The 65,118-nt window shown below is 42.0% G+C and overlaps 2 protein-coding genes across 2 annotated transcripts; both read left to right on the top strand.

Annotated features, from left to right (window-relative positions):
* Positions 1–5,533: 5,533 nt before the first annotated feature.
* LOC125372582 (extensin-like) lies at positions 5,534–52,596 on the top strand. The gene is made up of 3 exons (XM_048383020.1): positions 5,534–5,989; positions 8,628–8,730; positions 50,276–52,596. The coding sequence occupies exons 1-3, from the start codon at positions 5,534–5,536 to the stop codon at positions 52,594–52,596; spliced, it is 2,880 nt and encodes a 959-aa protein (XP_048238977.1).
* Positions 52,597–52,756: 160 nt separating this feature from the next.
* Positions 52,757–53,686, top strand: LOC125372581 (vegetative cell wall protein gp1-like). The gene is made up of 2 exons (XM_048383015.1): positions 52,757–52,940; positions 53,229–53,686. Exons 1-2 carry the CDS (start codon positions 52,757–52,759, stop codon positions 53,684–53,686), a joined length of 642 nt encoding a protein of 213 aa, XP_048238972.1.
* Positions 53,687–65,118: the final 11,432 nt, after the last annotated feature.

Here is a 65,118-nt window from a genome sequence, read left to right as displayed (position 1 = left end):
ACCAAGAGTCCATGTCATGTAAATGGAAAAAATATCGAAAGTAAGGAAAGTCAGAGGGGTGGACGGAAACTGAAAAGAACACAGGAAGATATATTTTCAATACAATGATGTTGATCCTTGAATTATCCAGCTATTTCTCGGAGGCACCATGGTACATTCTATACCTCCGTACCAGATCGATTGAGTGACAAGGATCCCACCACAGATCAAACAGTTTCCTGAAACCAGTCATGAAAGACATTCTATCACATGTCGATATGACAGAGGAAGAAAAGAGGAGGAATCTGATAAAGCTGATGATAAAATTTGGGACCAAGACTGGCAATATGAGTAAAGTAGTTCTTTAAAGGTTGGACACTGTTGCGTCTTCATTAGTTGCGATTGGTTGGTGGCAGATCAGCACCACAAAAATGCCATTAACATTGTGCCTGTGTCCAAGAACCGCTCTGACCTCCTTAACTTAAACAGCAAACTGAAATCAAGATGGATACGTCCAACCACAGTGTCTACAGAAACCAAAGGAGGTCGACTCACTCAGAAGAAACCTAAACTAAAGAAACTGTATGTCAAGAGACAAGCAAAACTCGGTCGGCCTGGGCTAAAGGCACTTCCTTATAATAAGAGCAGACCTTATGAATGAAACGTGTTTTGTACCATCCAGTGTTAACAATTAGCCACAACCAAATATTCTATCATTCAAACCACGAATGTTGGTTTTTTTTTATTTGTAATTATTATTAATAGTTGTAATAATTTATATTTTCTTCTGTTTCTCTAATACTTGTTTAGGTTAAACTGGGCCAAGGAAGTCAAGGAGATTACGAGGGTTAAATAGTAAATGAATGACCCGCGTCCGTAGCTATGATTCAACTGTGAGAAAGAATGACAAGCAATAATTAAACAATCAGAAAGTGACCAAGAATAGTATTTTATTTATTTAAATGCAACATTTTACGTTTCTTTAACTAATCTATCGACTGAGATGTCTCAAAGTGTGTCTTACGATAAGCTGTAAATTATATTGATATAAGATGAATGCAGTAACGTGCAGACACATTTATGTATTTACTTTATGTTATTCATTTTGTCGCTTATTTTAAAAGGAATATTCCCGAACCAGCTGAATCCGTGTTGAATAACAGGATCATTATTGCCCTCAGACAGGCCCACGTTAAGGTACAGACTGACTCTGTTTTGTTCAGAGAAGTCACAGTATGTGGGGACTTCTTCTTCGTCTTCACCAAACATCCAACCAAAGAAACATTCAGTAGAAAGACGCTCGACTATCTTAGTGAGTTCAAGGCTGTGATACAAGCTCGACAACGATTCTGTATTCTGTACAAACATTGCGGAACTGGATGATAACAAGAAGCTCATCCAGGTGTATTTTGATATCAAATATATCAACACTCAGCGATAAAAGTTAAAAACTTTATCGTCCCTTGTGGATGGGATTTTGAATGAAGAAAGTATTATGCTTTCAGCTACAGTTGATTTTTAAAAATGAAAATTATGAGCTTAAATATATTAAAACAGCAACAATGTATTTTTGTGACAGACAATTTCAACAGTCGAAAGCCTAATTATTTTCTTCAAGCATTTTCTTGGACATTTTCATCTTCCCGAGGCAAAGGAGTTAACTGATTATAAAATTCAAGTTACCACCCCCTTGCCTCTGGAAGATGATACAATTAATTTATTGTTGGCATAAACCCCTAGGCCAGAAACGGTCGACGAAGATTCATCGGATACAATTCGAAATACATGCTGCTTCGAGATAACAGACTGTCAGATGACACTAGGTGACTGTACACAATGAACACTATAAACCATTACGGCATCTAATACAGAGACCATGCTTTCGTGTGGAGAAGAGCACCTGCCCACCGATCTGCCTTGCGTGGGTCTACAGAGGTAGGTGAATTCATTTGTATCGTACCATCAGTTCTGTCAATTTCCGGTTGTGGTTTCGCCCTATTCTGGGAGAATTTTAAATTAATTGCTCTGTTCGAAATGTTATCGGGGTTTGAATGCCTCAAAGTTAGTGAAATCAAATCAGTGACGTTGGGCCAGTAGTAGGTTTAAAAATTCATTAGGTTATCGTAAAAGCCACTTCGTGTAAATCACGTTTAAACACATGCATGCTATTGCACTCCGCCTGACAACGCTCCTGCGACGCGTTGTTGACTAATAAAATGTCCATGGAAGGAAAGTGTTTTCTGATTGTAGGGACGATATCGCTTTTGTTTTATGAATTTAGAATGAACCTCATACTGTAGGCGACCGCCTCCGTGGTCTAGTGGTAGAGCGTCCGCCCGGAGAGCGGATGGTCCGGGGTTCGATTCCTGACAGCGTCATGCCAAAAAGACGTTAAAAGATGGTACTTGTTGTTACCCTGTCTGGCGCTCGGTATTAAGTGGCTAAAACAAGGACTGGTCGGCTCGGAGTCAGTATACTGTGCAGAGTGGGGTATTCATGTTAAACTGCGGCATGGTATCTCAGTGGGCTAGCACTATAAATCGGCATCAGTCCGGACTAGTACAAGCAGCCACACAAACACACACGTACATGCACGTCGCTATATAAGAGCAATAATCTTGGACGCGACGTTAAACCCTATTTCATCTCACCTCATACTGTAGGCGTGTACTGTCGAGCCTATCATCCCAAGTTAACCACAACACGCAAAGAATGGACACTTGAGTTTCATAATCGTTATATGGCGTTGTCTTTGGAAGGTCTTTCAAATCACAAGTCATTAAAAGAATTGTCAGACTCGGCGAAATGGTTCTTGTGGGAGGAAGTAATTCTGTTAGCTGCAAACGGGATATATTGACTACATAAACAGCTACTTAAACTAACTTGGCCCCGCTGAGGATAACACGGTGTGTCTTCTTTTTCTTCTTCTAGACGAGGAGTTGGGGTACTGTGGTTTGGATTTGTTGTGTAATTATGCGGTGTTTTAGAGCCGAGGGGAACCAATTATATATATATATATGACAGACGTTGGATCAACTCTGATAGATGGCGATAGTTTGACAGATGGGGGGACGTATGTTGATAGCTGTAACATTGAGGTAGTAATAGGTTGACAAAGTGTGGGTTTGACATTTGACAGAACGAAAAAAGATTTTTTGTAAACTAGCTGATGAACAGAGAGTGATACGAGCTGCTGAAGAGAGATTGACAAGGGTGCTGGAGAGGAAGAGAGAGAGCTAAGTTGACGAATAGAGAGTGACAAATGTGCTGAAGAGAGAGGGTAAGAGATCCATTGCTGCTAAAGACTGCTAAAGAGAGAGGGGAGAGAGAGAGCTAAGTTGATGAAAAGAGAGTGACAAGGGGTGCTAAAGAGAGCGGGCGAGAGAGAAAGGCTGCTGAAGAGAGAGTGACACGAGCTGCTGAAGAAAGAGGGAGGGAGAGAGCTAAGCTGACGAATAGAGAGTGACACGAGCTGCTGAAGAAAGAGGAAGGGAGAGAGCTAAGCTGACGAATAGAGAGTGACACGAGCTGCTGAAGAAAGAGGGAGGGAGAGAGCTGAGCTGACGAATAGAGAGTGACACGAGCTGCTGAAGAGATAGTAACAAGGGGCGCTGAAGAGGGAGGGAGAGAGAGATAAGCTGCCGAAGAGAGATAGACACGAGCTGCTGAAGAGGGAGAGAGAGTGAAAAGGGGTGCTAAAGAGAGGGAGAGAGAGATAAGCTGCTGAAGAGTGACAATGGATGCTGAAGAGAGGGTCACACAAGCTGCTGATGAGAGAGTTTGACATGTGGAGAAAAGATAGCAGTTGACACAGACTATCGACAGAGTTTGACACATGTACGTTCTTTTAAAGCGAAACTGTAACATGGCAAAGTAATGAGAAATGTCTACACTTGGCAGTAGCCGTCATAGTAACACTATTGCAAAGACATAATCTTAAGCCATCGAGGTGTGAGTTTTGACACCGTATATTCCTTGTAATGCCTTTCTTCTTGAGTTGAGATTCATTATTAATCCAACAGGTATTCTTACTAGCATTTGCTACCTACGTAAGTTCTAGTCGCTTTCAGAACTGTGTCCAAGTCATCAATCACAAAGGCAATAGCTGGCTGCAAAGTGACAGGAATTAATTTGTTGCTGTCATACAAGAGATCCAGATAGTGAAAGCTAATTGCCTGTTAGAAGACTCGAGGCTTGCTGGATGTCATTGTGTGAGACAGGTAAACACTACTGTTCCTGACGCGGTTCATAACGTCATGGTGATAGGTCTCCTCGCACCTCTGACATTACCAATCTGCTTTATTAATTACAGTAAATTAAAATCTGGATTGTACATAGCCAAGTCTGTACTTGGACAGTAGTTAGAAGTTAGATGCCCGGAATACAACGTCTAGACGTAAATGCCATATGGCTACTATGAATAACGAGTGAGTGAGTATGGTTTTATGCCGCTTTTAGCAATATTCCAGCAATATCACGGCGGGGGGACATCAAAAATGAGCTTCTCGGATTGTAACCATGTGGGGAATCGAACCTGGATCTTCGGCGTGACGAGCGAACGCTTTAACCACTAGGCTATCCTACCGCCCCTCCATGAATAATGGGAAGAATATCGTCGAATGAGTGAGTGAGTTAATGAAAAGACATTTCTATAATCATAAAAAGCAGAGTCCATTGCACGACTCCAACTATATCATCAGCATGTGTTTATGAATCGCTATCAAATAGTCATGACACCAGGTGTTCGTGAACGTTTCCTGCCCCACTGGTCACAAACACATGCAAAGGCAGGTTAACGCCGCTTTTAATAGTACATAGGTTATGTCACACACTTGACCTGTGTTTACCTATGTAACATTTATCACGTAAACTGAAGGAAATATTAGTTACATCATTGGTAACTTATTGTAAGAGTAAGCATGTCGACCGTTTCCGACCTATACTCAACAACGAAAGTTCCTGTGACACCAATATTTTAGTTTATCATATAATGGTCAAGGTTTCTCGGCAGGATAAAGCCAACGGATAAAAACGGTGCATCCCATATTGGCCTACGTCCCATATGGCCTACAGAAACAGAAATGACCTTTCCCATTTGGCCTACCACAAACAACCTACACCCCTATTGAAAAAAATGGTTTGTTTTGAGCTTAATTAGCTCTTGTTATTTCACACAGGCTTCTTCTGTGAAGTTGATTAATGTCAATAGGATAACTATTATTGGTAACAATGGTTTCATTACTTATGATCATAAGGATTGTATATAACTGACTTCTTTGACAATTGTGTATTTAGTCAATAGGATTAACTATTATTGGTTTCATTACTTAGGATCATAAGGATTGTATATAACTGACTTCTTTGACTATGGTGTATTTAGTCAATAGGATTAACTATTATTGGTTTCATTACTTAGGATCATAAGGATTGTATACAACTGGCTTCTTTGACTATTGTGTATTTAGTCAATAGGATCAATATGGATGGTACCTTTTATGCTTGCCCTCTTCTTTGGAGCCAGCTCTACGTAATCCATACTCTGATAGGACAAAAGATGACCCCACTTGTGTTTTGTCTCATGCCAGACAGGAAAAAAGAAACGTACATTCGAGTATTTGAACATTTGATGTCACTGGTTGTAGAGGTAACCAGAGCCGAGTTAGACCCGGAGACAATACAAATAGACTTTGAGAGTGCAGTCATTGAAGCCCTGAGGATCACGTTCCCCATGACCAACATCCGTGGATGCTACTTCCACTGGATGCAGGACTTAGGACTAGTGCGACTCTACAAGCAGAATGCCGACGTCAAGCAATGGGTGAGACGAGCTGCTGCTCTGCCTCTTTTGCCTCCCGCTGATGTTCAGGACGTATGGCGCGTAGCTATTGAGGCTTTAGAACAGGCTGAGGTTGAGAGTCCTGCATTTCAACTGTTCAATGATTATGTCGTGTCAAACTGGGTGGGGGACGATGCTAGATTTGGAGTTGAAATCTGGAGTCACCATGACAATGTTGGTCCAAGAACTAATAATCATCTGGAAGGTTGGCATAGCCACTTGAATGCCAAGATGAACTCTGCCCATCCAACAATGTACATGTTCAGCTTCCTGAATGTCTTAAAATCACTGGAAGCTAGCCACACCTGACATCTAGCCCAGCTTGCCCATGGTGCCAAGCCTCCACCGCGGAAGAGAAAATATGTGTACTTCGATGGTCAGCTGTCAAGACTCCGCGACAGACACCAGCAAGGAGAAATATCTTCCTTGGCATTTGCAGATACAGTAGGAATCCTGATTAAATTAAATTAAAAAGATTCTGTGTTAGCTTGTATTTCTCTGTTGTTGGACTGGTTCATTTTCATCACTCTGGGGGAGACGGGTAATTAGTGAGTCATCAACCAACCGATTTATTACCGCAATTTAATCCTCTAAAAGCGTAGGCCAAATGGGACGTAGGCCAAAGGGGAGGACACCATAAAAACGATATCCGTTCGGGTCATATGCGGATAGAGATGCAAATATCAAAGGTCAAGTAGGACTACTTTCACTGTTTGTAAACAAACATATGGCGTCGCCATCGTCATTCGGCGATCGAGTCAGAATTAACCATCAGGAATCTGGATAAACTACAGGGATAATTGCTATCATTATCAAAAGAACAGTCTAATATACTGAAAATCATTGTCTAACTGTGACGTAGCTAAGGCATTTTATAAGTTTTTGGCAATTTTGGAGATATAAATTTCGAAACAATTGTGAGAGGGCACGAGGCCTAGCCAAGCGGGATCAGTAGCCATATCTGTGCTTGTAGACCTCTGCGGCTTGAAACCTTCTCCACAAATAAAAATATTTGGATTTGGCCGAAATATGTTTGAATTGTTACCTTGTTTCGTTTTGTCGCTGCGTGTACATCTGACTACACTTCTTAACTTTATGGCAGGACAGACCGACTGTCAACAACTTCTGACCGTGGCCGTGACGTCTGATAGACTAGGGTTAGAGTAGCTTCCCTTTGACAAAGGGCAGTTACTCTAGCGGACTGACCGATGGATTGCCACGAAAGGCACTTAAAAATAACTGTTGTTTTGCGTATATGTTGCTTCGCCACTGTATAAGAAACAGATTTCAGTTGGAACTATATTGGCTACTGTCACTGTCCGACTGACACATCACTTACCCTGTGACGTAATAAATATTAATGCCCGCATTCCAGGAAAACTCGCAATGTTTCGGTAATGTTTGTGAGAGAGGGAAAGCGATTTTAAAGCACAGAATTAAAGAATGACATTATATGATAAAGAGGTTATCACGCTTGTGTGTTTGGGAAAGGTAAATATCCTGTATTAGGAATAAACACTACTATAACTATGTTTATTCCTAATGCAGGATATTTACCATCCCCAAACACACAAGTGTGATAACCTATATGTATTTTTCAAACAAGTAAAGTTTGGTTTTCAATATTGTAGTGCATGTATGGAATCAAGTCACAAATATGCAACTGCTACAGAAAAGCATGCATTCCATGCAAAAGTTGACTTTTATGCAAGCCCCATGCATTTCAGACGAAGATGTGTTGCTTGCATCGCAACCAGAGGTGGACACACACGCTATTGATTTGTAAATTGAAATTTTGGCATGTTCATGTTTTTTTAAAGAAATCACGCATTTTCTGAAGTCAGTATGGCAAATTAAACCATTTGAACACTTACAGGAGTCTTTTATCTGTTGCAAAAAGAAATTGTTTCAGATTTTGTAAAAAACATAACTTTGCAATAAATCTTATTCAATGTCACAGGAACTTTTGTTGTTCAGTATGTATATATATATATCGGAGTCGGCAAGTCGGAATTCGCCTACCACCTCACGGTATCCTCGGTTTAGGAACGCTGTTTACATGCACGCAACTGAACATTCTATTCGTGTGTATGTTTCACATATGTACTTTAATTACATGATTTTCAGTATTATTTTAGTTATAATATACTGCTGATAAATCGTACGGCGTACTGAAAGTGATATCGTTATGTAAAGTTGCATACAAACAGTCAGTCAAAGGTTACTGTCATATCAAGTAGATATGTGAGTAGTACGGGAAACCTGTTCTCTCCGGACACATAGGCAGATGTGCTCAAACTCACCAATGGATAGGTATACTTTTTCACAACTACATGTACGTACTCGCATACAGAACACGTATAAAAGTGTGTGAAGGGGTACTTTAATCAGTACGCTTACTCATGATATAGTCGGAATCGTACAATATACTCTGCTTTAAGTAGATATTTCTTTTAGGTATTGGCAGGTGCTTCCGGTAGAGCAGGAAATGCTCACACCTTTCGCGAACACTTAGTGTCACACTGATTTTCATTGATCTCGTCACATGATTTTAATCACTTTTTTGCCTTTTACGTCCAACGAATGTGTTTCGGCAGATAAACGTGACTGATTATCCTCTGTCGTTGACGTTATATATTTATGATTATGGATTTTTTTTCGATTTTATCATTTATCAGTCGCTATTACAATGACAACGATGCGGTGACACCGAGAAGAGGGACGTTTGAGAGCCACTGGGGTGATCAGGAAGACAGCGCGATAACTGAATGTGTCACACTCCCTGGTTAGCCGGCTGTGGTGGTGGTACCAGGTAGGGGACAGGGAGACCCCAGCGGAGACCCTGATGCGACCCCCGTCGACAAGACCTTCACTAGAGTCCTATGTCGACGACAGCAGAACGTTTGATAGAGTGGGTGAGTTGGATTTTACGCCGCTTTTAGCAATATTCCAGCAATATCACGGTGGTACCAGAAATGGGTTTAAGATCTTGTATCAACGTGGGGAATTAAACCAGGACCTTCAGCGTTACGAGCGAACGCTTTAACCACTAGGCTATCCCACCGCCCCACGCTGCATAGAAACACCCGCAATATAACAATAGGGGTCAAAGTCTATACCTATAATTAATACATATAATTTATGTTTAACACTTTCTTGACATTTTGTTAGTCATTAAAACATCACGACTGAGAGCACTGAATTATAAGCACTATAATGATTATTTTAATTGGCTGAGAGCACATGCTCTATAAGCACATTATCTCAGTTTGTGTTGCATGTATTCAAATACGTGACACAATACATGACACCTGGGTGTTGTTGTTATCAGTAGTTGTAGTACAAGTAATCACCTCATTACTTATGTATACAAGTTCATAACTTGTGATTGCACATAATTAAGATTTGAGTTTCATTTTATGTGAGTTCATTGGAGTATGAACCTTCATAGAGTGAGGGCCACGCCGTCCTCGGAGTTTGTGACGACGTTCATACAATGCTTGGCCCTCACTCTATGAAGGTTCATACTGCATTGAACTCACATAAAATGAAACTTAAGTCAATTCTTATAATTTTTTATCTCAAGGGATGCGGGCCTTGATCTATACACAATTTTATTCAGCTGTATCGCATAATAATTCCTCAAAAAGCGTGGTGACACGAGCGTATGTATGCACAACTTGCTCTTCAGAAACATCTGACATAACACATGTATTCAAATAACATCACCATTAGATGAAAAAGGTCTGTTAAGAACTACCTCAGTGAGTCAGTCACAATGACAGGAACGTTTGTTGTTCAGTATATTTTTAACTAAATATTAGAGCCATTTACAACAGAACATACCGCCTATTCATAAATAATATCATATTTTGCTTCAGAGTTAAGGACTTGCGCAAAGTGTTCGCACCGGTTTGTACCTGCATAAATTATGTCAATGGATAACTTAAAGTCAGTGATGACACCAGGTTTAACTTGTTTGATAGGCATTACTTAGAAGTCGGCGGATGACAAGATAGACACAATTTTCTGGATAACAACTTCTTTAATACTGTAAAAAGGCGACGTTTCGGTATAGATCCTTATACCGTTGTCAAGCAAGACTGAATGAGGGACATAGTGCAGAATATATATAGCAAGTGGAGGATTAACAGTTGAGGATTACCAGTAGAGGATTAACAGTAACAACAAGGGCATACATGAGTGGGATAACCAGGTGTTCGCGACAAGGGTAAGCATGTCCTGCTCTACATGTAGCACCCGCCACTCACACAATTTGCATAAAAAGTAAGTGTTTGTTTGTTGCCTGGCGCCGTACAGCAGCACTCCTGCCATGTAGGGTGATGGCCTGTTACCAAACCAGACAATCAAGTGTTGTCCAGAAAATCCAGTGACACGATAGCGCATTTACAAATTCCTACAGACCCAAGAGCATACATAATATTAAACACTCATTCCATTCTCACCGGCTTCTCAAATCTAGCAGCCTATGCTTATCCTCACTTCAGCTCTAAACTAAGAGATTTGAGAGTTCCTTAACACTCGAGGGTTGTTTAATAGAATTATTTCTAACTAACCTTATACATGATTTCATTTCGGGCACTATATGTTAGCCTTTCCATTAGCTTCCCGCTGACAACACGGGGTGAAGCTTCGTGGCGACGAATTCATCAAACGGACAAGGGAACAAGAACGTAAAAACATGTACGTCTCATGTATTGACGTGATCGAGACGACAGTAAGGCTTGCGGGAGGCGGAGACACGCGACAAGTACAAGCAGAAACATATGTTCACAGACTCAACTCCACGTGAACTGGACAACACGGCGTACCGACTGTTCATAAAGACATTGGTCAAATTTATAACGCCATGTTATGAGCAATACGGATCTAGAACTCGGGAGTTGCTGCGTTATGCGGATAACTGGTGATTACAAATATCAGTGAAGTGAAGTGAAGCCTGCATCAGTCAGTAGTAAATATCTCAACAATGTTTGATTATACTAAAGACGGTGCACGACCTTTAGAGAACTGCGTGTTTGTGCTGCTGGTTATGTGTAAATCAGTCAATGTGTAAAATGACTGAAAATTTCACAAATGCAATTCACAAAAAGCCAACATATTAAAGACATTTCACAGATATTTTTCGCGTCAAATTGACTAAAGGTTATTAAGAAGTTCAAAAGAGACTAAAGACATCACTATTGACTGAATTAAAAAAATATACATTGACTTTCGTTTTTTTTGTTATCATATCATATTTAGTCACAATGTGATAAAACAGAGCATCAAAAATGTTTGGAATTCGTTATCATAATAATTATAATAAATGGAAAAATGATTTAGATAATTTGGTGTTTTGTAAATTGCCAAAGGGAAAATTTCAGTCATTTTACACATCGACTGTAACATATACTAGTATATGCAGTGAGTGAGTATGGTTTTACGCCGCTTTTAGCAATATTCCAGTAATCACGGCTGGGGGACTCCAGAAATGGGCTTCACACATTGTACTCATGCGTGGAATCGAACCTGGGTCTTCGGCGTAACGAGCGAGCGCTTTAACCACAAGGCTACCCGATCGTCCGTAACATATGTACATGCAAAACGTACTAATTGAAAACATAACAACACTTCTCAAAAGACTTATTACTCCGTTAGTATTTTGCAGTTGAACTTATGAATTTTTTTATTGGTATTTCTGATAAAGAACGCATTGGCAGTTGCAACTACAATTATTGATATGATGTATTTCCCTCACAGAGCACTGCTGACCCAGTCGTCTTAGTCGCCACAATTCGCTTACGCCCATTAGACACGCTAGAAACGTATGATCGTGGGTTCGAATCCCGGTTCGCCCCGATTATTTTTGTAGATTGCAACTCACTCACACACGGGCGAAAAGGTCAAATAAATGCATCGGCGTGGCTTGTGCCGTAACAGAACTGGAGTTGCTGTCACCTGACTGTTATTTTTGTGTTAATGAACAAATAAGCATTCTTTGAAGTTACTAATGTTGATGTATTTATTTATAAGAATTGACTTCAAAGTGTTTTTGCGTTTGTGAAGTTGAACAGTACATGTTTACCCTTTTTGCGAACACCTGGTGTCACCCCAGGCTTTCAGTGATCCATTCATATAGTGTTCATAGGCATTTTGCCTTTTATGCCTAATGGAGTCTGTTACGGAAAGTCGTTATTCTCTGGCGTGGACGTTTTATAGTTTTATAAAGTTTAAGTGAATTCAGACGGGAACAGATGGGAGATCTTCAATTATATCCTCTTTAACATTAAACGACCTACTTTCAAACACCTGTGTGACCCAATTTGGAATGGCCTTTGCATTCTTGAGAAGAAATGTTTAAGAGTCGCAAAGGACACGTGCGTGACATTTACAATTTGCAATGAAGCTGGTGGTTGGACTTTTCTCCATTTATCTCTTCACAGACGTGACAAATGAAAAACTGACTTTGTCCCTTTACGAATTCATCGGAATAAAAAGAGCAGAGAATGTCAACGCCATACAGGGAATCACCATTTACTTCACTGCATGAGGGATATTCCTTTTCGAGTTATCGGTCATATGAAAACACAGTCATTTTAGGTATTGTCGACCAGCCACCGTTTGAATGGACGCCGATTACCACACATCGCACCACTGCTACTCACGGACGAATCCGTATATGTTACAACGCCTACAAATCTGGAAACGCTTCATGTTTATCTCCCAACTAAATCACCTGAGTGTACAGACATCTCCGGAATATAACAGTTAACACGAACCTAAATCTAATTTCCACGATTCTAATTCCCCAGGACCTATGATCTTCAGCAACCAATGCTTAGCGTAAGAGGCCACTAACGGGATCGGGTTGTCCAATTGCGTGGATCGATGCTCCTGATATCAATCACAGGATTTTCTGGCCCAGACTCGATTATTTACAGACAACCGTCATGTAGCTGGAATATTGGTGAGTGCGATGTTAACAACAAATATAAAACGAATTTTTAAACAGAACTGACATTAATATGGGCATAGAAAAGTATGAGATGGTCTTACAAGCTGTTATTTGGAGCTATATTCAAGCCTCTTTCATCCCTTCCAGCTTTATATTCCGGAATACCGTTTCAGAGGAACCAAGAGGAACCTGACAACTAAAGAAAGATCAATCGTGTGAGTATTTCCCCAGGGGCAGCTTCAACAGCGTCGACAGCTGCAGCCGGGAACGATACAGTTGTAACATTTGTTAAATGGCTACAAGTTGTAGAATAAACGTTGAAAGTTGTCAAGTGTTTACTTTAGCATAGTTTATATTGTCTTTGATAGCGTTGAGTGAATACATCCTTCTTTGTTGAGTTAAAAGAGGAGTTTTAATAATGAATGACAGTGAGAACTGTGAAACCTCTTTAATCCGAATATTGTTATACAAGACACAGGTGTGTCTACAGCTATTTAAGACACGGTCGAGTGCGTGAATTTAGTGTCACAGTATTTCAGTTATATCACAGCGTGTCTGCTTCGTGGTGGAGGAAATTATTCAAGGTGTAGACGTTATAATGAAATCCACCAGCATGGTGCTGAGAAACCTAGAAACCTAAACAGGGCGAATCTTGGATTCGAACCCAGGATTTGCGTCACATTTGACGACCCGAGACTTGTTGACATTTGCGATAAATGTAGAGATTTCATTCGATGGTTGATGTAAGTGATGCTTTGTAATGGCAAGAACATAAATTAATGTTATCATATCGAAAGTTCACAGTGAAAGCTAAGGGAAACACGAAGGAGCTCCATCCTCCATCAATATGAAGCGAGGTCATAGTAGATATATCTTAATGTTAACTACCTCCTCTTTAAATACCTACTTTTCTCCATCCTTAATTTCACTATAAAATCGGCATCAGTCCGAACTGACACAAGCAGCCACACACACACGTGCATGCACGTCGCTACGTCACTGCAATAATCTTGAACGCAACGTTAAATCTCATTCACCTCACCTCTGCATCAACATGATTTGGTCGTCAGATATTTCTCCATCGTCGATTTCTGTAAGGTAATCTGTCTTGTTGAACTCCTTTGTGCGTCTGATTTTTATCGACGTGGCAGGATCGGATCACTTTTTCGCCAAAAAACCCTGGTATTTCACTGTTTGTTCGTGTTTATAAACACATGCTGATGATTGGTCGGAATCATACAATGGACTGCTTTTAGGAGAGATTTCTTATGATTATTAACATGATTTTCGCATTATTAACATTGTGATTATCATTATTATTAACAGAAGGCAGGAACTACTGAGTTATAGGTTCATGTTGTTTGTAATATACTCACCGCCAAAGAAACGCGAAACATAGAAACATATAGAAAAGTATGAATGTTGTGAAAGATGTTTCCAACGTGTACTACTTAATGACAAAACTACCAATCAGTCAAGTGTTACCACAGTGTCTCTATTCTTATTACTATATGCTTGCCGTGATTTCCAAACTTTGCACGCTAATCCTACACGAGACAAATTGTGCATCTCTAGGCATAGATCTATGACGTCACATGTGATGCGTTCATGAGCGTCGGTTCTCACAACATGTATGTTCGTTTGCGCATCGAACTAATCTGATATCTCTCGAATATGAGTAATTCTTCATTTATTAACCAGCATTGGACCATTCGCGTTTCTTTTGTCGGTGAATATACATGCCATTATGAACTTGAGCCTGACACAGTGCAGTCCAGGTGACGTTGAATCAAATCTCTCACTATGTTGCTCTGCTTGTACTAGTCCACTTTCTCCCTCTGAAAGTATACATACCTCGATCACTTCAATGCATGAGACGCAAATGCTTATACGTTCTTGTCCACCTGCTAGTTTGACGTCTTTAGGCCGTTCAGTTCCACTGAGAGATACCTTTTTACTACGAACCGATACCTGATTATCTATTTGCTACACTGACATGTTTAATCATCGGTTCTAGTATTATTCACAGAACGTAGCAGCACGAGGTTTAGGTCGATAGTGCTTGTAAGATGCCATTTTTAATTTGGGCCCTGTCTTTGTGAACAGTAGCTACGCCATTCTTGTCGAATCAAGTCTCTGAACATATTTTTCTGCTTGTGAAGTTTTTCCGTCCCCTGCAAGCCGTCCTGATGTATGCCTTGATCACGTCAATACATGAGACGTACATGTATATCCTTTCTATGCCAACGTAAGGTTTGACGCCTTCGTCACTATGGAGGTCTATCCCAAGTCGGGAAAATCTCAGTGGCAAACTAATGGACAGACTGACATATAGACCCCGTAAAGAAGAAGTTATGTAGAAGATTAAATAGAAGTAATTCCTTACAGGAACCCTCGAGTATTAGGGAACTCTCCAGTCTCCTAGTTTAGATCAGAATAGGGGATGAGTATAGGCTGCTACAGCAGAGAACCCCATGCGAATTGAATGTGGATATATTATATTATGCTCGGGGTCTGTAAGTCAGACTAGATAAAGGTCATCAAGATTGGAATCCATTCTCTTTTCTACAGAAGAGGAGTCATATTGCGAATATCTTAAATTAACTTCTCTTTAAGATTAAATTACCTACTTTTAAACACCTGTGTGACCCAATTTGACCATATTTGGAATGCCCTTTGCATTCTAGCAATATCACGGCGGGGAACACCAGAAATGGGCTACACCCATTGTATACACGAGGGAATAGAACCCGGGTCTTCAGTGTGACGAGCGAACGCTTTAACCACCAGGCTATCCCCACTGCCTAGCATAGTTTGAACATCAAGGGAGGCAAACAATCTTGAAATATTTATGCACAGTGAAATATGTATAAAGTATATACTGACTTGTAATTCCAATTAACAAAACTCTCATCTTTCCTCAAAACGAATGAAGGTATGTCTCATTTCGATCTACCCTTTAGAGCTTCACAACAGGCTAATAAACATTCTTCGACATGACGATATGACGCTGAAATTTGTAAGATATTTGCTTAAGTCTCTCAAAAAATACCAGGACGATTTCGTATCCATATAACGGCGTACGAGGAAGTGATACGCACTCACATCAATCCATAACGAGCAATTATCACACATGATTGCATTCTTATCCATATTTTATTGGTCAGACACATAAGGACAGATTTTCCAAGGAACATGTATCATGTAAGAATGTATGACTGTATACCTCAGGTATTAGCATATGTCAGAAATAATATGAGGATCTAATTATGATCGTGTACATTGCCTTCATATACATGATATAGTACCATGTATTACACAGAGATAACTTAATGAATAAACAAGTGTATTTCAAAACGTATGTAGCGAGTGAGGTCAAATTCTAAGGAGTACGCCAGCGTATATTTAATTATAGCGTATCAGTAACAATCACTATTGTAACCTACAGAGGAATCAACTCACATTATTAAACAAGCATGAAATTTACAGTGATGTTTCTGTTTAGCCACTTAAACATCCAAGATAGCTGCCAAATTTTAAGAGGTCGGGAAAAAACCATTTACTTTCTGTTACGTATCGATTCCCAATTAAAACAACATGTTAACCCAGAAATCGGTACGTTAAAGTACTTATTGTGAAAGCAACAAACAAAACAAAAAAAGTGGCATACAATCAACAAATGTATTACAAAATTCACTTAGTTTGCAAATCATAATAAATTACTGCACAGCAATGTCACACAATGACAGTGCACAATAGAGTGGTAATACAATATTCAATGGCAATATATATAACGATGGCAGAGATCAGTATCAAATACAAAATACAGTGGAGATAGCAAAAGTCAGTGATAATAATATATATTCACCCAGTGTCGACAGAGGTCAAGCTTCCGAGATGGACCAGGTAGAGAATCAGGGATGATGAGTGAGCCTCACATGAAAGCTGGCGCAGTAAGCACACTCTTGTCTCCTCATATACAGCCAAACCAGCTACTGGAAATTTCTACACAGATCGCTGGTAGTCTAACGAACATTAAAGAATATTCTGCCATTCGTCAACACTAGCCACTTTCCGTAACCTGCAAGAAGACTCGTCCCCCTATCGATGAATGTTATGTGCGAAAATACGACAAACCAATCATTTAAAAATAAACCCAAGATACATTTAAATGTGTTCAACCATACTGTATAATGATGTAAGTTCCCGATGCAATAGCATCTGGAATATATATTATATACGGGGGAAATATACGTGAATCATTACACAACGAGTTGACTATTCTTTTAGCTTAGACGGAACCCAGTCGCAAAGATGGCAACGAGAGGGGCACGAGTCGCTATTCGGCTTGTCCCGGAATAACACGAGTCATGAATGGATATTCTGCATGAGTCCACGGCCTACCGGAAGATTACACGCCATACCAGCATCTAAACATAGTATCTTCCCGACGACTGCCCACACCAAATAGCACCACATTTCCAGACGACCAATCACTGCCCAAACACAATGCAACAAGCGTCTACCGAATCTCAACAGAAACAAAGTAACACAGCTACAATCACCGTTCAACAACAACATACACTGCCCTATAACAATACAATGTGGTCGGCAGTGTACCTCCGTGTACTGTGTAGCTTGTCTTTCTTCGCATGAGGCTGGCCACTCTTTCTGAGGGGAAGTCCATGTCAAAGGTTTATCACGAGGGGAATAGGGTTTGAACCACCCACTGTGTGGTCACCATTAAACCATAGTCCCCTTGTGTATGTGTGTGCGTGCGTGCGTGCGTGCGTGGAGTGGGTGCGTGCGTGTGTGTGTGTGTGCACAGACAACAATTTTTTTATGGTTGGGGTCTGCGCATCACGTACATCTAAAGTTACTGTTAACATACCATCATTACGCGATGCCCATTCGCTGTAAGGATCTTGTATTGCTTAGATTACAGAGATCGGACAGCGATCCGCAACATATATTTTTCTCATTATAACGTCACTGACAAATAATATTTCAGTTTTTTACATGTTAGGTATGATAATGAGTGTTATCTTATATCCATGTCAGAATATTGTGATTTTATTGGTTTACGTATACGGGACCTTGACAAAGCCTTTGAGCGGCAGAATATATCCCTTTTCCCCGATACGAAGGAAAAAGCTGTTTATGAGTCAATGAATGTCACGTGACACAACCCAAGTTAACCTCTGCCTCAACGAACAGCTGTATGTGGTTTAGGCTCGTGGTGTAAAGCCTACGACGCACGCTTAAAACCATAATATATCACTCACTCACTCACTCACTCACTCACTCACTGTAATTGATGCTGCTACAGCATGCCACATGGTGAAGACAAGGTAAACTTTCAAATCGAGGTCTTCTTGAATTTGTACTCCACAAAATAACATCTTCGTATCCAGATCTTTGATCTCAACAAAACATGACCAATTCACCTCGCAGACACATTCTTGTTTGTCAAAGAGAAGAATTAAAAACATTGTGATCACTGGGCATGTTGCCTTGGTTTATTACCACAATGAGTGAAATTAATGCTTGCACAATTGTCTGCTGCAAAGCAATTATCAGTTGTACAGACTTGTTGGAACCACGTACAGATTCTTTTTACAAATTCGATAACACCAAAGTTGTTGGGTTTGTTCTGTGCGTTGTAGCTGATAAATACTTCCCAAATCCCTTGCCGGATCCATCAGATAATCAAATAGTGGACATTTTCCAATATTTCTCTTTCAGGTCAGGAATTATTTTTGGTCTTAACCGTAGAGGGCTCTTTGAATGAATTAGAGTCTATTTGATTGACATCGGCAGAATGTCTCTTCTAGAAGAGTCCCCCGATGCCTTGTTAATACAATATACTATTCTCCTTACACCTAACAGTACTGGGCGTTGTATGCGAAACAACATGATATTGATTCCGTTGGCTTTGTCTACATCGTGCTAATTACCGATCGGAATGATGTCTTTTTCTGGTAGACATCTTGTAATGTGGGTGGCTTAATTCATTTTTTATTGACTGTAGAACATAACTTTTTCAATTGTAAACATGACATCAACGGTGTTGTCTTCCAATACACTAACTACATTCAGAAGGTTGTTGGGTTAGTGTATTGATTCCTTGCCTTGTTAACTGTCTGCGGGATTGGCATTGTTTGATGGTCATCAAAACCAGAAACTGAGAACGTGCTTCATTAAGTTTTGACGTTCATCAAACGGCAAAGCATTTTTTACCGTGGATCGTTCCTCATAATATCAATCACATGATTGTCTGGTCCAGATTCGATTATTTATAGACCGCTTTCATATAGCTGGAATGTTGCTGAGTGCGACGTTGAATAACAAAGAAATACAATTAACAGTATTTACGTCATGTCATGGTGGCCAATTTGCATAAAAGAGATTATGTGCTAAAAGCAGAGTCCATTGTACGATTCCGTCTATATTATAAGCACGTGTTTATGAAAATAAAGGAAACAGTATCAAATAGAGATGACACCAGGTTTTCGTAAAAAGATGAGCGTATCCTGCCCCACCGGTGGCTCAATTATTTACATGCACCCGGTACTGTCATCGGTTTCATATATGTATTCATACTTTGTTGTTTCACGCCGCATTGAGAAGAATTCCATCTACATCACGTCGACCTGTAAACAGCCGAATCTGGACCAGATACAAAGGTGAGAGTATGCTGCCCCAACGGTGTCACCCGCCACAAACACATGCAAAGGCAAGACAAGTGCCAACCTGAATAAAGAGGGGAACTTATGGTACAAGTCAAAATAAGGAATTGCATCGGACTTAGTTTGGTCACTAACATGGATCAAATTTGAAAAATTGAAAAGCATGCTTGATTTTACCTCAAAATTCTTAAAAGTAGGCACAAAAGGCTGAAACTGCTGGAATATTACTCGACATAACACGAAAGATCATCGATATGCCTGAAATTAAAGTTACCTGTTTTCATTCTGCCAATCCGAGAAGTTCCGATTCATCTGCATAAAGAAACATATCAGCAAGAAGGGGACCACGATTTGGGCTCAAGGGAATGCCTACTACGTTCCTAAATGCCCTATCCCCAAATTTCAAATTTCAAAGTTATCTTTGAAGAAGACCAGCATTTCGCAGGTTGTTTCTCAGAAAACTTGTTTTCATTTTGACAAACTGTCCTGATCCTTTGACGAAATGTTACTGCTATGGTCCCCACCTTTACTTTTTCCCTTAAGGTCGTTGGTGGCACAATGGTGAGCAAATGTTAATTATTTTGACATAATTGAACTTGGCTCTTTTCTGAAATTGTAAACATTCAAGCAAATTATTTGATTTATGCCAATACAATAATTCAACTTTTTTTCAAAAAAAATTATGTGTAGAGTATTTATCTCATATCACAGCGCGTCAATTTATTGTTAGAAGAAAACACGAAATGGTGTAAGTCTCAGACATTTATCTCTTGGGTGACGGTCACGACTATAGAGATGGTGCTGAGAAATCAATTATCCTAATCAGTTCCATGCCACGATCAGCAGATCCTGGGACACAATTCTATGCCGACTCAGAATGTTCATTTTCGCTGCGTTCAAACATATACAGTTAGTCAGTTAAATGATGGTTTAGTACACTAGGAATTAAAGACACAGCAGAATGTTTATGTGGAAGTTAATGTGAAGATGCATATAATTTTGTTCTTTGAATGTGACTTGTTTCATGAAGAAAGGGACATTTTACTTTGAAACACAAGTAGTATAGCCGAAAATATACCATCTGATCTCACTTTGATATTCAATGGAAATAGGGATTTACTAGAATAAGATAACATAATCAATTTCTATTATGTACAGAGTTACACATGTAATACAAAGAGATTTATGTAAATTAAATTGTTCTTACTTTTCACTTCTCTTTCCTATTCTTTTCTTTCCTTTTATTCTGTGGATGTTTAGTACAAATTGTATATAAGTTATGTAAATATCTGGAAGAAGGTGTCCTAAGTTGGAGAAACTGTACCCAATCCCATTCAATTTTTGTGAATAAAATATGTTTGAATCAAACCTTTTCACTTTGTATCTATCAAGACAGCTTGTAAATAAATAAACGATCTATGGCCAGATTCACCATGACTGCTACATGTAGGATGAGAGAAGAGTCATTCCGACACACGATCACCAGGCCACCCGGTACTTTTGTGCCGATACATTTGGGAAATGAGGACCGGAATCAATGGCAGCGGAGGAAACCGAAGACCTCAGTTGCAGGTAAATGTCACAATGTGTCACAGACAACACATTGACAGCACGGTATCGTCCCATTGGTAGCACGCCATTTGCTACACACATATTAATATGCAGTGATAAGAGGGGCGTTCAATAAATTTCCCAACTTCAATATAAGACCAAGTCGCAGAATATCTTTTGCACTTTTATTTTTCAGTATAATCTCCATTCACCTCAATACACTTATTCCATTTGTCCTTCAAGCCTTAATACCACTTTTATAGAAATCCGCATGTTGGCCCTTAACTAAGCCTCTGTGGCAGCCTTTATGTCCTCTTCATCCTGGAAGCGTCTTCCACGTAGGGAAGATTTCATTTGCCGGAACAGGAAATAGTCACTGAGGGCTAAGTCTGGGCTGTAAGGTGGGTGATTTAAATGTTCGAATCCACATTCACATATGGCGGCCTGTGCAATTCTCGACTTGTGAACCAGAGCGTTGTCATGCAAAAGTAGAATACCACGTGATAACATCCCACGGCGTTTAGATAGATTTTCGCAATTCTTTCATTACATGAGCATAATACTCTCCACTGATTGTAGTAATGGTGGCATGTAATCAATCAGTGATGTGTCTCTTGCATCCCAAAATATGTTGGCCATTACCTTGCCAGCCGATGGTTGAGAGCGGAACTTCCTCGGAGGCGGAGAATTGGGGTGTTTCCATTGCATGGATTGCCATTTACTTTCTGGGTCCCAGTGGTGGTTCCATGTTTCATCACCTGTCACTAGACGAGAAAGAAATCCGGCTTCATCAGCAGTATAGAGATCCAGGAGGTCTCGACAACTTTCAGTTCTCTGATGACGATCTTGAGCTCTGAGGGGTCTAGGTACCCATCTTGCAGATACCTTGGACATACCAAGATGTTCATGAATAATGGTTACAACAGTTCCAACTGATATTTGGAATTCCCTTGAAAGTTCAGATGCTTTCACTCGTCTGTCAGACAAAATTATTCTTTCTATAGCAGCAATGGTTTCCGGTTGGGTGGCATCTGAAGGCTGCCTGTCCTTGGGTCATCGTCTATGCACTCCCGACCCCTTTTATACTGTAGAGACCAACGGCAAACTGTGGAATAGTCAGAAGCATCCTTACCCATCACCTTACACATGCGATCATGGATTTCTTTTGCTTTGCATCCCTCCTTGGTACGGAACTTTATTACAGCGCATTGTTCATGTTTGAGAGAATCCATGATTGTGACCACCCTTAGGTGAATGAAGCCATCATATCTAACTTACTGTTGTGTCTGGAACTTGCTATGACACGTGTCAACCTGATGTTATGACACGTGTCACACCTGCCACAAGTTGACATTGTTTTTGTAACCACAAATGCCCAAGTTGCAAAACATATTGAACGCCCCTCGTATGCATCCTTATTGTCTGGCAATGTTAAGAGCATCTTTATATGTGTACTAGTTCATCACTATTCAGCACTATATTACGTTATATTAGACCCGTGAAGATCAGGGGTAGAATAGGTCTTCAGCAACCAATTCTTGTCGTAAGAGGTGATTATGCCAATTGCGTGGATCGATGTTCGGCATGTTAATCAGTTGATTGTCTGGTCCATACTCGATTATTTACAGACTGCCGTCATATAGCTGGAATATTGCTGAGTGTGGCGTTAAACAACAAACAAAACAAACATTATTTAAATATTAAAACAGCACCGGTCGAAGCGTGATTGAAGAAGTACCTTATGTAACAATGCATGCATGCATTTAGAAAGGAATCAGTTCAAATGGTACTTGATAGACTTCTGATTGTGAGAAACAAGCACATGAAACAAGCAACATGATTTGAACAACGCCTAGATCGTTGATCTTATCCCCGAGAATCCCAACAACTGCTCGATCAACTCCCTATTCCATATACAATATCAACTAGAAAATGTTGATGAAGCTGGAATACGGACCCAACAGGTCTCTTTCGCATAACTAGGAAACAAGGATGTTCACGACTAACCAAACGTTACTTAATATTTGATCTATGAAGAAAATGATTATTTCCACAGATGAATGTGTGTCCGCGATGTTTTATTTCATTGCAATGTCAGCTGGTCACTTATCACTAGCTTGTCAAGCACTACTGTCATATAAACAGATATATGTAACACGGCTGGCACCTTCACATAAAAAAGTCGTTTAGCGTGTTGCCGAGTGTCAGCATAGTAATTCAACACCGCTGCATGAGAGCTGCCGCGTTATATGCGTCAAGAGATAGATTCATAATCGTCTTGTTCATGTTCGCAGTCAGCCGTAATGCCATTGTCTTTTTGGGACTCAGTACGTTAACTAGTAGGGCAGTATTGTCCTTCTTGGAAAACAAATGAAATATAACAGTTCGTGTAAAAGAAATGCGATTATTATAATATAGCAACGTATTTGGGGAGGGTAGAAACAACGTTTCAACACGGTACCATCTGTCTCCAACAGGAACCGTTATGCAAGCGGTGTTGTGTCTATACACTTACTCATATCATATGGACGCCTTACCATCGACATTACTCTATTTCCATTTTTCTATTGTCGAACGAAACTCCTAAAAAATAAATATGCCCCATATTGCCAGCTCATTTACACATTAACTTCGTCAATGACGCTGGAGTCGTCAATGTAACACGTTGTCTTTCTAAGTATACTCCTTGATACTTTTCAGACCTGCACCCAATCCGAGGAAGATTTTTTTAAATTATTGTTTACAAGGTCGAATGAGCAATTACAAATTATTCATCATGTCAGTAGATGGGCGAAAGTACCACCCGGCATGCAACATCCGCATGTCCCACTGCCCGTTACTATTTACTAATTACTCTTGGGACGTATTCCTTCATTCTGTTTTGCATTCTGTATTCTGATTATACAAAAGTATACTTGTGGGATTTCCTTAATCTCTCGAGAATAACAATATTTGTTTTATATATTGATGGACAGTCATTTTAAACAGATTTACTTCTTTTTTTTTAATTATATAAATATTTTCAAACTGAGAATGACAGCAACAATAACAGTTAAATGGTTTAAAAAGTCAAAAAGTATAAATATCTGTCAACCGTTCGATGGTAAAGTTGAAATAAGAACGTCTACGAAATCTGCAGCCCACATAAAACAGAGTGACAGCTCAGTAAAGACAAAGGGGCGGGGCTGTTTCTCGAAAAGAATAACATGTCAAGATTAATGAACTTCGATCTTCGCCTTTTAAAGCTTTTGGCGTGTTTTAGTGGTGCGTTAAATATTTAATCAGAATTAAAGTCTTTTCGGAGTGAAAACACTGTTTATGAAGTGGAACGGAAATAATGTGGCTGAGTTGTTTTATGTTCTTGAAACTATCTTCAAACATAATGGGTCTGGTTTATTAATGCAAAGCTGCGAGACAAACTGTTGAAGGGAGGTGCTATTACATACGAAGAGGAACGCCAATACATTTCGAAGCAAAATCGCAAATAAGTAACAATAACGCCGAATGAAACAAAATATTCAAACAACCAAATGTTTGAAACAAAGTCATTGGCAAATTGCAAATGACCAAGTTTCTAAATTTCAACTTTTCAAATTTGTAGCTGTTTTTCAACACAACAAAAACATCATATATGCAGCTAGGTTCGAAATGAACATCAAATGTGTTCAGAATCTTAGGAATTTATTCCTCACAGATGGAAATGTGTTATTTCACATTACAGGAAATGACGTCATCGCTACGATTTACACCAAAAGCATCATTGGCCCGAGGAGAAACATCTACATGTTAAGATCAGTAGTTCAACTGAGTGTTTACAATTCATTCTTCGGAGATGAACAATAAATCAGAAATATACTGCGGGACAAAAACAAAGTGTATACCCATGTTTGATGTCGGCTGAAAATAGAACACACGCTATTTTGATGGTGATGTCTTTGATATGTGTGTATGGTTGTGTTTTGAACATTAAGTTGGCAGTTTTTTGGCGACTGTTTCATAACGTTTGCTTGTTTTGGTCAAATCCAATTTTCAAGTGTATACTTTCTTTTATAACAAATGTTATATTTGGGATAACACCTTCTCAAGTACAGATTCTCGTACGTTTTAGGAGTCCCGTCCGGGGTTCGAACCAAGACTTTAACTTTTGCTACATTTGACCACTTTCTAAAAGACATTGTGTATACATATACTTCCCGGCAATTTATATTAAATTCCTGATTACTGTTAATCTAAATATCAGTCCTTCATATAATCTTCTTCTAAACATAAATGATGATATATCTGTGACTTTATCCTGATCTACCACTCCTATTTTCAAGCGACAGTCACACGAGCAGCTTTAATGAAGATGCTTTACGTTTCTGGGAAACATAATAGCATTTGAAATGAAATAAATCCTTCCAAAGGTGTTTCCATGGAGAAGTGTCAAAAACAAGATTCAATCGCTCTTGAGTTGCACATGTGCGTGCTAGAGCCACGTGTGCGAGTAACAGGGACCGAGACCATATGACCCCCTCGGGGCCACATAATCACCAGGTTTTCTCCACAAGCTATTACAGCAGGCAGAGTAGGGATGTAGGTTATATGGTTATGTAACCTCGCTCTTCCAATGGATGACGAGTGCTTGCAGCGTTCAGGTCGTTTACACTATTGATGAAGCGCTGTTGTCCTCTGGATCGGGGTAGGCTTGAGGATGTGGTGAAAGAGGTCTGGATAGGTGTTTAGTCATTTGTTTCTGTGATGTATGTGTGTTTCGAAAGAGTCAACACGACCGAAAAGTGATTTGTGTTTCTAGATTAGCTTGGCAAAAGCGTCAATGCAGTTATACGAATTGCCCCATTATGGTTTGTTTGTTTGTTTAACGCCGCACTCAGCAATATGCCAGCTGTATGACAGCGGTCTGTAAATAATCAAGTGATGAGCTCTGAGCTGAGTAGTGAGTAATGTACATAGTTGGGACACTGTGACATGCATCAACCAAGCCGACTCAGAGACCACCCGATCCCGACTGTGACATGCATCAACCGTGCCGACTCAGAGACCACCCGATCCCGACTGTGACATGCATCAACCAAGCCGACTCAGAGACCACCCGATCCCGACTGTGACATGCATCAACCATGCCGACTCAGAGACCACCCGATCCCGTCTGTGACATGCATCAACCATGCCGACTCAGAGACCACCCGATCCCGTCTGTGACATGCATCAACCATGCCGACTCAGAGACCACCCGATCCCGTCTGTGACATGCATCAACCATGCCGACTCAGAGACCACCCGATCCCGTCTGTGACATGCATCAACCATGCCGACTCAGAGACCACCCGATCCCGTCTGTGACATGCATCAACCATGCCGACTCAGAGACCACCCGATCCCGTCTGTGACATGCATCAACCAAGCCGACTCAGAGACCACCCGATCCCGTCTGTGACATGCATCAACCAAGCCGACTCAGAGACCACCCGATCCCGACTGTGACATGCATCAACCAAGCCGACTCAGAGACCACCCGATCCCATCTGTGACATGCATCAACCAAGCCGACTCAGAGACCACCCGATCCCGTCTGTGACATGCATCAACCATGCCGACTCAGAGACCACCCGATCCCGTCTGTGACATGCATCAACCAAGCCGACTCAGAGACCACCCGATCCCGTCTGTGACATGCATCAACCATGCCGACTCAGAGACCACCCGATCCCGTCTGTGACATGCATCAACCAAGCCGACTCAGAGACCACCCGATCCCGCCTGTTGCATCTTACAAGCATGGGTTGCTGAAGACCAATCTATTACATTAGATTCCATCAGGCATAAAATGCAAACTAGCAGTGAAAATTTTATAAATGGATCACGGAAAATCAGTGATGTCACCAGGTGTTCGCAGGCATTGACATTCAAGTAATGGATTTCAATAACTTGAACTCAAAGCCCTGGACTCGAGTTATCAGTAGTGTGAGATATGCAGAGTGCCCATACTAGTCTTTACTGCTGATAAGTCCAATGTGGAAATCATACATGTTCGTGCTCACGTTACGTCGTCTCAAAACGCTATGTCGAGGTAATGAAGTTTGACTTAACCATGGATCCTTGTATATGGAAACGTCAACGTCAACACTTATATGATATCCTTCATGTACTTGTACATCAAAGTGTGGCTACTTGTCGCGGAAGTTGTGTTGCAAATTAAGCTATTAATAAGCTATTCAATAAGTAATGAAAGCATGTCTGAAAAATTACTTTTTCACTTATGCACATTTTGATCAAACGTCATTTGATGATAATTTTGCATCGAAACTTTATCGGCCGCTTTTTGTAATTTTCCTGTCTGTTATGTCATGTGACTGATCATGCGGTGCATCTATTGTTAACTTGACTGCAATGAAATGCCTCGAAACCACGTGACGGTAACAAGATGGCGCCTGATTGACTCGGCGAGCATTCGTCACCACTCGCCCCTTTCCGTAACCTGCAAGAAGACTCGTCCCCCTATCGATGAATGTTATGTGCGAAAATACGACAAACCAATCAGAATGCGCGTTTGATTTCAAGTTCTTTGTCAAAGAATCCCTCAGAAATAATTTCTGTTTTTACATATGTCTTGCATCTAAAAATATACCCAAGACACAGTTAAATGTGTTCAATCATACTGTATAATTTCGCATGTCCTGATTTGCTTCTAATTGCATCTGAAATATAAATAATATATGGGGAAATATATGTGAACCGTTGCGCAACGAGTTGACAATTGTTTTAGGTATGCCCGTTTGCGCTAAGACGGAACCCGGTCGCAAAAATGGCCACAAGAGGGGCACGAGTCGCTATTCGGCTTGTCCCGGAATAACACGAGTTGGACACGAATGACTCGGCGAGGTGAGGCATTATCATCATTCGTGACCAACTCGTGTTATTCCGGGACAGGTTACGGAAAGGGGCGAGTGGTGACGAATGGCATTATCACTATAAAATTAACACGACATGGTCATTTGACCATGTAACTGTTAACATAAATAAATGTTCTTAAAGGTAAGACTTACTTTTAGTTTTTAGTCTTCTACTGGTGGACTGAAGTTTCATGACAAGCTCAGTAGCATTTATCTGTGCTGAGTCAACTACAAAGGAAATGTTTGGGCCGTGACATTAAAACTGCGCCCCACTGTGTTGCAAAACGAAAATATTTATTTGTGTTTTTCTTTTCTTGTAAGCAGCAAAATCTCTGCACTTGTACAGAGCAGACGTAATTCAAAATTAACATATAGTTTTTATTAGTTTCAACAAAATTTGTAATGGTACTATCGTATCAGTGGATTGTCTGGTTTAGTTACAGGCTGGCGTCGCATGGCAGGAGTACTGCTCCGCGGCGTCAGGCAATACCTTTACACTTCTTTGTGCCAATTGTTTGATTCGCGGGTGCTATCGAAACGGCAGGACATGCTCATCCTTCTCGCGAACACCTGTTGTCATCACTGGTTTTCCTTTACGCTCACTGGAATTTGTTTCGGCAGAAAATCTAGTCTGGTTACTCTTTTGCATTTGCCAGTTTATAATTTGTGTATTTGGATTGTTATTAGTCTCGTAATCAAAAACACTCCTTTGGGGCTCGAAAATCCATAACACAGGTATTTATGTCTTGGCATAGTCGTCTGTATCTCCTTAATTTGCAGTGCAAAGTAGCCTTCCTGAGGCGTGCCAGAAGCCTTGTTCGTCGGTTCGAATCCCTGTTCGCCATGATAAATAAACAAAAAATCATAATCATTTCGAATCTTGGATTCGAACACATGATCACATGATCCTGTTATGACGAGCATCTCTTATCCCCCGCCAATATGACATGGCCGGCCGTTTGCAAGACGTTAGCACTCCGGAAACGAGCACTATAGCCAAGTTTGGTTAAGATATCTCTCACGGTTTTCGAGTTCTGCCCCGGAAACGAAACGTGACGGAAAGACAGAAGGATGGAAGGACGGACGGACAGCACCCATCCCTACATCACCCTTCCACTTCGTGGCGGGGGATAATTAAGGGGCTTCAATTCAGTCGAAATGTCCACCCGTAACATTCTTTCGAAACGAATGTTGTTCCTAATTGAATGTTCACTTGAAGACGAGACATTACTCCGTGTCAGATGACATTACTCCGTGTCAGACATATTCCAGACACATATACTGCAATACATTACTATAATGTTCTATTTGTATAAATGAAACAGCTTTAAGTGAATTTGATATGATCTTGTCTTTCATAAGGTCACATTGTTGAGTTTAGCCACGCTGACTTGTTGAGTTTAAACAACTAACATGGACATCCCGCTTCGCGGTGGTGTATAAAGGAACGATATGTAAAATTAAGCCGAAAATGTATAACTGCTTTCATGACATGATTTAGTTAATGGTCTCCGAATACCAACTGTCATAATATGACATCTTGCAATGACAAAGGATGGCAATTTTGTTTCAGAAACGATACAGCAAATGACAGCTCCTGCAGATCTTACAGTTTCACATCCCGTTGTACCCTTTGATAATATTATCTTTTATTAGTAGTTAATGTCATTGTTGAATGTCAACACACACTATATGTCATCTAATAGTTTATGTTTTTGTCCTGCTATGAAACATCAAACGCTGTTTATCGAGAGCCCGGCCATCGAAGAGACGTTATGACAAGAAAGCTAGTTTGTGAGTACATTCGTCACCCCATGTCCTTCGTAACAGTGTGGCATTTTAAGACAAATGATGATTACAAGATAATGGCGATGATGGTGTCTGTTAGACGGAAGCCAGTTCTCCATCTGCGAGATGATGCTGTGCATTAATCTCGTGTAGTGATATCGTCTGTAGAAATTGAAGTCGCAATGTAGTTTTTTCCCCTTTAGTGCTCTTGACCTTACAAATGGACCCAACTCGTAAACATGATCCCTGCTGTTGTCGTGTAGAAACGCCATGGGTTCAGACGGGAAAAATCACTCACTGTCTTCAAGTATTTCAGTTCTTGTGTTATCTTGTATGAAAACGCCCATGAATAACGGGATCCATAATGAAAGATTGTACACTAAATATTACACCCATCACTCAAAAGGATGACAATCTCTTATTACGTATTCAACAGTCTTGAGTCGATTTTCAGAATATGATACTTCAGTTGTATTAATAAATAATTTTGTCTGGGCTAAATGTTCGGATTCTGTACATATGTGTGTATTGATTATTCGGCTTGAACGTCAACGCAGGCTAATAATCTGGCCACCAAAAACAACCAAGGTAGATGTTTTTTCAGATTAACGTAACACACTTCAAAGTTTTATATACTAACTACTTACTTCCAATACATTTTAGCATGCAATAAGAAGATGAGGATGAGCACACTCTGTCAGTCTGAGTAATGCAGAAGGCTGCAGTGTTGGCGTCTCCATATTCTCTGGAAAGTTCTTGGCGGGTTAGACTGGCTAGCGCTTCCTGGGAGAAGTTCCATTCTCTGTCTTGTCTGTGTGTAGAGGGGGCAAGGGCCCTGAGCTGATGATGAGCTTAACCAGCCTGACTGTGGCAGGATCACCCACCCAATCGCTGTTGCATTTCACTTTTAATCTCTGAGATTAGATTTATTCATGAAGTTTAAGGCCATTGGACCATTGAAAATGCATATGCAGTAGATTGTACAAAGTAGTGCATTTGAAGAAACATTAGATATATATGGTTGATTATACCATTAGATATTATTACATAATTTCACTTTTAATCTGTAAATGCCTGAAAAATGAAACAGATGGGGATTTTTCTGTTCACTGCTCAGGACCAGTCACTTCCCACTCGAAACCTCCAATTTGCATTTGCATGAAAATGTAACTTTAATTAAATGTAGATAATGCAATGAATTTAATGAGACTATCTAACACATTGCCTATGAATGCCACACGTCTTTGGCACAAACACAGTATCTTAAGCGACATTATACCGTGGCTCGATCCTCTCATTACCGTCTCCGCCATGCTTGTGGTTTGACACAGACGTCCATCCATGATAAGACCCAGAATATGTAGAGGGCGTCATGGGAAATGATATTGATATAATTCTTTGGAATAGGCCCGTATACAGCATCAGACGTATCCAGGCCAACAAACCTGACCTTTTTTTTATAAATCCAATGAAATAATTTATATTATTGAATTCTCTGTCCCTTTTGACACTAATGTGATTGACAGGTTTCAGGAAAAACAAGGCATATATGCGGACCTCGCATACGAAGTGTCACGCTTGGATCGAAAGTACCAAGTTGTCCGACTCCCCATAATTCTCGGTGCCTTAGGTTTGCTTCCTCCCAATCTGTTGCCTGACATTGCGAGAGTACCCGGGTTTGCTACCAGGAATACAGCCCTTCTGACAATCTGTGTAATGCAGAAGGCTGAAGTGTTTGGGAGTTTTCAAATTCTCCGAAATGTTATGGGTTGGTTTGATTAGGCAGCGCTTCCTGGGAGAAGTCCCATTCGCTGTCTGAGCTGCGTGTGGAGAGGACAAGGGCCCTTAGCTGATCACCCAAACCCTCTTTGCTACATTTAATTATTTTAATCTGTACTTAATAATAATAGGAGGCTTATTTCGACCCCACACATGGATATGCTCTAAATACACTCAAATTGCAGGACTGGCAATAGAGGTTTGCTCTGAAAAGGCTTCAACCAGAACATGTAGACAATATACAGATAAAACTGCTCCACGAGTATTTGTTTCTATGATAAGGGTAACGAATGTCGATAAAACCTACCTCTGTTGAATAGTGTGTCTGATTAAAAGTGATTAAGAGATCGTATGTGATTTTCCGATTATCAAGTCACATATGTGTTGATTTCAGACCAAAGTGACTCCATTACGTAATGCGTGTCCTGAAAGGTAACTTTCAGTTGCATTGATTGTTCAAGATGGCTCCGACCATCTGGACACTTTTTCTGCTTCAATCTGCATATTACGGTGTGTCACCATAGCCCTGAATTGCATAAACTATCGATCACTGCAATATTGAACTATTTGGCAAATACCAGTGCCAATTGGCAGTTGGTTAGTCATTGAATAAAAGTCGGTAAAATACTAGTCTCTCTTCCTCAAAGGGTGTTTTACGCTCAACTTCCGCGAGTATAAAAAACAATAAATCCGTACCAATAGGATTCCCTTGGAAGAAGATGGAATATTGTAACTTGTGCATTGAAGCAAAACTTCAACAGACAGCTTCACTTCTGCTTTTGTCTCCAGGGGCAGTCGGGTAGCCTTGTGGTTAAAGCGTTCGCTCGTCACGCCGAAAACCCGGGTTTTCGACATGGGTACAATGTGTGTAGCCCATTTCTGGTGTACCCCGCCGTGATATTGCTGGAATACTGCTAAAAGCGGCGTAAAACCATACTCACTCACTCACTCACTTTTGTCTCCATCTTGTGGCATAATGATATAAAAATCTTCAACGCCACTGTGTTCCAACAGACGAGGCTGGAAGTGATTGATGTGCGTCGTGTTTACGTTAACATTATTTATATTGAATTTGTCACACTGCAGCCTCTAGAGTACCTAGCAGAATGCGTTGCTAATCAGCGGGAATCATATATCCTTTCTCTGTCTACACACGTGGCGCTCATTAGGAGAAATCCTATATTGCAGTGCGACAATAATTCAACCTTACTTTTCCTGTACTGATTGATTGGCAGCTCGCAGATGTCAGATTTCTGAACATTGTCATTTGAGACTAAAAGTAAATGGGTCCTATCTCATATCTCTTACCACCTCATCCAAGCCTCATCCATTTGATTGCACAGAGTTGAATACCAGCTTAAAATATTATCATATATCGCTTTTTTTACTTATTTGTTTGTCTTTCTTCTCTAATTTAACAGCTCGTATAATTCAGTGTTTTATGAGCTGTATCGTCTTTGTTCTTATCCTTTATGGCGCATCGAGGTTATCCGAGGTCATGTTGAATGTTAATGCTTATAGAATTGACTAACGGTAGGAGCTACTTGTTGGCGAGGACAAACACGAATTGCATGGATTTTTTAAAATCATAAAACCAAAAGTTAATATTTTTATGTTCTGTTGGCTATACGCATAAAATATCGAAGCATGTAGGTAGGTAGGTATATGATCGACCTTGGTGGAATAACACAACGCACTTGCATATTACCGACGTCATCACAACGTTTTCAACAGGGGCGACTTTCACAACGTTTTAAAATATTCGCATGATTTATCATCGTTGAACATAATAACACGGCTGTTCAACCAGCCCAAGGACAGGATGCTGATTTCAGAACCATTCGTGACCATTCGTGACTCTCCGGGTCATTCCGGGAATTGCGATGTTGTTACGGAAAGGGTCGAATGATGACGAATGACAAGCAAGTATGCCCCTGCCATCAGTCCTGCCCAACACCCAAACACATGTACGCCTGATGCCCCAGGCGTCTGGGGTCTGTACTGCCCATTCTGTGTCTCTGATTCATCTTTCTGTGATCAATAATCACCAATAAACTTATCACATGTGATCAGGAAAAGTGAAGATTTCTGTAAGAGAGGCCTTTTGTCGTCATTTTAGGGTTCTACCAATGACAGGCAGTGTAATGAACTTTTATCGTATCTTACATCCCCAGATTTTTCCATGAAAAGAATTATTTCCCGGCTTTTAAAGCTACCTTCTCCTTACTCCCATTGATTTCATACATTTGTGATTTATAACGATAAAGTTAGTCTTAGACGGTTTAAGTTTGGCGTTTGTACGTTTAATAAATTTTAGTGGAAATTGTCAAATGTAAGTGAAAATGTTGGTGAAGTGCCTTCTAGAACATCGATCCTTCTTCCTAAGCCTGTCCTGTATTACACAATAAATACCCAGTGCTCAAACAGCCAATATCAGCCCTCTAGATTTAGAAACAAAATTCACCACTGACATGTGTGCTGAAATACTAGAATTGATTACTCCTGGAAAATTACATTTCATTTTTTTTAATAAAATCAAAAAAATCCGATGAATAATTAAACCCGTGCATTTGTAGTTAAGCGATCTTTTGCGATGTGATGGTGTTGTGTTACCTTTCCTACACGAGTCGTTCTTGCTTTCAAGTGTCACAGCAACTCACAACTTGTGTGTGTATGAGTGAGTGAGATGGGTGTGTATTCGGGCGCTTCTCAGCATACTGAAGCTTATTAGGTACGAGGTGAGGAGAGGCGTGGTGAAATGCGTTCAGGATTGTTGCACTATAGCGCCGTGCATGCATGTGTGTGTTTGGCTGCTTGTACTAGCCCGAACTAAAGGCGGTTTTAATTTGCTGGTCCGCTGAGATACCATGTCGCAGTTTTAACCTGAATATGACACAGAGACACGGTATTCTGACTCCGTGCCAACCAGTCCTTTTTTTATCGAGCACTAGGCATTGTAACAAGTACCATTTCTTAAAGTCCTTTGAAATGATGCGTCCGGGGATCGAAACACCGACCTTCCGCCCCCCGGACAGATGCTCTAACCACTACACCACGGAGGCGGTTTATTAGGCACCAGGGTGGATATCCTTTGAATCGAGAATCGAACCCGCATAGAACAAGACATGCGAGCGTGCAACTGTGCTATCAAACCGTCCCTCGTGTGAAACTTTGAATAACCTTGTACAAGCGAACATTCATGTAGCGTTCATCTAAATTACTCTTCTACTGGCTTGACTTGATAATAGACTGCTTTTGTGTAACAATCTACACTTAAGCAGATCATATTAATACCTCAGTCAACCGGTGTGCATTACAATTCCATTCTCAGCTCCCTGGGGAGTATACAACCCGCGAGTAAGCTGCAGAGAAGGTTTGTATACATATTGCCAAAGACTATGCTATCTCAACTCTCGTGCTTGCTATGCAGTCAACGATCTCAACTGCCCTCACTCGGACCGCGGTGTGTGACTTTAAGAATGCTATCCATTGTCTTGATTTGTCTAGCTTGAATGTACCTTATGTTCGCGTGCGCCAGTTAGTCCTTCGCACAAGAACAGCACCGCCGTAGGTGTTTTACAAGCACATGAAACATGAAATGGCTGCAAACAGAATTTTTATGAAAATATTGATTTCTATATTTCTAATTTACTTACACTCTCTTACACGTCTGTAGCCCACATACTAGACAACTAATTACACTAATATAATCTGACATTTTTGGTTTTATGTCCAGTGGATCGGATATCAAGGTAGATTTATTTTAATCCACTGGTATTGTTCTTAAGATCAATCTGCTGTTTCACATTACTGAAAACCAATATTCTTACTTTACAATGAAATATCAAATAACTTTAAGATTAAAGTCTGGGTACGTGTTCAAGCCCTTTCACGGGGTACGTGTGGACATGGGGCCTAAGATGCCCTTGTATCCCAGTACAGAGTTGCCTCCCTTACCCATAGAAGAATCTGCTGATAATGAGTTCGAATCCGATATTTGCTTTCCAAGAGCTTCGGATTCTTGGTCCGCCGTATCATACTATATTCAGTTTCACGTAAGTGGGGGACGTCGCCCTGGGCTTTTCTCCCACAATACCCTGTCAAGTGATATAACTGAAATAATTAAAGTGGCGCAAAACCCAACCCACTCACTCACTGCATATTTTTACTTACCAACACCTAAGTGGTACAAACTCCAATCTTTCGGACAGCTTCGCCATTCACTAACGTGTCACAAAGACGTGCTTGATTTCTAAGAGCGTCATACGACTCTTGCCCAGAAGTTTTTGTGACGGATGACACCGGTGGGGCAGCATCGCCTTTTCGCGAACACCTGGCATCATCACTATTCGATAGTGATTCATAAACACATGCTCATGATACAGTCGGAAACTTACGGTTTTTCGCTTTTATTTTGCATCTTTACTTGACCATTGCATTGACCGTGGCATTTGTCAGCCTGATTGAGAGTTAACAGCACTGTCAAGATAAATGATCATTAATGTCGACAGTACAGAGACCAGATGCCGTGGGTGTATTATTAGTTGTCCTGTATCCGTGGTGTATGTTATTAAATACCTTATGTGGAAATAGTGGAAGGTTGTTGTGAACTGTTCTTTACATTGTTGAGCCGAAATAACGTACATTATATGTTTTATGTCGCAATAATGACCGACGGTTGTTCAATTTGACTTATATGTGGATGGTTGCTCGAAAACAGTGTGAGACGTTGTTTGCAGAAATATTTGCAAAGGGTTTTATCACCTGTTAAAGTGATCATATCGATATAATGGTCTATGGTTGTAACCAATTCTTTAGATAATTCGAACTGTAGCGTTGTAATATGTCACTGGAGAAACTAATGTCGAGGAATAAGACACTGATTGCTTGGAACTCTTCCTGTTTCATCGTTATATGAAACGGCTTATAGCTATAATGGTAGATGTTGTATCCACTAGACAGATCGCTTTAACAGACTTTGGCGGTCTGCCTACATGAACGCTTCTTGCAGAAAATACCACACAAAGACACGGGATATGATGTCGAGACCGTCATTAGACGGGGCATGGGATATGATATCGAGGGTATCATTGCATAGGACATGGGGCATGAGATATGTTATCGAGATCATTTTTGGATAGGACATGGGGTATGTTATCGAGGCCATCATTGGCTAGGACATTGGGCATGGGATATGTTATCGAGATCAGCATTGGATAGGCCACGGGACAGGATAACAACAAGTACCAGGTATGAACCACCCACCTCCCGCTCCCCGGACAAACACTCTTTCCACTGGACCACGTAGGCGGTTACGATCTGTCAAAAGAAAGATGTTTAACCTTACCCTTCATATGTACATGATGAATACGCCTGCACTCCTTACTTCAAGGTCTGGTTTCACGTGTCAATTCTGTATTCATAAAGTTTATCAACGTTACTCCAATTAATTGTCATGTATTGTTTTTTTACCAACGTGTAGGTGTTGACAAATGTTATCTGTGTTATATCCATCATAATGTAATAGAAGTGAAGCGGAGGTGTCTGTTTTGTGTTTACTCGCCTGTACTAAAGCCAGGGGTTCATAAACGCTCAGATTGATATAGAAGTGCTCGGGGAATATTGAATTTTTTTACCCAGGCCGAAACGTAGTCTAGACGAGGCTCAAACAGCTAAAGTCCCAAGACCGCTCGGAAACAAATACTTGGTACAATTAGATTTCATGTTTTGAAAACCTCTAGGTAATGAAGTCAATGTGGGGAAGAGATTACACTAGAAATGCATAATCTTTATTTATGTTTGAATAATAGACCACTGTTTTTGGTCAACGTTCTGACCTACATTTCGCATGACAGTGTCGCTCTGAATCTGTTCGAATAATCGAAGCGATACCTGCACCTAGTCTCACCGTGTGTATATTGACGCCGGGCGTTTGATGCTGTGGGATTAGTACATCTCATGGCGGACTCTGAAGTGAGATCGAGTCCTGAACAAGCAAACCAACGGTCGCTTGTACATTTTTAATATCCCCATTGTTCTCGATGGCTGCAGTGTTGGGGAGTCTTCACATTCTGCGAAAAGTTCTGGGTGGGTTTGACAAGGAAGCGCTTCCTGGGAGAAGTCCCATTCGCTATCTGGGCTGCGTGTTGAGGGGGACAAGGGCGTTGAGCTGATGATGAGCCTAACCAGCCTGACTGTGCCAGGATCAACCAAACCCTCTTTGCTGCATTTTCTAAATTTTATCTGTAAATAATAATAATAATAATAATAATAATAATAATGCGACAAAACCCTTCCCATATACAATAGAAACCTCTGCATAAAGGGAGGAAACCCCGAAGTAATTCAGGTCTTAACGTTTGCTACTTTTGTGAATTTGTTGGTACCAGTAAACCTAGAAACTATCGCGAATTTTGTTATTGTGTTACTTTGTTCAACACATATGTTGGTAATGTAAAATCCCCCCGTGTGGATTTTTGGTTAGAATGGCTCCACAACCTATGTTGATCGTAAGGGGTGACCAAATGGATCGGGTGGTCAGGCTCGGTTACTTGGTCAATAGCGTGTCCTCGTATCCGGACGGCGTGCTCTGGTCCAGATTCTGTTATTTACAGGCCGCCGTCATGTAACTGGAATAAAGCTGGAATCTTGCTGGGACAAAAATCGTGATTGTTGTGTAGATGGTAGGAAGTAGAGGTTAGGTTAGGATTGAGCGTTGTGATGGTACATATCAAGTGGTAAACACTGAGTTAAATACATAGTGTTTATTTCTAATAAATCGTTTTCTCAAATGGTGCCTAAACATTGCAACGTTTTTTGATGGAATGTGCGCAACCATATATGACGTCACTTCGTCAGTGATTAGACAGTCTGACAGTGACTATGGATATCAAAGTTCCAACTCAAATTATTGTTCAGACACTGATTTTCGGTAGCTTAGACTATACTGAACCGCAAAAGAAACGTCATCTTAAGTAACATTGCATAAAAAGTTGTCATTTAAAAATCTGGGTCATTTTGGTCAAAGTTTTGAAAATTTTTACTTTACCTTGTCCGGAAATTTGATGATAAAAAAACAAAGCAATAAAACCGATCGCCCAAACGCATCACGGCAACTGCCATGGTAACCCGATGCACATGAGTTCCGTGCAAATTGAAATGCACATGCGTTACCCCATTTCTTGCCCTATAAAAATCCACCCAGATCGGATAACATTCATTCGTTATTGAATTGCTACCACGTGTCAAGATTGAAAAGAAATCAGCGACACCAAGTCCTTGGACGATTGCAAGCTGGACAAACCGCCCGGCAATTAGCCAATGTATTTCGAGTCCACGTAAGGACCATATACAGGCTCCAGCAACGGTACCAGACCACCAACACTGACCGACCACGTAGTGGAAGACCAAGCGTCACCACCCAACGTCAGGGTCGTCAGATTGTGCGACAGCATCTTCAAGATCGCTTTGTTACTGCTCGACAGACCATGGGGACACACCAGTGACACATTAGTGCGGACACCGTGCGTCGACGATTGACGAGCAACCACCTCCACTGTCACAGGCCACACCGAGGACCCATTCTGACACCACGTCATCGCCGGGGCTGTCTTCAGTGGGCAGCACAGCACCAGTGTTGGCGCCACCAGCAGTGGAGAAGAGTCCTTTACTCAGACGAGAGCCGTTATTGTATCTCAACAGCAGATGGCAGAGAGAGAGTCTGGCGACGCCGTCGGGGACGTTATTCGGATGCTTGTGTTGTTGAGAGAGACTCGTGGGGTGGTCCAAGCAGCATGGTGTGGGTTGGAATTGGTCTTGCACATAGGGTCTGCCCTGTGGTCTTCCAGAACATCGGTCAAGGGAGAGGCAATGGTGTCACAGCAGCACGGTACAATGATCAAGTCTTGAGACCACACGCCATACCTCATTTGGCAACCACGAGTTTCAGCATGATAACGCCCGTGTCCACACTGCAAGAGCAACAAGAGACTTCCTCCAGCAGAATGGCATCAGAACCATTGCCTGGCCTCAGTCCCGATTTAAATCCCATTGAGCACCTGTGGGACGAGATTCAAAGACGGCTGAATGACGTCCGACCAAGGCCGACAACTGTAGCTGAACTGCGTCAGGCCTTCCTCAGAGTGTGGGCTCAAGTGCCTATGAACATCATCAACCGCCTCATCCATTCCATGTATCGACGTTTCACGGCAGTCATCAATGCACATGGCGGACACACGAGATACTGACTATTGATGGCATTTTCTCAGAGACTAGTGTTGTGTTTCACTTTAAGAACATTTGACACTTTAATTTCAACCTTGATGATCAGTTTTGCCAAGTTTCATCGTTTTAAATATGTCTCAAAGTATGTTTACAGTGTTTGGACAAATAAGGTTTCTCATATATCTATCAATGGTGACGTTTCTTTTGCGGTTCAGTATATTACAGTAAACGACGTGTTATAACGAACTAAAACGGACCACTAATTTTAGTTCGTTATAGCCGTAGTTCGTTCAAGACACATATTCAGCCTATATACAGCAAATGGACCGGACCAAAAAACAGTTCGTTATATCCGTCAGTTCGGTATAAGCGTGTTCGTTTTAAACGTATTACTGTATTTTGATAATGATAACAATCGCATAGTATGATGTCACAATATGATTCAATGAATGTTTGAGTATGGGGCGATGAGATGTTCGTTTGTAAACACTGAAAGTAGGCCCATCCCGGCCTTTTTAACCGTTTTATTGTTTGTTTGTTGTTCAACGCCACACTCAGCAGTAGTCCAGCTGTATGACGGCCGTCTGTAAATAATCAAGTCCGGACCAGACAATCCTGTTTCGATCTATGCAACTGGGAATCGATGACATGCACAACGAGGTCAGCGAGCCTGACAACTTGAAGCCTTCAGTCACTTCTTACGACAAGCATAGATTTGCTGTTGATGTATTGCTATATTAGAAGACATGTGGACCGAGTGCATATTCCACATATCGATACAATTTTGGAATTACGTTTTTGTATCCTCCATGATTCTACAAATCGTTGTTTAAATGTATCATTGTTTGTTCTTATAAACAGATTGCAAGGTCTACTTTCAAATAATAGAATGCATGGCCAGTAGTCAATATTCTTTAAGTCTCTACTGTTGATATCTTCCACTTAAGTTGATAATGCTTTGTCAGGATAGTTTCCTTAGTATAAAGATGTGAGGCTTTATCATTCCAGAGAGCGATGATAAATAATGACGTTTTATACTGTGGAAATATATTTTTCCGTCCGCCTCTTTCCTCATGTTATGTACACTGGGTGTTTGTGCACAAGTCCAGAAATTTGATACGCACAATCTCCACCAAATGACAAAGAACATAAATGAATAGACAACTCTGGTTAATCTGAAGGGTGTATGTATTCTACAAGTGTATAAAGGATCAATGAGAACTACCCGAGAGTGAGTGAATATTGTTGATATGTGTGGGAAAAATGAATGATTTATCACCAGAACTGTCAATGTTTAGCGATGCCTGGATAGAGGAACATGTATAATGTGCAACGTTCCACACCATGTAGGGTTGTGCTCAAAGCGCATGATCAATCGCATTATTGCCCCGTTCAAAGAATTCCAAGCTGCAGGACAGAACTGTATTATTAAGACTGCATCAGCGGTATCATTGGCACAAGCGTGTCATAAAGAGATGCACAGTATTCATTCATACAGACATGTGCATGTACATATGAACACATATATAAAGTAGGGTTTCCGAAGAACACAGATACAAGTAGTGAATGGCATTTGGTATTACCGATTTGGACGTGATTAATTTACGTATTAGAGCATGCAAAGTCATGTTTACAGCTTTCGTAACATTTCGATTTCTTTTTTGCTGACTACGTTGTACATCGAAAGCATTTGCACTTTTGTTATAGCAGTGCGAGAGAATTTTGTATCGAAAGTTTCAAATAATGAAGACATGAAAAGAATCATCTCAAAATTAGGCTTTTTCTCACAAACATTATCGATGTCAAGTAGTGATGATATCAGGTGTTCGCGAAAGGTGAGGGTATCCTGGTCTAATGAGGGGATCCTTCACAAACACATGCAAAGCCAAGCTAACTGTTCACCTGAAAAAAAACACGGGACCATATAGTACAAGTCAAAATAGGAAAATGTATCGGACATCACTTTTGTCACTGATGCGACAACTTTGGAAATATCCTCCACATGTCTACCAAAAATCTTTTTTGGGGAAAGCTTTGCTGAGGCCTTGCATGTGGTAAACTTCAGCGAACAACATCTGAGCAATAGTGGCGTGGCGCTCTTTGAAATCTTGGTAGAAAGAACCTGCTCGATTGTATCTCAAAAGTTGTGAAATGTAGGCACCAAGGGCTGAAGCTGCAGGAATATTGCTCAACATAAAGGGAACGTTGACTGTTGAAAGTTGAAATGATCCCTCTTGTCATACAGTCTTGCGGAGCGTGTTTTGTCACTCTGAATGTTTATGCATAGACCCATCTTCCCGAGGCAAGGGAGTTGACTGAGTGTAAAGGTCCAGATAACTCACTTGCCTCAGGAAATGGCATAGACCTAAATATGAAACAGATGAGGTGGTCCCACTGGTCTTCTTTATTCCTAGTTCAGGTGGGTAAATCAGTGGAAGGGAATTGGCTAGTTGATGGTTAGTGAACGATGGCAGATCATCGATATACCTGTAGCATAAGTTAAACTTTTTGGCCAAATTACCATGTTTTGACTTTGCCAATCCGAACAGAAATTCTGATTCATATGCATAAGGAAACAGATGAGCCAAACGAGGAGCGCAACTGATGTCCATGAGGATGCCTACTTCTTACCTAAATATCTTACCCCAACTTTCACACTGATGTTATCAATGAGGAAATCCAGCTTTTCATATATTGTACAGCCAAACATGATACATTCATAAAGTGAAAAAAAAACCTATTCATTCTCTTGTCCCTGATTCGTTCCTTCATTCAAAGTAAGTTCTGAAATGAGATGTATATTAAATATAACATCATGTTTGTGCTACAATGTATTCTATTTTCATCTCACCCCGTAGTGCAGTAAACCTAATGTTTGCCATCTTGGCCGTGCCACGTAAAAACTTCTCAACCCCCGATCGATGAGATAAACAATGTTTTTCAAAGACATAGCCGTTATCGTCTACTTATAATAATAAAGAAAATTGAAAATCTATAAAGCTTTCGTTCACAATACCCACATCCAGGCTCCACTTCTTCCTTAATTGGTCATTTATATAATCGTCAAAGCACTTCAATACCCATACGATTACGTCAGCGAAACGTGCGTACGGAGATAAAACCACAATGGTCTGACCCCTCTCTGAGGGTAATGCATCATCAATAATTAATCAAACAAAACACTGACCCTCACTAACCCCTCGTGTAGTGGCGATCACTGATAAGTCGACATATGATTGGTAATTACAATCAAGAAGACAAAATCACATTAACTCGGCTAATCTGCACAGTGAAACCCGTGCGTGACCTATTGGGTTTGAATTCGCTTGTTCATTAGATAGTATTATATTAAGTAATAGGCTCTTATCTACAAGTTAGTTTTTCTAAAACAATCATGAGATTTTGAATTGATATTGATGTGTATTTCTAAGATTATATTATTTGTGTCTAAAACTGTGATTCTGGAACCATAGAAATAGGGCAGTGAAAACTGTTCAAGGTGATTTTAATGTAAGTAAAATTATTGGTAATGCCGCCGCTGGATTGGAACTCATGTTGCCAACTCGCTGGCTGTACAGGAATATATTTATTAAGTGTTTCGCTTAACTTGTAAGCAGCAGAATGCCTGAACTTGTGCACAACATACGTAATTCAACATTAACGTCATTAGTTTCAATAAATCAGTAAACGCGCCGTCATGTCACTGGCTTGTCTGGTTACTGTCACTGGATTGTCTGGTAGAGACTTGTTTGTTTACACGCCGCTGTCGCATGGCGGGAGTACTGCAGTGCGGCGTCAGACAACAAACAAACACTGTGAAAGTGGCGGGGCAACAAGTAGGGTAGGATGTGTTAACCCTTTCCCCGAACACCTTGTATCATCACTGGTTTTCAATGATCCATGTATATAATGTTCACCACTATTTTGCCTTTAACACGCAACGGAATGTGTTTCGGTGGATAATCTACACTGTACAAGTAGGGTAGGATGTGCTAACCCTTTCCCCGAACACCTTGTATCATCACTGGTTTTCAATGATCCATTTATATAATGTTCACCACTATTTTGCCTTTAACACGCAACGGAATGTGTTTCGGCGGATAATCTACACTGTACAAGTAGGGCAGGATGTGCTAACCCTTTCCGCGGACACCTTGTATCATCACTGGTTTTCAATGATCCATTTATATAATGTTCACCACTATTTTGCCTTTAACACGCAACGGAATGTGTTTCGGTGGATAATCTACACTGTACAAGTAGGGTAGGATGTGCTTACCCTTTTTCCCGAACACCTTGTATCATCACTGGTTTTCAATGATCCATTTATATAATGGTCACCACTATTTTGCCTTTAACACGTAACGGAATGTGTTTCGGTGGATAATCTACACTGTACAAGTAGGGCAGGATGTGCCAACCCTTTCCCCGAACACCTTGTATCATCACTGGTTTTCAATGATCCATGTATATAATGGTCACCACTATTTTGCCTTTAACACGCAACGGAATGTGTTTCGGTGGATAATCTACACTGTACAAGTAGGGTAGGATGTGCTTACCCTTTTCCCGAACACCTTGTATCATCACTGGTTTTCAATGATCCATGTATATAATGGTCACCACTATTTTGCCTTTAACACGCAACGGAATGTGTTTCGGTGGATAATCTACACTGTACAAGTAGGGTAGGATGTGCTTACCCTTTTCCCGAACACCTTTTACCATCACTGGTTTTCATTGATCCATGTATATAATGTTCACCACTATTTTGCCTTTAACACGCAACGGAATGTGTTTCGGTGGATAATCTACACTGTACAAGTAGGGTAGGATGTGCTTACCCTTTTCCCGAACACCTTGTATCATCACTGGTTTTCAATGATCCATGTATATAATGTTCACCACTATTTTGCCTTTAACACGCAACGGAATGTGTTTCGGTGGATAATCTACACTGTACAAGTAGGGTAGGATGTGCTTACCCTTTCCCCGAACACCTTGTATCATCACTGGTTTTCAATGATCCATTTATATAATGTTCACCACTATTTTGCCTTTAACACGTAACGGAATGTGTTTCGGTGGATAATCTACACTGTACAAGTAGGGTAGGATGTGCCAACCCTTTCCCCGAACACCTTGTATCATCACTGGTTTTCAATGATCCATTTATATAATGTTCACCACTATTTTGCCTTTAACACGCAACGGAATGTGTTTCGGTGGATAATCTACACTGTACAAGTAGGGTAGGATGTGCCAACCCTTTCCCCGAACACCTTGTATCATCACTGGTTTTCAATGATCCATGTATATAATGTTCACCACTATTTTGCCTTTAACACGCAACGGAATGTGTTTCGGTGGATAATCTACACTGTACAAGTAGGGTAGGATGTGCTAACCCTTTCCCCGAACACCTTGTATCAACACTGGTTTTCAAAGATCCATGTATATAATGTTCACCACTATTTTGCCTTTAACACGCAACGGAATGTGTTTCGGTGGATAATCTACACTGTACAAGTAGGGCAGGATGTGCTTACCCTTTCCCCGAACACCTTGTATCATCACTGGTTTTCAATGATCCATGTATATAATGTTCACCACTATTTTGCCTTTAACACGCAACGGAATGTGTTTCGGTGGATAATCTACACTGTACAAGTAGGGTAGGATGTGCCAACCCTTTCCCCGAACACCTTGTATCATCACTGGTTTTCAATGATCCATGTATATAATGTTCACCACTATTTTGCCTTTAACACGCAACGGAATGTGTTTCGGTGGATAATCTACACTGTACAAGTAGGGTAGGATGTGCCAACCCTTTCCCCGAACACCTTGTATCATCACTGGTTTTCAATGATCCATGTATATAATGTTCACCACTATTTTGCCTTTAACACGCAACGGAATGTGTTTCGGTGGATAATCTACACTGTACAAGTAGGGCAGGATGTGCTTACCCTTTCCCCGAACACCTTTTATCATCACTGGTTTCAATGATCCATTTATATAATGTTCACCACTATTTTGCCTTTAACACGCAACGGAATGTGTTTCGGTGGATAATCTACACTGTACAAGTAGGGCAGGATGTGCTTACCCTTTCCCCGAACCACTTTTATCATCACTGGTTTTCAATGATCCATTTATATAATGTTCACCACTATTTTGCCTTTAACACGCAACGGAATGTGTTTCGGCGGATAATCTACAGTGATTATCTCTGGCGTGGACATTTCGAATTAAGATAAAACAAAAACAGTTGCACGTCACCAACATCTTGAGCAATCAATACAAATGAAAACCCACTTGAAAATAACACCAGTCTCACCGGGGATACCCAATTACATTTAACACTTTCGTCCATTGGTTTTAGCATCATATCACATTGGCGAGGGTATCTTCTTTCATCAATTCTAATTTAAAATACCGTAAAACAAAATTGAACAACTCTAGCTAGACTAAATAGTCCAGTGCCATACTTACAACCGTCCAGTCCTGCAAGCAATGCGTTATAAGCTGCATACTTACAACCGTCCAGTCCTGCAAGCAATGCGTTATAAGCTGCATACTTACAACCGTCCAGTCCTGCAAGCAATGCGTTATAAGCTGCATACTTACAACCGTCCAGTCCTGCAAGCAATGCGTTATAAGCTGCATACTTACAACCGTCCAGTCCTGCAAGCAATGCGTTATAAGCTGCATACTTACAACCGTCCAGTCCTGCAAGCAATGCGTTATAAGCTGCATACTTACAACCGTCCAGTCCTGCAAGCAATGCGTTATAAGCTGCATACTTACAACCGTCCAGTCCTGCAAGCAATGCGTTATAAGCTGCATATTTACCAATTCTTAAGTAAGTTTTGATATATGGTGTGTGTATCTTTTCAGTTACATCATAATAGTAAAAAGGAATTCTGTTTCGGCGGATAATCCAGACTGGTTATTCTCTGGCGTTGACGTTTGATGTTTAATGTCATCAGATATATCTAGAGAAACCTTTATCCAAGCTTTTCATTTTAAATGAAATAAAAGCAATAAAACGTAGCGATTATTACAAGCATGTTAAATTACCTATTAGTAATTACGTGAAGACGTCATAAGCCATTTCTATTCCTCATACATCTATGCTATTTTCTAATGAAGATATATGTGTTGATGATATTTCTGTTATTCAGCTTAATACAGATGTGATCTTCTATTGTGAAGACAGGTTCCAATCAGCACTTTAAGCACGTGTCTGTTTGTTCATTGACTTGCGCCAGGAAATATCAAACAACTTCGTAAGATATTATTATTCCTGTATAAACAGCTTTTTCTCTTCAAAGTTTCAACAAAACCTGTCCAACAATACAGATCTGAAAAATGTATTTGACATATAGAAACTTGTTATTTAATATTATTTAAGCCGTTTGTCAGTAGTTCAGTCATATCACGGCAGATCGATTTACTGCAGGTGGGTGGGGGAGGGGAGGGGAGGGGAGGGGGAAGGGGAGGGGGCGCTCAAGTATTACAGGTCGTAGACGTTTACGACTTGATGAAACAGGAACACCAAGTGTAGTAGATCCCTGTAGGTTTTTATGTGTCTGCATGTGAGTGCACGTGAGTTGCTTACCCTTTTTGCGAACACCTGGTGTCATCGCTGATTTCCAGGTTTCCATTCGTCTACATTTCAACCGCTATTTCACCTTTACGCTAGACAGAACCGCTTCGGCAGAAAATCGAGACTGATTGTTATGTGACATTAACGCTTTATTCTCTCTCATCATAAATTTGGTGCTATCCAATGTCGTCGATAATGAATGTCTGTGAATCAGCTGCTACTTACAGTTCACTATCATTCTCCTCCCTGAAAGTTTGCCGTGAAGGCATGACTTCCAGACGGCGGGAGGCGACTGGAACAGCCACGTCGGCTCCGTATGTCATTATGTGTTTGTGTGTTTGAATACAATTCTATAAGTAGCCTTCAGGCAGACAGTGGTGAGTAATGTTCTATTTGTACATTTACAACATCAGGGGTCACCCCAAAGCATTACTGACCCGAACTTTTCTTCCATGGTCTGTCGAAGTTAACATGCTCAATGAGTTTCCCCATGTTGCTAAATCAATGGGCTGATCAATACATCCCTACATACCATATAATTATCGCCTGTTGGGCAATATATTCTCAGTTGCAGACTTGTCAGATCCGGACAGAAAACACCCTCCTCTTGAATTAACCCCTCTCACGTGGTCGCTCGGACTTGACGCAAATTACACCTCACCTGACAGCTTCACTGATTGACCACTAGATGGCGTGACGCTGGAAGCAACCAATCGATAGTATCGTTTGTGAAAACCGCCACCTAGCGGCGTCAGTTTAGTGGTTTTCAGTCTCCTGCTTGTCGCCTGAGGTGATTCTTAACTTTAATTTGAAAGCGCAACCTTGATTACCGGGTTATTTAAGCTAACGAATTGCATAGCTCAGACATTGATACTGAATACGCTTATAGTCTTTCCCGGCTACCTGCGCCCTCTGTCGAGAGAATTGAAACTAACAAACTTTCTTCAAGTTGTGGATGTATCTTCACAAGGAATCTTTAGTCTCTGTTGACTTTAGATTTCCTCAAGTTTATTTTTGTCCGTGTCGATGTATTATCAGCGACTTCTAATTTACTTTCAGATTGTTTAATTACAACATGACCAGACATCCCAACGTCACGATGACGATACGATTAATGTCCAAGCGGTGTTAATGTATATAGATTATATATCGTGAATGGTAGTTTTGACTTTTCAACAGTCATGACTTTATCGCTTTAGCTCACCTGAATTGAAAGATCCTGCGAGATTACATCGTCCGGCTGTTGTAAACGCCTCTGAAATCATTAGGTCCTTTGATACCGCATGGAGGATGCAAGTAACCGTTTTGTCTTGAAAAATGTCTTCATCTGATCAACCTGACGGTATTTTTCATTATCAAATAATAAGTATATATATATATATATATATATATATATATATATATATATATATATATATATATATATATATATATATATATATCTGACCCGATTTCTTTGTGTGTATCATTATCAAATTATAACAAAGTATATGCTGTGCAGAATAGCATGTATATCTGACCCGATTTCTCTATATGTATCATCATTAAATTATCACTAAGTATATGCTGTGCAGAATAACATGTAATATATAATATGCATACCCGACCCGATTTCTTTGCACGTATCATTATCAAATTATAAGTATATGCTATGCAGAATAACTTGTAATATGTAACATGCATATCCGACCCGATCAGTATCAAATCATAAGTATATGCTGGGCTGATGAAGCTGGAATCCCACAAATGGTGTTCCCAAGGTGCCTATTGAAATCTGAATCTGAATTTTAACATATTGATTTTTTACCAGCACAGAGCTATTTCTGCAAGCATAGCTGTGAAATATTTTTGAACACTTGTTACATATTTTATCTATAATCCTGTTTATCCCTTTATCATGACCTTAAACATATGTGTACCCATTGTCCTATTGTATATTATCTCGGGTTTTTTAGTTCTTTTCTTGGTTTCTTCTATTTTTTATGATGCTTTAAGAAATCATTTTACTAGGTTGTTTCTTGACAGTGTTTATGTTTTCGTAACATCTTCAACTTGTTTTGAGAATGATACGGCTTTTTGAACATTTTAGCTAATTTAAATCCCCATTACGTTATTTTGAAAGCATGTCAGTAAAATGACAAATTAAAAACGTGTTTCAAGGTACTCTTGCTTCTCATATAAAATCAATTTACCACAAGACTCGTTACTGATTATCAACCCCAAGATACCAATGCATTAATATTGGTTTGCGCATGGCCAGGCAGGGAGATAACTCTCAACTCAATAACTTGATATTATACACCCGATTACCTCCACACCAGATGATGGCCGAAGATTAACACTAACCATTCCTAGCGCTATATTCATCAGCACCCTCGAGTACAGAAATCCGGCGTCTATAGATTAGGTGGAGGAACATGATTTATAATATTGTTCGGGGACTTTTTCTGAGCATGTATGTTAAAGACCTAATACCGGACCATTTTGCTGGAAAAGCTGTTATACCAGTAAATGGCTGCTGCAGTCTCAGGAGAAAATGCAAGGGTTTCGGGTAAGTATAGTTATTCGCTGCCCAACTTCGGGTACAATGATCTTGCATACGTTACACGAGGGTTTGATTTTTTTAAATGTACGACTTACAGTCGTGTTCTCTCGGGATATTCTCCAAAATCTGGCCTCTGTCACAAAGAAGGGGACATATTATAGGTCCTGATGTTTTAACCAAATAAAACATATAAAACACAGTGATGTTTAAAAGAATCGTGTCCAGATACAAGTACACGAGTACGTGACTGTGGTTAAGGAACAACACAAATCTTGACCCAAAATTTCACCATCACAACCATGACAACCACCAGAACCATCACCACCACCACCACCACCACAACCACAACTACCACCACAACCACCACAACACCCACCCTGACAATACACTGTCTGCGAATCATAAATACCATCGTGTAGACCTCTCCCAACGCAAAGAGTCTTTTGTCTACCCCTTCATCCTCTCACTATTATCCCCATCCCCGTCATCCCCGTCATCCCCATCTCCGTCATCACCCCGGCATCTCCCCGTCATCATCACCATACCGTCATCTCCCCATCATCATTCCCATCCTCGTCATCTCCCCGTCATCATCCCCATCCCGTTATCTCCCCGTCATCATCCCCATCCCCGTCATCTCCCCGTCATCATCCCCATACCGTCATCTCCCTGTCATCTCCCCATCATCATTCCCATCCTCGTCATCATCCCGTCATCACCCCGTCATCTCCCCGTCATCATCCCCAAAACGTCATCTCCCTGTCATCTCCCCATCATCATTCCCATCCTCGTCATCATCCCGTCATCACCCCGTCATCTCCCCGTCATCATCCCCATACCGTCATCTCCCTGTCATCTCCCCATCATCATTCCCATCCTCGTCATCATCCCGTCATCACCCCGTCATCTCCCCGTCATCATCCCCAAAACGTCATCTCCCTGTCATCTCCCCATCATCATTCCCATCCTCGTCATCATCCCGTCATCATCCCGTTATCTCCCCGTCATCATTCCCATCCCCGTCATCTCCCCGTCATCATCCCCATACCGTCATCTCCCTGTCATCTCCCCATCATCATCCCCATACCGTCATCTCCCCGTCATCTCCCCGTCATCATCCCCTTACCGGCATCTCCCTGTCATCTCCCCATCATCATTCCCATCCTCGTCATCATCCCGTCATCACCCCGTCATCTCCCCGTCATCATCCCCATACCGTCATCACCCTGTCATCTCCCCATCATCATTCCCATCCTCCGTCATCATCCCCATCCCGTTATCTCCCCGTCATCATCCCCATCCCCGTCATCTCCCCGTCATCTCCCCGTCATCATCCCCATACCGGCATCTCCCTGTCATCTCCCCATCATCATTCCCATCCTCGTCATCATCCCGTCATCACCCCGTCATCTCCCCGTCATCATCCCCATACCGTCATCACCCTGTCATCTCCCCATCATCATTCCCATCCTCCGTCATCATCCCCATACCATCATCTCCCTGTCATCTCCCCATCATTATTCCCATCCTCGTCATCTCCCCGTCATCATCCCATCCCGTCATCTCCCCGTCATCATCCCCAACCCCGTCATCTCCCCGTCATCATTCCCATCCCCATCATTTCCCTGTTATCTCCCCATCATCATTCCCATCCCGTCATCTCCCCATCATCATCCCCATCCCGTCATCTCCCCGTCATCTCCCTGTCATCTCCCCGTCATCATTCCTATCCCGTCATCACCACGTCATCTCCCTGTCATCTCCCTGTCATCATCCCCATCCCGTCATCCCTTCGTCATCTCCCCGTCATCATTCCTATCCCGTCATCACCACGTCATCTCCTCGTCATCTCCCCGTCATCATTCCCATCCACATCATTTCCCTGTTATCTCCCCATCCCGTCATCTCCCTGTCATCATTCCCATCCCGTCATCTCCCTGTCATCATCCCCATCCCGTCATCTCCCTGTCATCATCCTTATTCCCGTCATCATCCACATCCCCGTCATCATTCCCATCCCCGTCATCTCCATATCATCACCCCCATCCCCGTCATCCCCATCCCCGTCATCACCACGTCATCTCCCTGTCATCTCCCCGTCACCATCCCCATTCCCATCATCTCCCTGTCATCTCCCCGTCATCATCCCCATCCCCAACATTTCCCTGTCATCTGCCCGTCATCATTCCCATCCCCGTCATCACACCGTCATCATCCCCATCACGTCATCCCCCGTCATCATCCCCATACCGTCATCATCCCAATCCCCGTCATCTCGATGTCATCACCCCCATCCCCGTCATCATCCCCACTCCCGTCATCCCCATCCCCGTCATCTCCCTGTCATCTCCCCGTCATCATCCCCATCCCCGTCACCCCCGACCCCGTCATCTCCCCACCCCAGCCATCCTTCCGTCATCTCCCCATCCCCGTCATCTCCCCATCCCCGTCATCATCCCCATCCCCGTCATCTCCCCACCCCAGCCATCCTTCCGTCATCTCCCCATCCCCGTCATCATCCCCATCCCCGTCATCTCCCCATCCCCGTCATCCCCATCCCCGTCATCATCCCCATCCCCGTCATCTCCCCATCCCCGTCATCATCCCCATCCCCGTCATCTCCCCATCCCCGTCATCCCCATTCCCGCCATCATCCCCATCCCCGTCATCTCCCCATCCCCGTCATCCCCATCCCCGTCATCCCCATCCCCGTCATCTCCCTGTCATCTCCCCGTCATGATACCCATCCCCGTCATCATCCCCATCCCCGTCATCTCCCCACCCCAGCCATCCTTCCGTCATCTCCCCATCCCCGTCATCTCGATGTCATCACCCCCATCCCTGTCATCATTCCCATCACGTCATCCCCATCCCCGTCATCTCCCTGTCATCTCCCCGTCATGATACCCATCCCCGTCACTCCCGACCCCGTCATCTCCCCACCCCAGCCATCCTTCCGTCATCTCCCCATCCCCGTCATCTCCCCATCCCCGTCATCATCCCCATCCCCGTCATCATCCCCATCACGTCATCCCCCCGTCATCATCCCCATCCCCGTCATCTCCCCATCCCCGTCATCTCGATGTCATCACCCCCATCCCTGTCATCATCCCCACTCCCGTCATCCCCATCCCCGTCATCTCCCTGTCATCTCCCCGTCATGATACCCATCCCCGTCATCATCCCCATCCCCGTCATCTCCCCACCCCAGCCATCCTTCCGTCATCTCCCCATCCCCGTCATCTCGATGTCATCACCCCCATCCCTGTCATCATTCCCATCACGTCATCCCCATCCCCGTCATCTCCCTGTCATCTCCCCGTCATGATACCCATCCCCGTCACTCCCGACCCCGTCATCTCCCCACCCCAGCCATCCTTCCGTCATCTCCCCATCCCCGTCATCTCCCCATCCCCGTCATCCCCATCCCCGTAATCATCCCCATCCCCGTCATCCCCCAACATTTCCCCATCTCCGTCATGCCCTGTCATCTCCCCGTCATCTTCCCCATCCCCGTCATCCCCATCCCCGTCATCCCCATCCCCGTCATCACCACGTCATCTCCCTGTCATCTCCCCGTCACCATCCCTATCCCCATCATCTCCCTGTCATCTCCCCGTCATCATCCCCATCCCCAACATTTCCCTGTCATCTGCCCGTCATCATTCCCATCCCCGTCATCATCCCCATCACGTCATCCCCCCGTCATCATCCCCATACCGTCATCATCCCAATCCCCGTCATCTCGATGTCATCACCCCCATCCCTGTCATCATCCCCACTCCCGTCATCCCCATCCCCGTCATCTCCCTGTCATCTCCCCGTCATGATACCCATCCCCGTCACTCCCGACCCCGTCATCTCCCCACCCCAGCCATCCTTCCGTCATCTCCCCATCCCCGTCATCTCCCCATCCCCGTCATCCCCATCCCCGTCATCTCCCTGTCATCTCCCCGTCATGATACCCATCCCCGTCACTCCCGACCCCGTCATCTCCCCACCCAAGTCATCCTTCCGTCATCTCCCCATCCCCGTCATCTCCCCATCCCCGTCATCCCCATCCCCGTCATCATCCCCATCCCCGTCATCCCCCGACATTTCCCCATCTCCGTCATGCCCTGTCATCTCCATCTCCCCGACATCATCCCCATCCCCGTCATCTCCCCATCGCCGTCATCCCCCCGTCATCACCCCCCCCCCCCCCGTCATCTCCCCGTCCCCGTCATCCCCCGTCATTCCCCCATTATCTCCCCGTCATCTTCCCCATCCCCGTCATCTCCCCGTCATCATCCAAACCCCCGTCATCACCTTACACCCTACACACCACACACCACCCCACCCCAACCCACACCACCCCAACCCACTGCACCCCATCCCGCCCTCCCCACTATCATACACACCAGTAGCGAAAGCAAAGACACAAAGCAGACATGCTTCTATCTTTGGGAAGCATGGCGCCCGTCTTTCTGAGAAGGTAATTGAAACTTAATTCTTCGCCGTTAGTGGTGGAATACGTAATGTGTGAATAACGTTAAATCGCTAGATCCACTCAGCAACTATCCTAGTGTCCAGCTTCCAGGAATCTTGAGAACTAGACATGGACTAACACCGGTCTCAGTTCCAAGCGTACGACTCTCTTGTACGTATGTGCTTTGAAGACATGACCCCCACTGACCTACATATCAATCATATCTTCTAAAAGGTTTATTCGGAAATCTTAGTCGATGTAAATTATTACGTGTTGCAGAGTCGCAAGAAAGAAGAGTTTTCCTGATTAGTCTCCCTTCAATATTAGGCTGCCAAAACTATTGGCAGAACTTTCAATACTGACCCTAAATGTTGATCATTTGACCTTCACTTAACAAACACATTACTGCGCATGTACCCTTCCCGACATGCATCAGTCCTTGCGCTCATCTCCATTACCGTTGTCGCTGAAGCATCCTGACCTTCCATTAACAAAAATAATAACACTTTCCCTTCGGCTATCTAAATTTCATCTACATTCAACCCCATTCCATGAAATAAAATCGACAAAAAATAGGATTTGCTTAATTGTAAATCACTCGGAATTATCTGTGTTCAAACATCGTTTCAAATTGAGTGAGTCTCGCAAGCTACATTCCGCTACTGTCACTGGCTTCCTTTCAATGGCCAATCAATATGCCTGAGGCTGAGTGTTTTCTCCCACGGCCGGGCTGTCTTTGAAAACAATGTATAAAACTGCCTATTCCGGCGATGATAGGCCAAGTAAAACAGGACGGGGAAAGTCAGAGACCCAAGCCAAGCCCTCATGTTGCACGAACTAACGCCAACCCAGCACTTGGGTCTTCACCAAGCCTCCATCCTACAGAACATTGCGTTCGATCGACCAAGTTAGAAAAATAAGCAAACTCGTGTTTGACTAAAAGTAATTTAAGGCAATCAGTGAAATTATAGAGGATGGAATAAATTCAAATAGTTTATTATTTAGATTCAAGGGCAGTGGAATCAATATAATTTTACGTGGAACTCGTATAGCTACAAAGTGTCTTCCTTTATATTCTTTTCTTCCTCACATTTCCACGCGTCTCTTTTGAAAGAAACTGATTCGTTCGGAAACAACACACGTAACTAGGTCTGAGACGTTAGAACAGTTGTCTTGAATAGATCAGTTTTATTTTACATGAAATTGATTTATTTGACACAGTTTGTAAAGTTATCTGTAGAAGACTCTACATGTCTTGTCTCATTATTTGTTTGGTCGTCGTCTGCATGTTCCAGATACAAATGAGAAAGTTTTGGCTAATATACAAACCAGTGGGTGATATTATGAGCATCGCCACTAGCCTTGGATGACACGCAGAAAATCAGGCAACGGAGCATGATCACACGATCCAAGTAAGCCTCCTCTCAAGACAAGGAGAGTGCTGGGACACGGGTCCCTAAAAGGGGTAATTGATCTGGTAAATAAAAACGACAGAATCCTTTCCATATTCATAAGAAATCTCTGCCAAAAGCAGAATCCTTTGTACGATTATGACTATTTCATAAGCATGTGTTTATAAATCATGATCAAATAGTGATGATGCCAGGTGTTCGCGAAAAGGTGAGCGTATACCGCTGAACAGGTGGCACCCGTCACAAACACCTGAAAAACACTGGAATATATGGTACAAGTTACAATAGGGAATTGCATTCTCCTCCCCATGCCTACCATAAGACGTTTTGGAAACTTTACTGAGGCCTTGAATGTTGTAACCTTCATCAAACAGCATTTGCGTCGTATGACGCTCTTTGAACTCTTGAAAGTTGTGAAATGTAGACAACAAGGGCTGGAGCTGCATCAATATTGCTCGACATAAAGGGAAAGTTGACTATTGGAAAAATGAAGTCATCTCTCTCGTCATACTGTCTTGAAGAGAGTGGTTTGTCATTCTGAATCTTTATGCATAGATCTTAATATGCAACAGATGAAGCAGTCTCACTGGTCTTCTTTATTTCTAGTTCAGGTGGGTAAATCAGTGGAAGGGAATTGGCTAGTTAATGGTTATTGAACGATATCAGATCATCGATATACCTGAAGCTTAAGTTAACTTCTTGGCCAATTACCTTGTTTTGACCATGCCAATCCGAGCAGAAATTCGGATTCATAAAGAAACAGATCAGCCAGAAGGGGAGCACAGGTGGTGCCAATAGGGATACCTACTTCTTGCCTAAATGTCCTACACCAAAATATTACAGAGATGTTATCAATGAGGAAGTCCAGCATTCACATATGTTTTTTCTCAGCAAAGTTCAAATGGCATTTGCTCTCATTTTTGACAAAATATCTTGAACCTCTGATGATAGATATGTAACTATATCTATGGTCACCATGTTTTGCAGCAAACGTTCCATGGATCGAGGAATGAAGTGTTTCCTTAAGTTTGTCATGTGGGATTGTGGTGTACAAAGTTGAAAAAAACAAATGTTTTGACAGAAGTGAACCTGGTTGTTTTCGGAGATTGTAAAAAGTCAAGCAAACCCTTTGAGTTTTTGAGAACCCACATGGTATTAATTCCACTTGTCTCAAAGTCCTTCCTTGATTGTATTAAGGATTATGGTTAATCTTTGAGACATGTACATGCATTAGGTGGTACATTTGCTGGACCCAGCAATATATCTCTCTTTGTGCGGATTTTTTATGGAGCTTTGAAATCCAATACAAACGGGGAATGCACAATCATGTCTTCAGGTATTAGAATCAAGCAAACTGTTGATGGTAATGATGCATGATGTTTGATAGACGTTTTCCTCAGTTAACATACTGGCTTTATATGTGGCATTATTTAATATGTCACTTACACCAAGTTTCTTTATCAAATATTTAATGTAGTGATGCTTACATATAATGGTTATGTTATTTGAGGGCATGTCATTCCACCAACAACTTCACGCACTGACTTTACCCACTCTAAAACACATTCAACAGGTTTCCCCTTCTTCTCTTCGACAGCATCCATAAGGATTTTAAACTTGGTAGGAGGCTGCTCGCGATATGTTGGTCCTCATTTGAATAACTGACGTAGGTTGTTAATGTCAACCTCATCCGAATATATATATGACCTACAGGTCGGTAGTTGTATGCTGAGTCTTGGCAGCCACAAGTAGTGGAATTTGTCATGGGTAGAAATGTGTCGTCTTCTCACAGTATTGTTGTGTAGACTGTAACGACAGCAACTAGTGTTTTATTAACGAATACTTCATTGACAGTAATTGCAAAGTTACACGTTAGTGTGTCAAGGACTCAGCACAAGGAAATGTCATGCATTATTGAATAAAAGCCACAAAACCCTTTCCATTATCATAATAGATCTCTGCTAAAAGAAGAGTCCGTTAAACGATTCCGACAATACCATAAGCATGTGTTCATTAATCACAGAATGTGTTCGAGAAAATATGAGCGTATCCTGACCCACCGGTGGTCCCCGTCACAAACAGAGTGCAAAGGCAAGTCAATTGTTAACCTGAAACAAATACGGGAACACACGGTACACGTCCAAATGGGGAATTGCATCGGTCATCATTTTTGTCAGTGATGCTTCCAATTTGGAATTGTACTCCTCACATCTACCATAAAACCCTTGATAGTGCTACTGAGGCCCCGAATACTGAAACCTTGATAAAAAAAAACGTCTGAGGGAGAGTCGTTTGATGCTCTTTGGAATCTTGGTATAAAGAGCATGCTGGATTGTATCTCAAAAGTTGTTAACTGCAGACACCAAAAGCCGGATCCGGCGGAACACCGTCTGACACAAAGGCAAAGCTGACCACCGGAAAACCGAAGCAACCCCTCCCGCCACACAGACCCGCGGAGAGATAAGAAATCCACCTGACTCTATCATAAGCATGTGTGTATGCATCACTATCGATGAGTGATAACACCAGGTGTTCGCGAAATGGTATCCTGACCTACCGGTGGCACCCGTCACAAACACACTTAACGTGTCGTACATCTTTTTAGTAAATTCCTCTTAAGGTCTCCATAACATTTCTAGGATAACTTAACAAGGCCTTTGATGGCAAAATCCTGTCTGCAAAGCTTAGCTGTAAGGACAATCTGCATTTTCGTGAATGATATGTACACGTTCGTAAGTACCTAGATGTAGCTGATTGTATATTGTTCGACGGAAAAGGAAGTTCACGTGTGAAAATCGAACTCATCCCTCTTGTCATATAGCTTGGTACAGAAGTTGCCATCATTTTGAGAATCTATGCATCGATTCAGGTAGGATACTGAAAACGGTTTCTCAACTGTTTCTAACTCTGGTTGATAGGTGAAGATACTCAGTTATCTTGACATTGTTGAAAGAGATTAGGTCGTCTATATAATATATATATATATATATATTTATATTCATATCTGAAACTGAGATTGAAACTCTTGGCAATGTGTCCGTTCTTTGGTCTAATTTAAAAAGTAGTAAAAATCCTACAATTTATTCGTCTGCAAAGAGACACACTTCAGCTTGGAGAGGGGCACAGTTAGTACCCATGGGGACACCTACTACTTTTTTAGATGTTTATCCCTAAATGTGACAAAGATATTGTCAATCAGGAAATCCAGCAAATTACGCATTTAGGTATCTAAATATTATTGAGTTGATTTACTTTCGGTTGTAACAAATTGGCCTAATTCATTAACAATTTTCCAAACTGCTGCCTTGGAAAAAAAGCTTTGATGATTTGAGAACGTTATTACTCTTTTAATTTATAATGAGGGATAGTTGGGTAATGGGTGGGAAAATTAAACGTTTTAAAATTGGTCTAAGATTTTATGACTTCATGTAAATCTTTTGAATTTTTCAAGATCCACATGTGATTAACACCACTAGTCTCATATATTCTTCTTATTCCTTGTTTGATTGTTGTCAGAATTACTCTTATACATATCTCTGTATATTTGATTCTTGTGAAGCTAAGGGTTCCAGGAGACAGCTGGCTTGGATTCATGGTTGTCACATTATTCTTTCTCAGACAAAGGACTGGCTTTGTGTGTTCCTCTACAAACAGTTCACATAATAGTCCTTTGTCAAAACTGGCGTGGAAGTATATCATCTTCCGTTAGTAATTAGAGTAAATGTATATCAATTTTGCAACCAGACCTGCATGTATCCTCTTTCTTGTTAAATCGCTTATATGAACACACTGTAAACTTATATCCTTTCCTTATCTTAATGTCAGCATACATCGGATGTCAGTAGACTGCGATCCTAATGAGACATCCGTACGTAAAAGATTTTAGTGTGAGACCAACAAACAACCAACAAGTAGTAGACAATCAATAAATGTATTACACAATTCACTATGTCACTATGAGTGGTAGTGCAATATTCATTAGCGATATATAATTATATAATGTGATGGCAGTGGTCAATATCAAATACAAAAATACAGAGGTGATAGCAAAAGATGACAGGCGACAGTGGTCAAGCTTTCGAGATGGGCTAGTCAGGGAATCAGGGATGATGATTGATCCTCACATGAAAGCTGGTTCCGATGTGATGAAATGCGTCTGTAACATACTACCACCCTCCGCGGTATACCGGACCGGAGGTTTACACACCATGCTAGTTTCGGAGATATCGAAGATGACTAATTGTCATGTTTTGTTTTGTTGTGATGTTGTCCCAGACAATACCCTCAAAACATTATTATGCTTATAACCGTTGAAAAATAGAGAATCTTCTTGCGAAGGAAATACACTGTAAGATGTAACAAGATGTAAATTGTCGGTCCGTGGATGTAAACGATTTCGTCCATAAACGATGATAATAAATGTGAAAGGTTAATGATAAATGTCATCAACTCATCATTTATTTGAGACAACATTTAATAAATTAATCATTATGATTGCTACTGCTAATGCAAGTTCAAAATATTGTAATATCTGTTTCGTCTGTCTGTCTGTCTGACTGAGTGACTGGCATAAGTGACTGCTGTATATAAGTATGCATGTACCAATGTAGTGGCGAAGATTTAACACACACACACACACACACACACACACACACACACACACACACACACACACACACACACACACACACACACACACACACAAATTATTGATATGCCCGCAATCACTGAAAACCTGACTTACTGTATCGGTGTTGTAGTGGTTTGGTTTGGACCAGCCAAATAAGTGCCTGAAGGTATGAACAACCATCTAGGGTACCGTGTTTTGTTGATACGCAAACAGTCACAGACAAAACCATCCGTTCCCCATCCGTCAAGTCGACCTTACCGGCAAGCATGAATTACTCGGGAGCATTCGGAATCCGGGATGTCCACAGTGATTGCTCCATTATGAAACGTTCACATTGGATAAAAAAAATTACACTTTTCAAAACCATACCTGAATTAATTTTAGTAGATGATACACTGCCAGGCGACGAGCATCAACACATTCTTTTCACACGGACCTTCGTATCTTGTCAGCTCCAACTACTTGATATTTATATCTCTTCAGTCCGATGTAGCCGAGGAATAAATAATTAATATTATAGAGAAATTATTGGTAATTGCGGGACTACAGTTTTCAGTAGTAGGCCATCTGTGTTCCAAATATGGTGCCACAAATTCCATCAATCTTTCAAAATATAGCAGCATTCTAGATGAGCTGCGATAATAGTGGCTCATAATGTTGGCTGGTCTCGAACAATGTGTCGATTCTTGACGCTAGTACTTGTCAGGTGTTCATTGACTCGGTGCCTCTTCCAATGATAATATAAGGCAATATAAGCCAATAGAGCAGGATTTGTTATTTCTTTGAAATCAGATCAATCTGGTCTTCATATCTCCCGGGATTTAAAAGCCTAGAATATACTCTCACTAACGTACTCATTTTTTGTGTCATAATAATTATCCACTTACGTAACCCCAGATTTTGATAAATAAAGCGAGAAAATCCTTTCCATATCCAAAAGAAATCTCTGCATAACGCTGAGTCCATTGTACGATTCCGACTATATCTTGAGCATATATGTGTTTATGGATCACTATTAAATAGTAATGATACCAGGCGATCGCGAAAAGGTGAGCGCATCCTGCCCCATCGATAGCACCCGTCACAAACACATATAAAGGCAAGTCAATTGTTTATCTGAGGAATGTTCAGCAAGACCTAGGATTCCACTGTCAATTGTGTATAATTTTATGTAAAATAGAATAAATAAGACAAATGAATAAAGATTTCCGTACATATTATGTTCATGTACATTGTATCCGAAATTATTTGTACATGTGTTGAGGTTTTCATTGTAACGAACCCCAGTTAAAACGCAGCTTTCAAGGATGAAAGATCCACACCGATGTTTGATGGTAGCGAAAACTGAAACCAAGAATGGAATTTCGATGGTGATGTATTTGTTATGGGTATCGTAGTTGTTCTTTCGCAGTTTCCGGCGACTGTTTTCCATGTAACGTTGACGCCCTTTCATTCAACAATCACTGTATCGCGTATAGCACAGCCCGTTTGAGAAGGAACCGTTAAAAACAAGGCGTACTCTAAAGTTTGAGAGGTGAGACCAATCAAGACATCGGGTGTCCATGCATAAGCGGTCGGACATATAACTTATTTGGGAGACAGGATACATGAACTAAGGGCTGATTTTTGTCATATTTTCTTTCATGGGCTGTGTTATTTTCTTTCGAAACCAATGCATCTCCAATTGGTTTTATTTGCGACACACGCTATCTTCTCAATCTGGTCTTTCCCAGCAGGCATAGCGAGACCGGAAGTCAGCTGTACTTCCTCCCCGTGTGTCAGAATGACGAAGACTAACTCCCTGTTCCACGTCGTGTCTGGAATAGTGGATGCGTCGGCTCTGTAGAAGGAAAGCAGGCTCTTGAAACAAGAAGTAAACTGACAGAAATTGGCGCTAACTAACGCTGAGATGAATTGCAGTTCTCACCAGCTTCCTTTGAAGTTTCACTTTGGTCACAAAAACACAATGGCGGCTTTTTCATCAGGGGATAATTGGCGTCCGTTGAAATGGTGGCAGTTGGAGAAAGAGGCACACTTCAGCTATTTGATAACATCCGTAAGAATGGCATATTATTGGCATATCAGTCAGCGATAGGGACTTAATTTTGACACGATCTCTTTGTGTAGAATTAGAGTGGAGTTATGAAGGAAAGTCCGAGGCCTTTCAAATTTATTTGTCACAGGCTGATATTAAGGCAATTTATATCACAGAAACTAGTTCACCTCATTGTAAAGCCAGTTCTGGCGATTGGTTTTATTATAGGAGCGTATGTTACAGTCGGATTTGTGTCAGAAACTATGTTGGAGCGACGGGAAGACAAATATCAAAATGGCCTCTATGTAGGTCAAATCTGCCAGACTATATTGTATTCTTATCGTTTTGCTGTGGGGGTTTAGTGCTGATAGTTAATTAGGTGACTTGCTTTGATTTTATCAAATTTCATTTATCAATTTTTCTATTCGTTTCATCATTCTGATTAATCGTTGAATTTAATTGCATGGGTTTCCGATACTGGTGAATTAATTCCTATTTGTTGCTGGTAATTGATAGGGCTCTGATGGTAGTTATCAACGTATTTTATCAAGAACAAATGTATACCTGCAAGACTTCTGGCTGCTGTGACTCCCCTATGGGTATGGAAGCTATGCCACTGAGAACACCTGCTGCCAAACATACTAAGTAATTACAACGTTAGTCAATTTAACCGAAAATAGAAGAGTAAGCTACACCAATCTTTGTTGCCTAATGTCAGCTTGAGTCAACCGAGTGTACAAGTCTCCAAAGGCAGGGTGAAATGGGTACGAGGCATCAAGGGCAGGGTGAAGGGGGTACAAGGCATCAAGGGCAGGGTGAAGGGGGTACAAGGCATCAAGGGCAGGGGGAAGGGGGTACAAGGCATCAAGGGCAGTGTGAAGGGGTACGAGGCATTAAGGGAAGGATGAAGGGGGTACGAGGCATCAAGGGCAGGGTGAAGGGGCTACGAGGCATCAAGGGCAGGATGAAGGGGGTACGAGGCATCAAGGGCAGGATATAGGGGGTACGAGGCATCAAGGGCAGGGTGAAGGGGGTACAAGGCATCAAGGGCAGGGTGAAGGGGGTACGAGGCATCAAGGTCAGGGTGAAGGGGGTACGAGGCATCAAGGGCAGGGTGAAGGGGGTACGGGGCATCAAGGGCAGTGTGAAGGGGGTACAAGGCATCAAGGGCAGTGTGAAGGGGGTACGAGGCATCAAGGGCAGAGTGAAGGGGGTACGGGGTATCAAGGGCAGTGTGAAGGGGGTACGAGGCATCAAGGGCAGGGTGAAGGGGGTACAAGGCATCAAGGGCAGAGGGGAGGGGGTACGAGGCATCAAGGGCAGGGTGAAGGGGGTACAAGGCATCAGGGGCAGGGGGAAGGGGGTACGAAGCATCAAGGGCAGGGTGAAGGGGGTACGGGGTATCAAGGGCAGTGTGAAGGGGGTACGAGGCATCAAGGGCAGTGTGAAGGGGGTACGAGGTATCAAGGGCAGTGTGAAGGGGGTACGAGGCATCAAGGGCAGTATGAAGGGGGTACAAGGTATCAAGGGCAGGGAGGCATCAAGGGCAGGGTGAATGGGGTTCGAGGCATCAAGGGCAGGGGGAAGGGGGTACGAGGCATCAAGGGCAGTGTGAAGGGGGTACGAGGCATCAAGGGCAGGGGGGAGGGGGTTCGAGGCATCAAGGGCAGGGGGAAGGGGGTACGAGGCATCAAGGGCAGTGTGAAGGGGGTACGAGGCATCAAGGGCAGGGTGAATGGGTTACGCGGCATCAGAGGCAGTGTGAAGGGGGTACGAGGCATCAAGGGCAGGGTGAAGGGGGTACGAGGTATCAAGGGCAGTGTGAAGGGGGTACAAGGCATCAAGGGCAGGGGGGAGGAGGTACGAGGCATGAAGGGCAGGGTGAATGGGTTACGCGGCATCAAAGGCAGTGTGAAGGGGGTACGAGGCATCAAGGGCAGGCTGAAGGGGGTACGAGGTATCAAGGGCAGTGTGAAGGGGGTACGAGGCATCAAGGGCAGTGTGAAGGGGGTACGAGGCATGAAGGGCAGTGTGAAGGGGGTACGAGGCATGAAGGGCAGGATGAAGGGGGTACGAGGCATCAAGGGCAGTGTGAAGGGGTACAAGGCATCAAGGGCAGTGTGAAGGGGGTACGAGGCATCAAGGGCAGGGTGAAGGGGGTACGAGGTATCAAGGGCAGTGTGAAGGGGGTACGAGGCAACAAGGGCAGTGTGAAGGGGTACAAGGCATCAAGGGCAGTGTGAAGGGGGTACGAGGCATCAAGGGCAGGATGGAGGGGGTACGAGGCATCAAGGGCAGGGTGAAGGGGGTACGAGGCATCAAGGGCAGGATGAAGGGGGCACGAGGCATCAAGGGCAGGATATAGGGGGTACGAGGCATCAAGGGTATGGTGAATGGGGTACAAGGTATCAAGGGAAGGGTGAATTGGGTACGAGGCTTCAAGGGAAGGGTGAATGGGGTACGAGGCTTCAAGGGCAGGATGAAGGGGTACGAGGCATCAAGGGCAGGGTGAAGGGGGTACGAGGCATCAAGGGCAGGGTGAAGGGGGTACGAGGCATCAAGGGCAGTGTGAAGGGGGTACGAGGCATCATGGGCAGAGTGAAGGTGGTGAGAGTCATCAATGTCAGCTTGAAATGGGTACGAGGCATCAAGGGCAGTGTGAAGGGGGTACGAGTTATCAATGTCAGCTTGAAATGGGTACGAGGCATCAAGGGCAG

Source organism: Haliotis rufescens, unplaced genomic scaffold (genome assembly GCF_023055435.1).
Source record: "Haliotis rufescens isolate VD_foot unplaced genomic scaffold, xgHalRufe1.0.p SCAF_1, whole genome shotgun sequence".
NCBI classification, from domain to species: Eukaryota; Metazoa; Mollusca; class Gastropoda; order Lepetellida; family Haliotidae; genus Haliotis; species Haliotis rufescens.
Note: the sequence above shows the minus strand (reverse complement) of the source record. Positions and strands in the feature narration are given on the sequence as shown.

Excerpts from the sequence above, each read along its gene's own strand:
- LOC125372582 (XM_048383020.1), top strand. The coding sequence starts at position 5,534 with ATGACCCCACTTGTGTTTTGTCTCATGCCAGACAGGAAAAAAGAAACG. Across the intron at positions 5,990-8,627 it reads TCTGGAGTCACCATGACAAT|GTAGGGGACAGGGAGACCCC; the intron begins GTTGGTCCAAGA and ends TGGTGGTACCAG. Across the intron at positions 8,731-50,275 it reads CAGAACGTTTGATAGAGTGG|ACCTCTCCCAACGCAAAGAG; the intron begins GTGAGTTGGATT and ends ACCATCGTGTAG.
- LOC125372581 (XM_048383015.1), top strand. The coding sequence starts at position 52,757 with ATGATACCCATCCCCGTCACTCCCGACCCCGTCATCTCCCCACCCCAG. Across the intron at positions 52,941-53,228 it reads CCCATCCCCGTCATCTCGAT|CCATCCTTCCGTCATCTCCC; the intron begins GTCATCACCCCC and ends TCCCCACCCCAG.